Source organism: Arvicanthis niloticus, chromosome 23 (genome assembly GCF_011762505.2).
Source record: "Arvicanthis niloticus isolate mArvNil1 chromosome 23, mArvNil1.pat.X, whole genome shotgun sequence".
Classification (NCBI taxonomy): domain Eukaryota; kingdom Metazoa; phylum Chordata; class Mammalia; order Rodentia; family Muridae; genus Arvicanthis; species Arvicanthis niloticus.
Genome location: NC_133430.1, coordinates 44,543,118 through 44,615,206, shown reverse-complemented (window position 1 = coordinate 44,615,206; position 72,089 = coordinate 44,543,118). Strand labels below are relative to the sequence as shown.

The following is a 72,089-nucleotide window of genomic DNA, read 5'->3' as shown; positions in this document are numbered from 1 at the left end:
GACAGTTTTCAGGACTTGGTTATTTCCTTCTACCACATGTGCTTCATATACTGAATTCAGAGGTCATTGGGCTTGGCAATGAATTTCTTTATTTTCTAAGACATTTTTGTGACCTAGTTATTATATTTTAAAAGGATTTTGAAGGAAAAAAAAACAGCTAAAGAAAGTAATATAAGACAGACTGTGGTCCACTGTGGTGGTTTGAATAAAAATGGTCCCCATGGGCTCATTCATATAAGTATTCATATACTTGATCCCCAGTTGGTTGAACTGTTTGGGAAGGATTAAGACGTATATCTTTGTTGGAGCAAGTATGTCACCGGGGTTGAACTTTGGGGTTTCGAAAGCCCATGCCATCCCAGCTAGCTCCTTTTGCCTCATGCTTGTGGGTCAGTCCAGATATAAGCTCTCAGCTCCAGCTCCAGTGCCTGCCTGCCTGCCTGCCTGCCTCTTTGCTCTTGGTATAGACTCTTGGAAACTGTTAGCTCTAAATAAATGCTTTATAAGTACCTTGGTCATGGTGTATTATCACGGCATTAGAAAAGCCAGCCACAAAACCTAAAATATTTACTCTCTTGCTCTTTATTGGGAAAGGTTACCGATCCCCATTCAAGAAGTAAGCAAGAAGTTCTTGCCACCGACTCCCACTCCTGTGCTGTCATCAAACCGCCATTTAACAACTTTGAAAGTCCTAGGTCATCTCCTGACCTCCACTGCCCTTCGTGTTGTTTCCCTTTGCAAACTTTAAATACCATACATAGGAAATATTGCTTATTTTACTTTCTCTTGCTCTTCATAAATGGAGTGACACTCTGGTTTTGCTGTCGTATACATTATTATCTCAGGATTATGTGGTTTTCATCTACCACATTTTCCCTGCAGTTAGACATGGCAGTGGGGAGTGGAGGGTGGAGGGTGGAGGGTGGATTTCTTTTGTTACATGTGTTTGTTAACACTTCTTATTTTCAAATTCAAGTTTTTGCTAATCTGGTGATGATGGAAAAACTAAAAAAAAAAAAACCCCACCATACTTTAAAATACCGCTTATTATATATTTCTCTGTGACGGTTACCGGATTCAATTAATTTAACTTCTCCCATCATTTAAATTTTAATCACAAAGCTGATAGGAGGATGTTATAACTCTCACAGAGGTTAATTAACACACCAAAGGTCATAAAGCTAATAAATGGCAGAATATAGATTTGAACCAAGATTTAACTCTTAGCGCATGTGATTAATTCTTCCTGTTCATCCAAAGATGTTTTGAGGAAGATAATTTGAGGCAGGGGTTGAACTATGAAGAAAATGTGAAACTGTTAAGATGTGCTGATTAACTGAAATATAAACAAGAAGAAAGACAATATGATTTAAAGTATGATCTAATGTAGGGAATCTCTTCTTTGTCTCTCTTTCTCTTGACTAAGCAATAAAAAAAAATTTTAATTCCAGAAGTTAAAAACCTAAACAAGCAGCTTGAGGTGACCTCACAGAGCACAGAAGCTGAGGATTTGTCCCTTTTGTGTGAATCAGAGCCACATTACAGCTTTTGTGGTTTGAGTACCTCATGAGGCAGGCATGACATTATTCTTGCCAGGGGAGATTTTAGACCATGTTTCCCACAGACCAGAATTCAGGGCCTCATTGGTTACTGTTCTGCTCTCTGCTATCTTTCTTCCTTGGTGAAAATTGACACAGTTGCATGGATCAGCCTGTAACACACACACACACACACACACACACACGCACGCACGCACACACACACACACACACACACGCAAACTGTACATGCATATACCACAAATACTATACACACAGACCATACATATTACCTACACACTCCACACACATGAACACATTCATACAATTCATATACATGACATATATCCATATACATTACAAATACTATACACACAGTACATGTTCACTGTGCACACATGAACATATACACGCTATTCATACACATAAACACACACCAAGTTTTGACTTAACATAGTAATTATATATACTCTTTAAGCTGAACAATCTCATGCAGAATGTTATTTAGGACCTATTAATATATGTGTGGCACAAAACATGACAGATCTAAAAAGGAGAAAGCATGGTCTTAAGGCTGAGTTACGATCTTGGTTGTGGGGCCTGCTGCTCAGGTGGTGTGTTGGACCTGACTGTTCTCTTCTGCTTGGTTGTAGTCTGCTTACTTCCTGCAAATGAATTTTTAGTCGGGGTGACCTTTGATGGTGACCATATGACAGGGAGTCAAGGAGGAGAGTACAGACATCTCTGGGAGAGGTGGTAATGCCAGCGAAGTATGAACACATGTCTACTTTAAATCTGAGCCAGCAGTCACCCCAAATGATGCACCCCAAATGATATTAACATTGTTAGCATTACCTTGATTGGAACATCAACAGGGTAAGGACCATAGGTTTTACTCAGCCTGAGAAAAATGTCTGCCAAGCTTTTCTGAGATCTTAAAGGAAAGTCCTCTTATTGGGAATGCCGATACAAATGGGTAAAGGGACACTGTCATGCTCGTCACTGAATGAGAAGTACAGCCCGCGTGGCCTGCCCCCACTTCGTTTCATTATTGTAAGGTTTGGGGTAGAAACAGAGTCTTTGCAAAGGGATATAGAGTCAAAATCCTCAATACTAACTTTAAACTTCTTTTGACTCCTCCAGTCTGTGATGGCTCCTAGCGCCAGCTTTCTCTTCATGCTTCCAGAGACGCTGGGAACAAAACACTACGTTCTCTTTAGGCCTCACTGCCTGGAGTCTGGAGGACATGGGATTTGATTCAGAGCCAGGCACCTTCAAGAACAGCCTGAGAAAAGCCTTCTGGATAATGTGTCCCAAGGGGATGTGGAGGGGACAGGACTGGGGGTGGTGGGGGTCAGATTCCAAATGCAGCTGACAGTGAGGTTTCTAAAGCTGGATCTTGATTTTAAAACTCCCTCTTTTGATTTCCTCTGCCTCTGTCCTCTCTCCTCCCTTAAAAAGCTCCCAGTGAGTCATCGTCTTTGCTCTTCCGTGAAGCCCCGTTATGCTCACCTAGCACACAGCAGCGACTTAAAGACATGGCAGCTAAGGCCAAGAAAAGCATTTGGCCAGTTTGAATTTCTTTTAAGTGTATGTTTAGACACATGGATGGAATAGTTAAATGTCAGCTAACATCTAATTTATTAACAGAGGTGCACAACCTACCTTAAATAATATATTAATGTAGAAATATTACTGTTTCCAATCTTCAGCTTCCTGAAAAGATGTTATCTAATTCTTTTGTGTGTGTTTCTTCCCTAACTTCTGTTTGATTCGTGTCACACAGATCTGTAGGCTCACCATTCCCACTTTTCTGGGCTCTTGGAGAAACAGTCGTTTTCATGTTTAATATGACCACTAAAACTGCTGTGTCAGGCTACATGCCCTTTACAGATTTGCTTTTTTGGTTAGTTCTTTTACATAGTTAGTACAATGTGTTTTGATCATATTTATGGCTTCCTCCAACTCCTTCCAGAACCCACCTCCCTTTCCCCTGCCCACAGAACGCTGTGTTCTTTCTCTCTTTTTATACTCTCATCAAGTCCGATTTGTGCTGCCAATGAATAATGCCTGGCACCCACTGAGTGTGATCAGCTCAGTAGGGGCCACACTCTTCTTAAAGAAAACTGAGTTTCCCTTTTCAATCAGCTATCAAATGCTAAGAGCTTCTTGGCTAGGGTTGGGACTTCTGCCCACCTCCCTTCTCCTCGCTGCAGTTTGGTTTGGCTTGAGCTTGCACAGGCCCTGTGCCTGCCGTTATACCTGGTGTGAGCTCATATGCGCAACTGCCCAGCACTGAGTACAGTGTTCTCTTGTATTCATCCACCAACTCTGGATCTTATATTCTTTCTGCCCGTCTCTTGCAATGGGAGGAGGGGTGTAATACATATGTTCCACTTTGGACTGAGAAATTCTGGAATCTTTTATTCTGTACACCTTAACCAACTGTGAGTCTCTGTGATCATCATTGTCTTCTGAAAATGGAAGCTTCTCTGATGAGGGTCGAGAGATGTATCAGGAGTCACTCTAATGCACAAGTCATTAGGGGTCAGTTTAATACTATCTCCATTTAGCAGATAGTATTATTAGTAGAGTCTCCCCTAGGGCCTCTGACTTATCTAGCCACACATTCATGGCTGGAAAATGGGGCCAGGTATGGGTTTCATCGCCACATGTTTTGCCACTATTGTATTAGTGAACGTATCTTGCTAGACCAGTCATTATTATATATCACAGCATTCACAGATGTGTAAAATGGAGGTGTTCATCACATCTTCAAGTACTAGGAAAGCTATCCAGTAGGGATGAGGCTTCCAGGTCAGTACTAGCTTGATATCTCCAGGTTCCATGACTCAGGCATGTGGTGTCTTCAGCAATAGGGTCTTTACCTAGGGTCTTGAGGGTAACCCATGGCATTAGCAATATCCTGTAATGTTTGGTTATCTATGGCACCTCATTGGAAATTAGTGTGGAAGTTCCTCAGATAACTAGCAATAGAAGTTACACATGATCTAGCTGTATCACAGCTGAGTATTTGCCCGGAGGACTCTATGTCCTATATAAAGATATATATCACCAATATCTGTTGTTCTCTATGCAGAGTAGCTAGGGAGTAGGAATAACCTTGTATCATCAGTTGATGAGGAGATAATGGAAATGTGGTATATTTATGCAGTGGAATATTATTTGCCTGTTAAAAACTGAATTATGAAATTTCAAGATAAACATATGGAATTGGAAACAGTCATTCTGAGTGTGGTAAGCAGATCCCACAACACAAACATCTGCCCTAGGAAGACAAACATCTGCCCCAGGAAGACAAACATCTGCCCCAGGAAGACAAACATCTGACTCAGGAAGACATCTTTTTCTTTCTTTCTTTCTTTACATTGGGAATGTTCGCTTTGACTCTTTAGATATGTGCTTTATTTGGAATATCCATAGAGCTCAGGGGCTGTGTGTGTGTGTGTGTGTGTGTGTGTGTGTGTGCGCGCACGCGCGAGCATGCATGTGTGTGTGTGCGTGTGCGTGTCTTTAAGAGACAGGAGATAGAATGTAGTGAAATAAAAGGGGAAAGGTGAATAATGGGCCAGGAAGGGGTTGGGATGGGAGACAAGGTAGAGGAGGCTATCCAGGACGGACAGATTCCACTGAAGGCCTTGAACAGTGTCATGAGGAAAACTGCAGGAGCTTCCAAATGCATATACGCACATACATAAAAAGGTAAACCAGAGTTCTGTGACAATGCCCTACTGTATAGCATTCTTTAGCTCGCCTCTCTAATTTTTTTTTGTCACTCAAGTATATATTTCTAACTGGAAATTGTAGTCATTTGCATTTAAAAGTGATTTTAAAAAAGATTGCTGGTTTATTTATTTATTTTTTTTAGAATTATTTATTTTTATGTATATGAGTACATTGTAGTTGTCTTCAGACACACCAGAAGAGGGCATCAGATCCCATCACAGATGGTTGTGAGCCACCATGTGGTTGCTGGGAATTGAACTCAGGACCTCTAGAAGAGCAGTCAGTGCTCTTAACCCCTGAGCCATCTCTCCAGCCCTGCTGGTTTATTTTTAATTGTACTCTATAGCTGTAAATATAAACCTTAACTTTGGGAAGAAACTGAACTATATCAGGTTCTTTTAAGCTTCTATTTTATGCTGTATGTATGTATGTATGTATGTATGTATGTATGTGTGCATTATTTATTTTCTTGTGTATTGTGTGCATATGTGTAAGTCCAGGGGTGTGGGAGCCGTGGCTTGCGTGTGATAGCTAGAGGACAACTCTCTGGAGTTGGTTGGTTCTCTCCTTCCACAGTGGGCTCCAGGAATTGAACTCAGGTCTTCAGGCTTGCAGGATGAGCACTTTCCTCAGCCCAACCACCATACTGGTCCCAGGGTAAACTTCTTTTGCTATCTTTTTACTGACAATATTTCAAAGGATGGATTGGGGTCAGGGTTATTGAATGTGTAAAATAACTGAGAGATATTATATGTTGATATCTGTAAGAGTTTTATAAGGAATCGAATACAATTCCACTCCTTTTATAAGGGACAACCCTGGGCAAGAAAACACATGCTTTATATTAGGGCATTTGAAGTCGTCCTTTAAAACGGTGTAAAGGGCTGCAGGAGTCCTGTTTCTATTTTAAGTGTTTGTGTTATGTGCATCACATGTGGCCATCTCCTTGGTCCACTCTTTTTCCTAACTTTCTACAGGTTAGTGAGGTTGGTAAACTGTGGGGTGGTGCTTGGAGACAGCCTCTGCTTAGAGGCTGCTGTTGTTTTTAGGGATACAGCCAGAAACTTTGGAGAGGGACAGGGATGATTGCATTTGCACCAACTCCTTTTGAATAAAACAAATGCTTTGATCAGAGGAAAGACAGATGTGATCATGTTGAAATGACTTTAATCAGTGAAAAGTTCAGGAATAATGGCAGCGCAGTGAGGTGTCTGTCAGGTTGTATGAGTGGACTCTGGAAGATGCTTCAGAGTGTCCTTCAGCATTGAGTAGTCACCACCATCATCATGATAGTTTCCATCAAAACCACCACCATCATCATCATGATTGTCATCATCACCACCATCATCACCACCACCATCATCACCACCACCATCATCATGATTGTCGTTGTCATCATCATCATCATCACCACCACCACCACCATCATCACCACCACCACCATCATCACCACCACCATCATCATGATTGTCGTTGTCATCATCACCACCATCATCACCACCACCATCTTTGTCTCTATTCTCATTCACAGTCTACACATAGTGCCAAGGATGCTAAGTGTTGATTGACACAATCATTTCTTGCATAATTAATGTGCCCGGTCTTGTGGTAGGAAGATCTAGAGAGGAAATATGTATGTAGTAACTGTCGTGCAAACATTGATAGCTTATTTTCAGCCTGCTCCAGTCTTTATTTTGAAATTCACAAAATTTTGAAAGGAAGAATCCTTATGCAGCCTGACAGAGAGAAGAGTTTTCAGCCTTGTGCATTCTTTTCCTGCTCCCTGTGGGAACAGTCTGGAGGTTAACTCTTTCCTTCCCTTGCAGTTTGCTCTCAGACATTTGCTTTCTTGGGATTCTGTCCCATGAGTGCTTTGGAGGCAATTGTGTCACTGAAAAAAATCCAAGCTTGAAAATTTGAAGACAGCCTTGGAGTCTGGGTTTCCCGTAGAGAGCTGTGTCATTTTGAGCAGACTGAGTAAGTTCTTTAGGACTCAGTATTTATCTGGGTTAAAAGTGGCCCCGTGAATTAGAAGACTGCAGGTCAGGTATGCAGTAGAACCGAAGGTGGGGTTACCCTCTAGATACAGTTTACATTTTAATGAGGTGTTTAGTCTTCGAGTGTATCCGTGGTGGTTTGAGCGCTCTCTGAGAGGCACAAGACGTGCACATTTGGGGTCTGGGACAGAAACCTGCATCTCTGTATTACAGTTGGTGGATGACATATGTTGCCTGTCTGTATCTGGTCCCCGTCTTCCATTCTCAGATTAGAATCAGTTCAGACTCAGACTTTAGATATCATTTAGGCCCAGATAAGTTCACTGAGACCTGGAGGGGTGAATGGCTTTATCCCAAATTATGTAGTTCACAAATTTTACTGGGGAGAGAACCACTTACCATTTGGAGTTGGCAGTTAAAGACCAGGCTTGCAAGTATCTATGTTTAGTCTGAGGGAGGCTTGTTAAATTCCATTACCTCCCCTGAGTTCCTAACAGAAGCTTTTAGATACCCATCGTGGGCTATTTCTACACAAGCCTGCTGGGTGGAGTGAGCTCACAAAAGTCTTAACAGGGGGAGTTTAGTGGCCTTAAACTTTTTGCTAAAGGGTGTTAGGACAGGATGGAACTGGGGTGAAGATAGTATCTCTTAGGGCCCCAAAGCTTCACCTAAGTCCTTCCAAGAACTCCTGGCTGCTTTACCTGAAAACTTTTGTCCAAGAAGACTCTTAACATTTTTGATGAAATGTTTCAAGCATGCCCCGAAACATTAAACAAAAGATGGTGCTACTCGTGGTAACTTCTTGAATTGTTTTTGCCAATCCTAACTCACATTACTTTTAAGAAGAAATGGAGCAGTTTTTAAAAAATCCATGTGTCCCGAGCACACCCTATCCCACACTCTTTTCTTGAGGAAAACACAACTGTGAACCCTGCATTTATAGTTTTTGTATATTTATACTTTGCATACATGTACGTAAGCATTCATACTTACCATAACTAGTCAGGGTTTGCGTGTTTGGAAGCTTTGACAAATTGCATTAGGTTATGTGGGTTTTGTACCGTGTTTATTTTATCCAACAGTATGCTTTGAAGATTTGTCCAGGTAGTCCATAATCTTTCAACTGTCATCGTACACTCCAAAGGAATAGAACAACACTCACGGTCCTGTCTTGAGAACTTTGTGTTATTAGCCTCAAATCAGGCATTGACCTCCTCTCGACTGCTTCAGTCTTTGACCTTTTTCTTTCCTCTCCTTCCTCCTCCTCCCCCTCTCCCCCTCCTCCTGCTTCAAGACAGGATTTCACTATGGACCCCAGCTGCCTGGAACTTACCATGTAGGCCAGACTGGTCTTGAACTCCCAGAGACCCACAGCTTGCTATATTATACGAAGAAAATGCAGGTTAGGCCACAGAACTTAGAGGTGGGCACGCCGTGTTCTCATGGAGAACAGTGTGAAGCTGTGTTGTGGATGTGCGGATTGTCGACGTGCGGAGGGTGACTCTCAAGCTTTGTATAAAATTTGAGAAAAAGGAAAGAAGAGAAAGATTTGTTTGTGCAGCGCTCTCATTTTTCTGTAACGCTAACTTAACGCTGACCTCCGAGTGACTCTAGGGCCGTAGTTTTGAAGATCTTCCGTTTAAGCTCCGCCCCCCTCCCGCCCCCCCCCCCTCGGTTGTGCATCTGTGCATGTTTACGTTTGTGGTGAGGTTCAGTTAGACCTGAGTTGCTGCCCAGGAACTTTGGGCTGAGCATCTGCCTATCACTGCGGGGAGGCCAAAAGACAAGGCTGTGGGAAGGTTTTGTTTGAGGGAGGAATGCCAGGAAAGGATCTCCTTCCTGCCTTCCTCAAAGTCTGTGAAGTTCATCTTACCCCCGGCTCTGAGCACTTTATCTCCATGATGTCCCCCTCTTGCTTTCTGTTCCAGGTCCCAAAAAACTCCACTTAGTTGATCTGGTTATGGGACACCATAATTTTCATCAGCTGTATTTCTCCAGGTTGGGATCCAGTGTCCCAACACTCAATAGGGGAGATCTCTCTCCCTCTGTCTCTCTCTGTCTCTCTCTTCCTCCCTCTCTCTGTCTCTGTCTGTCTTCTGTCTCTCTCTCTCTCTCCTTCCCTTCCTCCCTCTCTCCAAGCAGCCAGAGGGCCCCAGTGGGAGCTGGGCAGGCAGCACAGCTGCAGGAGAAGGTTGTAAAAAAGATTAGGCCCTCCCCGCAGCTGAGTGTATTTTACCAATGTAAATGTTGATCTCCTCGTTCTAAACCCTCAAGGGACCCAAGGAGAGGCTGCGTCTCTGGAAACTTAACTAGGCAAAAATTGGTACTGTGGCTGGGAATGCAGCTGACCCAAGGTGAGAAGCCTCTAGAGCTGGGAGAAGGTCATCAAAAGGTCAAGGGGAAGAAAGGTGGGGGGCTGAGGGGCTCAGACAGAATATTCCAAGGACTGTAAGCTTTTAAATAAATATTCCCACCCCTGCCCTGGCTTATCAAGTCCTCAAAAGCTTTTGAAGTCTACTAATCTTGCCCTCAAACTCCTGTTGTAGTCTAGGCTGGATCTAGTCTGAACTGTCACATTGTCCCAGAAACAAGGTGAATGCTGGGCGGCTTCTTATCAGGAGGTCCCTATCAGTGAGGCTCCGAGGCCTGCAGAGATGTCAAAGTAAAGGTGCATGCCCTGCTGACCTCTTTGCAGGGCCCTTCTCCCTGCCCCAGGAAGCCCCGATAGCCCTGCCTGCAGTTTTTCCGGCCTCCTTTTCTTGCAGGCATTCTTCTTCTTCTTCTTCTTCTTCTTCTTCTTCTTCTTCTTCTTCTTCTTCTTCTTCTTCTTCTTCTTCTTCTTCTTCTTCCTCTTCCTCTTCCTCTTCCTCTTCCTCTTCCTCTTCCTCTTCCTCTTCCTCTTCTTCTTCTTCTTCTTTCTTCTTCTTCTTTTTCTTCTTCTTCTGCCCTGCAGGATGAGCAGGCTGAGGTGCTGAAGGGATCACAGGACTGAAAATGTTTTAGAGCTGCTATTGTCACATGTTTTCACGTGACTGCCATAGTCAGTGCTGGGACACGAGGAGTTCTATGCAGAAACATCAGCTCCGTCAGAACCCGCTACGGACACTATCCGTTCTCATTTCATCTGTCCGACAACTCACATCTAACTCGTGTGCTGTCTTATTTCATCCCCCTATCTTCCTTCACAGAGGCGAAGGTGGAGACTAGGGGAGACGAATTTTTGCACAGCTGGGATAAGGAAAAACCAGTATTTAAACCCAGGCTGGAAATAACTTGGGCACATGGTTTTTACTGCTACCCTACCTTGGGGTGGGCCATGAATGTGTTTGTGTGGCACACAGCATAAGGGTATTTTAGTTTGGTAATGTGAACACATCAATGAATTTAGAAATTGCTTTTCATTTATGGGTGTTCTATACAAAGTCCACGAAATCAGACCCTTTGATATTCCAGCAATTTCTCACTTTCCCCCCAGTCAGTCTGACCACTTAAATAATTTGTCTCCTGACAATGTAGTAGTATGTGTTTAGCACGTGCTACATTCAGCACTGAATGCTGGAGAGACCTAAAGGCTAATGCATTAAAACAAGTTTTAAAATGTCTACTTTTTCTTACGAAAAAGCTCTATGGGGAAAAGATTTAAGGCAGTGGTTTTCAACCTTCCCAATACTTTGACCCTTTAATGGTTCCCTATGTTGTGGTGACCCGCAGCCATCAAATGCTTTCAGCGCCACTTCATAACTAATTTTTCTAGTGTTGTGAATTGTAATGTAAATACCTCTGTTTTCTGTGGCCTTAGGTGAGCCTTGGGAAAGGGCCATCTGACCTCCAGAGAGGTCACCACCTACAGGCTGAGAACCACTGTAAGCTGTGGCAGTTATGATGGGACTGAGGCTGGTTGGTTAGAGGATGGGGCTGTGACTGGGAGCATCCTGAGATGTGATACAGGAGCAGTGTGCACGGGAGAGATGCTATAACTCCTCAAGGTGGACCGAACCTTGTGGGGCTCTTTGGCTGCTCAGCAAAAACATCTTATTTTCTCTTTGGGGAAGGTCTTGGATTTGGCCTTCAGTGAGGACCAACATTTTGCCCCAAGAAAAGGGTACACCGGGTTCTAAGAAGTTCTCAGAGAGTCAGTGAGCGTTTTACCCATTTGTGTACCACTTAGTGTAAAATGCCCAGGAAACAGAAGGCTCTGCTTGTCTAGCCTAAAAATAGACCTAAGTAACTCCTGTTGGAAGGCAGTTGTAATAAGGATTAGTATCTCCAATATCTCCTGCATGATGCATATGAGGTCAATTTCTACAAGGACCCAAGATTTGTTTACACTAGATAAGGATATCCAGTGACATTTCTGTTACACAGGACAGTACCCACAAACTCCTGAATGCTGGTGGAAGGATCACACTGAATGAATGAATAGGAAAGGACCATGTTCAGTTCTGGTCCCCTATTTAGACAAAGAGAGTTATAAGTCCAGTGGTCAAATTTACATTGTAGGGATATTCATTCATCCACTGCCCTGAGGGCTGTAGCTACTGAGGCCATGAAATTAGATAAAATTCCTGTCTTCATTGAGATACATTCTAGGGATTACAGTTTTTCAGTTCTATCCCAATGTGTGTGTGTGTGTGTGTGTGTGTGTGTGTGTGATATTGCACACGCCCATTAGAGGCCAGAGGAGAATGTAGGGTGTCTTCTTCTATCTCTGTCGAGTTTAATTGATAAGATAGGTCTCTCAGTGAACAAGAAGATTGTCACCAGGCTCAGCGAGCTCCTTGGGTCTGTGGGTCTCCGTCTCCCTATGCTGGCCATGGACAGCCAGGATAGTTCTTTTAAAATGCCATATTCACATGCTCTGCCTCATTTGTCACTGGAAATGAGTTTTCCTTGAGGCAAGCGGGAAATGTTTTTGTCAAAAAGTCGTCTGAGATTTGGATCCCACATTATTATTGTAACGGCCAGGCAACTGCCTGTGAGAGACAAATGATGCCAATGCCTTCCGTAACTATCACAAGGAACTGACAAACTCCCACCCCCCTGCACCGTCGCATTCCTCATAGACCTTTAGCTGGGGAGTTATTTAGAAAACATTAACTTTAAATTACATTTCTGAAATACTAATACTACAAAAATGTTAATCTTTTAAGAGAATGCTGGTTTGAATATCCAATTAGTGACTGGGCCGAAAAAATCATATATTTCTTTTTATAAATGTAGACTTAATATTTTCTCTTCAGATGAGTTTCTTCTTTTTCTAATTTATTATTTCCGTTGAGTGTGAAATTAGATAAGTGTTTCCTCCTGCTTCTGAAAGGACCATGTACCAGCAGGGTGATTGTCAGCCGTTTTACGCTGATGGACATTTTTCCGTGGCTGACTCTCATGGTGATGCCAGGCATATTTTAATGTTGATGTTCTTGACCTGGGATGTTTGAAATCAATGTAATATGTGCCTACATAATAGTAGCCTAGCCAGTGCATCTGCGGGGCTTGCTGTCAGAATCTTTTTCAATTACCATAGTATAATAAAATCCCCTTAATAGAATTTCTTTAATTCTCACACTCATCCTTGGAAGGATGTGTTGTTATTTTTTTTTTTTCCAATCACACAGATGGGGAGCCTCTGCCAGAAGGTTAAGTACCAGCGCTTTTAAAAACACCCACAGCACCTCTGCAGTAACACTGTAATTCTCCCGTTCAATCTCAGATTTTCTCTGAACGTTGAACCCATCTCCAGGCCGGCCTTTTGTTGTACAAACGTGCATTGATTTTTTTCAGTCTCTGGAAGAAAGAGCTGATAATGACTCTGGCCACCAACTGGTTCCATGGCCCTCTCTCTGTCACTCTTTCCCAACTTTGCTGGGGAATCAAGCTTCAGGTAAAGGCCCTGGCATGTCTTTCACCCTGTTTTGGTCGCCTTTTATTGAAATCTCTCTAAAGATGGGCTCCTAATGAGCAATTAAAATCTTGCTTTTGCTTTGCTCCCAGGGCCAATTCATTTAACACACGAAAATATAGCCCTTACCCCCTTCGGGGCCACAGACAGTGGCCCATTTCATCTAGTCAGGCTTTTGGCAATGAGTGATCGATGTGTGGGAGGGACTCAAAGGTCAAAAGTTCTACTTCCTTCTGCTTAAAGTGAGTCCACAAACCAGGGCTGGAGTCAGGGACCATGTGAGACACACAGATGACCCAGCCCCTCCTGGGATCCTACTTAACTAGAATCTGCATTTCATTAAATCCCAGAGACTAGAATTTGTTTGTTTGGATTCAGGACCTTCCTCTGCACTGCTGTTTTACAATTGTGTCTCCACTCATGTGTCCAGAACGACTCTTGGCTTTGGACGGTTCATTCATTAATATGCATATTTCTGTAAGTCTTATTAATGAGAACGGATGTTCCTGTTTTGGTTTTACACCTGTTCTTCTGTCTAGAAGCATAACATCTCTTGGCAGCTTACATTTAAAAGGTAATTCTGAGCTGCCATGTGTGTTTCCCAGTGTGACACTATTTATTTATCTGAGGCCTTCAAGAAATATTATCCTTGTTTTCCCATGCTTCATATTGGCTAGGAAGATTTGTTTTCCTTTCATAAGCAGACTACGACACAGCTGCTTTTGATGTGAGATTAAAACCAGTGTTGCTGAGCCAAATTATTTTACTTTGAAGTTCCGTAATTGCAGTTGATTTTGACTGGATGTAGTTCTTATCCAAACAGAGCAACAGTTAATACTTCACCCGGCTCACTCTGCTGTTGTGATGTGTTTGGAGCAGCACTTCACTTATCAAACCTGGTGCTCGGTTCCCAGATGGGAGGAGGTACATTTTATCTTTCCCTGCATTTTAAAGTTCCCAGGCTCTAAAGGGGAATCCGTTTAAGTTTTGCTTTTATATGTAATTTTTATTTATTTATCTTTGGGGATTCTTTTTTGTTTACTTCTGAGGTTGTAATTGAATTACAACATTTCTTCTTTCTCTCTCCTCCAATTTAATTTTAATTTTACAAAAAGAAAACAGTGATGCTTCAGTGGGGATGTCACAGGGGATTGGCCCAGGGTGAGACCTGAAAGACTTTCAGATGTTTGAAACAAAGCTAAACAATGAACAATGCAGCTAGCTGTAGATGACATTTGTGAAGGACATCCAAGGTGTCTTCTGGAAGACTGCTGTGGTTTTTGTTGTTGCTTTTGTTTTTCAATGCAGGCAATAACTAAGCACCTACTGTATTCACAGTCCTGAGTTCTCCTGTCTCTAGAGAACATGTGCCCTAGATCTTCTGGAACAGCCTTAATTTTTTTTTTTCCAGGGCTAAACTGTGTGTCTCAATGTTTGGTCCAACGCATATGTTCACAACAGGGAAGCAAAGCGAACAGAAGGTAAAGCTTGATTCGCAGTAGGAAGTCAGGACGCTGTGTTTCCTTGTCCAGAGCATCCCATGTTGTACCTGGTAAGTGTGGAGAATGGTTCAGGAAGCATGCCAAGCCCAGGAAAGGTTATGCACAGGAAGGCACTTTAGGCATCCTGCCCCTCTGCAGAAGAGTTGAGCTTAGTGATAAGCCCAATGGAACCGTCATTGACATTTGAACTTTGGAAATTTTTGCAAACAGATTATGCAGCCAGTGAATCTGGCACAAGGCATAAATTGCACACAATAAATACTTGCATGGATTTCTGCCCAAGTCTAGCAGTTCAAATGTGTCCGATTTATAGCCAATTTAGATTAGCAAGGACAGGGAACTTAAGGATGATGCAGTTAATAAAAAAGAAATTTGCAAACACCTTTCTAAACAATCATACCTTCAACTTTCCCCTCACTAGGGCCCTTCCAACGCTCCTCAGTTTTTGAAAAAGCACCTCACCTTCCATAATGGTTGCAAACAAAAGGTAACGTCCATCTTGAGGTTTTCATTTAGTGTTGTCTCTGGCGCACGTGCTTAACCGGTTAATTCTCACGTAGAGGCTACAATCTGAGGATGAGGCCCACAGACCCGTGGGTTCTGCTTCCCCTGTGTTATGGGCTTAAACTTGAGGTTCTCAACCTGGATGGGGTGGCAGTCAGATGACCTTCATCTAAGCGTCACCTAAGACCATTGGAAAACAGATATTTACATCATAATTTATAACAGTAGCAAAATTACAGTTATGAAGTAGAGTCGAAAATAATTTTATAGTTGGGGGTCATACCAAGAGGAACCATATCAAAGGGTCACAGCATTAGAAAGGCTGAGAACCACTGATTTGAAGGGAGGGATACGTGCCTGGTCTCTGTCCTTCTCTCTGGTAGCATGAATATTTAGACAATGGTCTCCCTTTCATTTTTGGAAGGTTACAGTTCAGTTTCCTTGGTGAGACTTACCATCAATCTTTCTGTGATGGACCCAGAGTGTGAGGTGAACCATAGCATGCAGGAAGCACAGACTCTTTTAATCACTGTGGGAGAAAGGTAGGCACAAAGGAGCCAGCTGTCTGCCCTCAAGTTCTTTTTTGCTCCAGGATTTTGCATCAATCAGTTCAATTCTCTGAGCCCCACATTCCTCATCTGTGAAATGGGTCCAACAATACAGGTGTCACAAGCTTACTGTGCTAAATGAAAAAGCACTTACCAGTATGGGTGGGAAGTGACAAAGTGTTCCCCAGTGTCTAGTCTCTTTACGAACGCCCTGATGATTTTGATGTGCAAGTCAAGGGAACAGTTTTCTGCTTCTGGATTTTCTGTGTGGGGGTCTGACTTTGGTACACTGGGAGATGCTTCCAATTTTAAAAGCTGGCAAAGCACCTAACTAGCCATTTGCTCTTGGTTAGGCATTTATGGTGTCTTGGGCATTCGGATTAGGACTGGAAACAAATAAGCTAGCCTACTCCAAGGGACCCTTCACGAGCCCCTCTCGATAATTCTTTAAATTATCCTCTATATGGTCTTTTATAATCTCCTATTTTTGTTCACCATCTGGAACTAGCTGCTGGCCTTCATTCTGTGTCCATTGGCAAACTACATTGACCAGAATACCATTGAACCACTGCTGCTGCCTCTGCTGCCGCCACCGCTACCACCATCACCACCTCCACCACCACTACCACTGCCACCACTACCACTGCCACCACTGTCACCACCACCTACATCCACACAACCCCTCTTGGTTACTTTTCATTTAAATGGATTTAAGTTATTCTAGACAACTATTACTTAGCATCTTCTTAGAGATGTGTGCATTTTAGGTGATGCTGCAAACATATTCCCATCTTGGAAATTTGCATAGGCTTTACATGGGGTCTGCTCTTACCAGGGCCACTTATGGGAATAGACCCATAAGCAAGTCACCTACCTGCCCTTCTTTCCTCATCTGGAGAATGAGCGAGTGTGACATCACAGGCAATGCCTGTCTAGCTCCTGTGCTGGATGTGGGTGACAGAGTCTGGCATGGGAGAGTCAGTCAAGGTTGGCTGTTCTTAAGGCAGGTATGGGGACCCAGGAGACTGGAATTTTAGGTGAAGGGCTTCACTTTTAGAGATTAACATTCCCATTATTATCACGTAAATCAAATGGACAGCCTTTGAGGGTTTATGGCCCTCCATCTTCCTAGGGAGCACTGCCTCCTCCCACAGTAGATCTTAACCCAGAGGCCACCTGGAGGGGTTCTCAAGGAGTGTTTTAATAACCGGCTCTGGGGTAGAGCCAGAGGGAGGAGGCAGCCTTTCCCTGGGGAGGAGGCATCAAATCTGGGGCCTCTGCCGGGGCCCCATGCCCCACCCCCACACTCTCAGGCTCACAGATGGGAGCTGTTTCATCTTGGCTGGGTCAGAGGTTAATGGAGATAAGTAGTGTCTTCCTACCAGGAGGCCTCAGGAAAGCCCAGTGTGCTGTTTGAGTTGAATCAGGATCTTAGAGATGCAACACGCTGATATTCTTCTACCTTTTGCAGAGAGAGTGAGGCCCTGGGAGAGAAAGCTGCAGCCAGCCAGGCTGGGGTGAGAGGGCAGAAAGAGGAGCCTGTCAGTCACTGAGTGAAGGGGCTCAGGGTGAGACAGGGTAATTGCCTACTGGGTAGATCGAAGTCTGTGTGCTTTGCTGTAGTAAGCTGAGGTCTGTGCACAGCGCCGGCTCACTTTGCTAAGTGTGTCCCTGGAGTGGGCTTACGTGCACTAACTAGGTTGTTTGACTGCCCACCCTTGCTACCCATGGCTCCTTTCCCTCAAACCAAATCATGTGGCCAGGGCACTAACTCTGAACTATCTCTGGCCAGGGTCTGCTGTGCAGGCAGCTGGTCAGTTCTGACAAAGTCACATGTATCTGCAAAGCATGGTTATTTAGACTATTATTATTATAGACTACTGATTATTTTAAAGTTATGTGGCCTTTGGGCTTCTCTTTTGTATTAAAGCAGTCTCAACAGGTCAAACTGGATAGCTAAAGAGGAACAAGAATGTTTCGAAATGCTCATAAACCTCTCCTTCTTGGGAATTCCTTTGTCACACCACATAAAAGTACATTTTCTGGGCCTGCCAGATGGCTCAGCAGATAAAAATGCTGGCTGTCAACCTTGGGGACCTGAGTTCAATCCATGGGATCTGTATAGTGGAAGAACAGAACCAGGTCCTGCAAGTTGTTCTCTGACCTCCGCTGCATGTGTACACACAATAAATATGATACAATTGTGTGTGTGTGTGTGTGTGTGTGTGTGTGTGTGTGTATTTTTTCCTTCTGTGTTTCTAGGACAAAAAGCTATATTGGTTGCCTTTCTTGTTGCTGTGACAGAGTGCCTGACAAGAGCAGTTTAAGAAAGCAAGGGCTTATTTTGACAGATCAGGGGTGGGAGAAGACATAATCACAGGAAAGTGAGGCCATCTTGCGTCCACAGTGAGAAAGCTGTCAAATGAGCGTGGGTGCTCAGCTTGCTTTCTCCAAGCCAGAACCCCAGCCCGCAGAACTGTGCCACCCACCCACAGCCTGGCTCTTCATCAGAAATGAGATCCTTTTGGAAAACTGTCCTCGAAGACATACTAGAGGTATGCTTCCTCGGTGACCCTGAAATTTAGCCAGGTAACAATGAGGATGAACCGTCACCGTGAGGTTTTGACCCTGGAGCAGTGTTGGGTGTGCCTATTGTCCCAAATTCCCCTCTTATTGTCATTATTATTTTAACCTACTATCCTAAAAGGAACAGAAACAGCATCCCTTCATCCTCTCATTCTATGCTATGCCGGACAGGCTCAGTTCCACCCCTGTGTGTATGTGTGTAATGGGTAAGTCTCACCAGACCTCTGGGAAGTAGACACCCACCTTCGTATAGTCCTCATTTCCCTTGCAGGAGTTGTGCATCTTGCTGGCAGATGATAATTTACTCTTCCATTAGTGAAATGAGCCAATTCAAGTCAGATTAGATTGCATTAAATGCAGATTTATTGGGAAGACTCTCTTGGGCTGTCGAGTTCACTAGCCACAAGGAAGGAGGTGAGGGAAGTCACCAAAGGAATGGAGAAAGAGAAGAGAGAAAAGAAAGAGAAAGATAAAAATCATGCACACAGAGTGGGAGGAATGAGAGAGAGAGGGAGGGAGGGAAAGAGAGAGGGAGAGAGAGAGAGAGAGAGAGAGAGAGAGAGAGAGAGAGAGAACAAAATGTCTGTATTATAGAGAAGAGCCTCTAGGGGAAGGGCTGGGGTTTGGGGGCAGGATATGCCAGGTAGGGAGTGAGGGATGCTGGGAGAATTTGGAAGCCAGGTCTGCTTTGGTATATAAAATATGCACCTCAGCCACTTGTTCCAGGGTCTGAACCCAAACAGCAGAAGGAGCAAAATGCTGAGTGAATCAATGTCTGTCTCCGTCTCTGTCTATCTTCCTCTCTGTGTCTTGATGTGTGTATATCTGAATGTGGGTATGTCTGTATGTCTGTATTTACCTACATACCTTATCAAGTTATATGTTGCTGGGACCAGTAGAAGAGTGGAACTTGATTATCTGGGACATGCTGGTGGAATGGTAGAAGCTCTGGCAGACTAGATGGAGAACAGGGACATTAGCTTAGACCGTGACTGTCACAGCAGTTTAGATTGTGAGTCCTGTCTTTCCAAATCTTATTTTTCAAGAGAATCTAAAAATGGCGATTTTTAATATGAAATCTTATTTTTATAGGCTGGAATTTAGGTCAGTTAAAAGACCCACAAAGCTGCATCTGTGGGGCAGATGAGTACTCCTGAGCTTGGTTGGGACTTACTGCTTTGTATTTGTTGAAGAGATGGAATGTCATTTCCCAGGCTATCTCACAAGAAAGGTGCAGGCTGACAGACTCCTCTGTGTGCTGTCCTATAGTGCCATGCAGCCTCCTCCTGTCTCCTGTAGGCTGTGATGTCAGTCTTATCACCCACCTGCCCCAGGTCCCCATGTCCTAGAGGGAAAGGGCTTCTCTAGAAAGTGTCAGGGCTGGGGCAAGTCCCAGTGTAGCAGCCAACTATGCAGTGTGGTCCCTGCAACCGCTCAGGGAAGACAGACCTGAGGTTGAGTCTCCACATCACCAGCTACTGGATATATTACTTTACTTCTCGGGCCTCAGTTTCTTTATCTGTCAAGTGATCAAAATATTTGCCTTGCAGGATTGGGAAAGGAATTAAATTTTATATTAAGGTTATAAATTATATAGAAAAGGATTAAAGACTAAGATGCCTGTGGTCTTTTTATAATGGTATTCAGAGAAGCCAAGAAAGTTACTCAGCCCCTGAGGATCATGACCCAGACAGGGCTGGTTTTGGATTTGTCGTCGTGCAAGGTGGGGCTGTGGGGATTAAAGAGGAATTGGGGTGTGTGTGTATCTGTGTATGTGTGTGTGTATGTGTGTGTGTGTATGTGTGTGTGTCTGTGTATGTGTGTGTGTCTGTGTATGTGTGTGTGTCTGTGTATGTGTGTGTGTCTGTGTATGTGTGTGTGTCTGTGTATGTGTGTGTGTCTGTGTGTGTGTATGGGGGGGGGCAGGGATCAACTTGGAATGTTTACTGTGACTCATTGGCAATTAGGACAAGCTTTGTGTTTAGTGATGGCCTTGCATATTACCAGAATTTTTACTTTTCATCCATGATAGGAACTCCTTCTGAAGCCATGAAAGTCAAAGTGGCCCCTTTCTCATTTTTCTTATGAGTTGCAGTGGTTACACTTTATATCCCAGACAAGCTGCATAGGTCATGTGGAAGGACAAACGGGTATTGTTGGGTTTGCAATACTGTGCAGTGAGGAGCTGGGGTAGGCTGGCTGGTGTGTATTAAGAAGTAGGAAGACTGTTAAGTGTGTATAAACTGTGGAGTAAAGGATCTATATTGGAGAGACACAGCAGAAGGCCTGCTTCATCTGTTATTCAATTTTGAGTTATCCTGGCGTGCATGCACATGTGTGTGTGAGTGTGTGTATGTGTCTATGTATGTGTGTGTGTGCACATGCTTGCCTACACACATTCTGATTTTCTGAGATGCTAATGACTCAGGATAATTCTGAGAAAATACTTAACACACACAGACCAGGGAATAGGCTCTGGTTTCATAAGCCTTGCCTTAAGCTTGCCACATCCTTACTATTGGGTTTTTGGCTGTCTGATGGAAGCCTTACTAAGTTTGTGAAATGAAGTTTTTACTCTGCTTGTCTCTAACACAGATGCAGAATAGCTAGCCAGGTAAGAAGTGGTAATTGCTCAGACTGATTGGTGTGGAATCACTGCAGACAGTCAGAGGCAAGAGCTCTATGAAGCCACCGAACTCCCTTGACCAGGCTGCTCTCAATTTTCTATTGGCAGCCTGCAGATGCTGCTTCCATCTTTACACTCTTCTGGGCCAGGAGTGTGTGAAGTAGCTATTGGGGAGGGACTGTGGGGACACTATTCCTGAACAATTCAGGTAGTACTACATTTAGGTATGTGTTCAAAGCCAGCACTGAGCCCACCAAGGTGTGGTAGTGTTGAAGAATGTTACTCTAACACATCAAAGAAATATCTTCCAGTTTTTGTCCCAAGTTTCATCCTACATCCTCCTTTGAGAAAGGCTAGAAACAACATCTTCCAAGCTGGGGACTATAAAGGATGGGACATGTGTGTGGTGCGTGGGATCTAAATCTCTCCAGGGGCCTCATTGAGGGTCATCTCCCCAGGATGATGGAGTAGCACACACTGCCTGGTTTACTGCTCCCCAAACCCGGAGTTCCCATGCCTGTCATTCTGGGCTGAGAGAGCCTTCTGGGTCTCCTGGGTGGTGGCTTCCTTCTATAAATCAACTACAGACAGCTGTAGCCACTTGCATCCTGGGATAGAAAAATAGACCCTGTTGCTAGACATCAACCAAGGCTCCACAAACATGGCGGGATCAGAGGGCAGGGGCACCTAGCCCAGGCAGGCACTAGGCAAGCAGGTCCAACAGCCGGGCAGCTCCATTTGTTTATTTTCTCAGTGTTATTGCTGTCTCTACCACAAGAAGGTGGGGGGGGGGGCACCCTCTGCCCCCTGCTGGGCTGCTGTGGAGGCCACTTACTCTTTACCACCGGAAAGGCCTGCCGACTGCTGGCTGATTTATTTATTTTAGTTACACATAGACTGTCTGCTAGGTCTAAGTTTGGAAGCCGACAGGAAGTCATCCAATCTAACACCAAGTGTTCAATGCTTGTGTTCTGTTTGGGCAAACACACGTTAGACTGAGCAAAAAAAGGGAAGTCTTCTGTTGGTGTATTCTCAACTCCTTCTCCCCACCCCATCCCTCGCTTCCCCCCTCCCCAACCTCTCCAAAATCCCTCCTGCACCATCATCTAGTTCACGCCAGCTGGGAGGTTGACTTCTACCTTTGACTTCAACAGCTCTCTTCAAAAATAAGTTTTTCAACATTTTCCCAGTGAAAATGTAACAGCAGTGCTGGGGGTGGGGGTGGGGAATCCCCTACCTAGATTCTACTACCAACAGGCTTCTATAATTGGTTTATGATGTATCTACTCGTCTTATTTTTGACACACTGCAGAGTCAGTCTCTGGTGGCTGAGTGCATTCTCTCAGTCCTGAACCCAGGCTGCCAGTCACTTGGCTTCAGTATTTGCAAGTCCTTTGTGTGAGGGCAGACACTCAGGCTTCCCAGTGGATGCTGGCAGTGTATCTGGGAAGGATGTCTCCCACAGAAACCTTGGCGAGCTGCACCTGACTGGGTGTAGAGCCTATCTGCTCTACACATTTCCCATCATTCTTAGTCCCTAGCTTGGGCTTTCCCAAAGGTAAGATCTCTGGATAAAAATGGAAACTATTTTGTCCATATATGACAAATATGAACTTTGCTGTAGTTCAAACCCTGTGAAGATATAATAAAGTTTCTTAAGGTCCCCATTTGGTCAATATTCTTCTCTAATCAGTTACAAGCAACTACTGTTCCAAATATTTCCGTTACAGATGACATTTTCCTGCTCCATTAGATGCATTTAACCACATTTCATCGCCTCTTTGGGTAGGGCCTGCTTCAGTCAGCAGAATATGTATTTGTTGTTGTTGGGTTTTCAATGTTTTGAAATCAAAACACAGTTACATTATCATCTGCCTTCCCCTCCTACCTCCAACCCTTCCCATGTAACCACAGCCTAGCTCTCAAACTCATTATCTCTGTTTCTGAAATTGCTGTTCTTATATATGTATAAATATATTTCTAAATATATAAATGTAATTTGATCACTCTGTAGGATGTTACTTGTGTGTATATGATTTTACGAGTGACCACAGGGCATTTGATAACCGATTTGGAGGGTGCTCTTCCCTGGGGAAGACTATTTCTCCTCATGTCAGCATTTCTTAGTTGCCTGTGGTCCTTGTCTAGGATTGGGGCCCCGACCTTCCCCCTCCTATGCTGGTGTGTCTATTGGTGTCATCCTTGTTCAGATCTTCTGTAGGCAGCCATGTTAAGGAGACTTCATAGCTGTAACTTCCCTGGAATTTCTAGGAGATGCAATCTCCCAACAGATTTTATGGTCCCCTGGCTCTTAAAATCTGTCTGCTTCCTCTTTCAAGATGTACTCTGAGGCTTAGGTACAGAGAATGTGTTGTGTGTGGGGGTACCCACAGGCGCTGGGCACCACATGATCACCTGCTTTCTGCCCCTTGATCTGTTGTGGTTTTCTGTAATGGTCTTCGTCCTTTGCAGAGACATTTCTTTGTAGAAGGGTGACAGCTATACTTACCTGTGGTAGAAGGATAATGTTTAGATTGTGGGCTTTCTTTCTTTCTTTCTTTCTTTCTTTCTTTCTTTCTTTCTCTTTCTTTCTTTCTTTCTTTCTTTCTTTCTTCTTTTAAATGAAGTTTCATTCTATAGTCCTTGCTGGCCTAGAACTCTATATAAACTAAGCTGACCGTGAACTTACAGAACTCATGTCTACCAACGTCTACCTTCAGGGTGTTGACAAATATTTTTGTTCAAGTCATGATATATAATATGTCATAATATATATACGTATATATATACATGTATATATATTACACACACACACACACACACACACACACATATACTTTCACTAGAATTGGGCTCACTGCCAGATGGCCTCTGTCATGGACAAGAGTTGCATACAGACCATTAAGCTGGCCAGAATTACCAAAGTAACTGGACATGAGTGTGTGTGTGTTATGAATTTGTGAATAACACCAGTGGCTCCAACATCCAAGTGTGAAAGGTTCATGGGCGATAGTGATGTGCTTACCCCATTGGAACTAGAAGGAGAGGCTTGGAGGATGTGCTGACCTTGCTGCTGGGTCCTGGATATCCACTACTTGGCCTGTGGGACAACCTGGAACTGCTAAAGCCTCTCCTTAATGTTCCTAATGACCATGCCTTTAGCACTGGGTAAACCTCAGATCCAAGTTATGGTGGTTGTGACTAGTAATCTCTGTCACCTAGAATGAATGGCCCATATTGGTAAACATTGTGTGTGTGTGTGTGGAAGGGTGTGTGTGTGTGTGTGTGTGTGTGTGTGCAGATTTATATGCCTGTGCATGCATGTGTATGAAGGCTAGAGGAAGATGCTAGGTGTCCTACTCTGTCACTCGTCCACCCTTGAGACAGGGTTTCTCACTGAACTGGAGCTAAGCTGGCATGGAGCAAGCTCTAGTGTCCTGTCTCTGCCACTCACAGTGATAGGGTATCAGGCACATGTGGCCAAGAATAGCTTTTGAATTCAGGTTAGTGTGCTTATACAACAAGCATCCTTACCTACTGAGTCATCTCACCAACCACATACATTTAAAAAAAAAAATGTTTGCTAAGAGTCTAATTCTGTGTTAAACACATTATAACTTCATTCACTTTCCATGCCTGTATCTAGGAAGTAAGCTATTCTTAGAAGTATGCTTGTTTTTAAATGAGGAAAGGAGGTTTAGAGAGGCTGGGCAAACATATAGTCATTTAGCTGATAAGCTGTTAGAATTGTATAATCACAGAATTGAGACCCGGGCAGTGCGATTAGAATGGAAGACTTTTCTGTATCATCCCCATTCCCATGTACATGGATGCCACCCTGTTTCCTGGCTTCAGCTGTGCCTCTTATCTCTTCCTTACCCCATGCTTCATCCACCCTGACAGGTTTACTGTAAGTAGACACAAGCCAGACTCTCAGAGTTTCTCCACTTGTCAACGGTTGTTGCATCTGCCTGGTGTAGAGTGTTTGATCCACTTCCCACCTTTTCCATCAGTTGGGAGTGTTCTTCCAGAACGAGGCCAAGCATTGGTGCTCCCACGAAAGCCTTTAATTCAAGAGCTGTCCCTTGCCACTCCCCATGTTTCTCTGTATCATTTCTGTGTGGATATTGCTTTGGTGTTTCAGTCTATGGGTTATCTGAGGCTCAGCCTCCTCTGTATTCTAGACATTAGCTGGTTAGGCTCTGTGGGAAACAGACAGAGAGGCTCAGAACTAGGCAGAGGGGAAGTGACCAGAACAGTTATGTCAGGGGTCTCTATGGAGGTGAAACTGTCCTGTGGTGCCCTCCTCACCCAAGTAAGGGGCTAGCCTCTAGGTTCTAAGGACAACCAGTCGGTAGATGTGCACTGTTCCTGGGAGAGGACATAACCATAGGGGTCATAAGAACACTTTGGAAGAACTAAGCTTTGAACTTGTGGTACCTAAAGCCCTTTAGACATCTCAGCTCTGAATGATATACTATAGCATGAGATATACATGAATAAATGCATAAAGGAGTCTGTCTTCCAAAATCTCATATGTGAAGCATGTAGCCCATGCTGCACACAGATATTTAAAATTGGAAAAAATTTAGACAGTGTAGACATGGATTAGTACATTAATTTTATTTGTGTTAGAAATAGCTATTTGTTTGGTTTTGTCGAGATAGAAAATTTCTGTGTTCAACTTTGCCCTTCAATACAATTGACATCCCTGAAGGAGGGAAGTATGTGTCTAAACTAAAAGAAGCTTTTAATTTGTTTTGTAATCATCAACACAGCACGTGATCATGAGCACAAAGTAAGCATGTTTATTGATCAATATCAGAGCCTAGGGCCATGCGTATGACTTTGGTGCACCCACTTATTTTTTGATATTACACACAATGGAATTAGACGGGTCTTTTCCAGCTTTAAGCAGTGATTCCAGATGCCAGTGTGTTGAATGTTAGGTTCAGCTTTAGTCTATAGAATCTATAAGCTAGACGTTCCCTTCCTCCCCATTCCTGTATATTGCTGAACTGGTCCTGGGGTACTGCCTGATTGGTTTACAGCTCCCTGCAGATATAATGACTTTTTATCCTGGTTCCTCTCACCCAGATGCAGAAGTCACCTATTGGAAGAAAACTCTGGTCTTTGACCACATAACCTTTGACTCCAACTACCTGGAGGAATCTAAGCTACCAATGGAGAGACTAGGAAGAAAGAGCCTGTTAGTAGGGTTATTCCCTTTGCGAATTACATCAAACTGTGGTCAGTTAGAATGATTGTGGAATTGTTGACTGATCTGTAGTAATACATGTATCATGTGTCATTTTGAATATGACAGATATACTTCCTGGTTGCAAGCCAGAGGTACCTTGGTATCTCTAACATGATAAATGAACAAGGGTTTTAGGGTCATCTTTCTTTACAAAGATTCAGATACCCTAACCATTTTAAGTTTTCCTCTTCTGGGTTCAAGACCAAAAGAGTTAGGAAGAAGACTCTATAGCATCTTACAAACTTCACATTTTACACAGTGGTTCAACTTTCCATTAAAAGTGCTACTTGTAGAGGATCCACCCATGATGGATAACTACACTCTTATATGTCTTTCACTGTGATGGGCAAGAATCTTTAATATTTTATGAGTAGCTACGTGCATTCATTTAATGGACACAGGAATGTCTCTTGTGTATTAAATATTGCTGTAGGTGCTAGAAACCTAGCTATAAACAAAACAGATCAAATATCTGCTTACATGTGCTAATAATCCAGTGAAGGAAAACCATCTGTAATGGTGGGGAAGCAGGCAAAGCTCAGAACAGTGGAGGTGTGCAGCTGGGACTCTTCACATCTTGGTAGACCAGGAAGCAGAGTGTTTGGGCTGGAAGAAGAGCTATCTGGAAACTTCTCAAGCCCCACACTTACAGACATACCTTTTGCCAGATATGATCCTCATCCAAAAGACTCTCTCATCTTCCCAAACAGCACAACTACCTGGGAACCAGATGTACAAACACACGAGCCTGTGGCTGGTGGCGTTGGCATTTCACATTCAAACCATAACAACTATCATATATGCTACCAGGAAGAGTAAGCCAAATAAAGGGATATAGGATAGTGGCGATTGAAGACTGTTTATTACAGGTAAGATAACTTTAAGCAGAGGCTGGAAAGAGGTGCGACAGTGAACCACACAGATACTGAAGAGGAAGCATTTTGGATTAAGTGACACAAGCTGGTCTAGAGTCACTATTAGTAATTATCAGTCTGTGTCTTAGTTAGGGCTTCTATTGCTGCAATGAAACACCATGACCAAAAAGCGAGTTGGGGAGGAAAGGGTTTACAATGGTCAGAGGAAGTCAGAGGAATTCAAAGGAAGTTAGCTTTCAGGAACCCAAGCTAAGGAGGTAGGAGCTGGGTCGCTCCATGGCTTACTCAGATATAGTGAGTTTGCTCAGCCTGCTTTCCAGGCTGCTGCTTACTGGCTTACTACAGGGCTTACTCAGCCTGCCTTCCTATAGAACCCAGGATGACCAGCCCAGGATGGCACCACCCACAATAAGCTGGGCCCACACACACTGAAAACTAATTAAGAAAATGTCTTATAGCTGGATCTTATGGAAATATTTTCTCAATTGAGTGTCTTTCCTCTCTGATGACTCTAGCTTGTGTCAAGTAGACATAAAACCAGCCAGTACCGTCTGTAAGAATGGACTGCAGGGGACACATACAAGAGCAGAGGGGCATCAGCTAAGAGGCAGCTGCAGAGGTAGGGTTTAAGGGTGGGGCCTGAGGTTACTGGCTGGCTCTGTTTCCAATCCAGATGCTCTGCTTGTTAAGTACAGGGATGCTGTTGGTAATGGCGGATGTGCCGTGAAGTTGTCAAATTTTGAATCTGTCTGGACAGAAGGGTTTATGGAACTTGGTGATAGATTGATATGAAAGATTACTTAAAGGCTTTTGGCTCTGACAGTTGGGTAAAATGGAAAAGCTATTTGCTGCTAAGCAGACAACTGAACAAGGATTGGCTCTATGTAGAAAAACGGAGGTTCAATTTGATGGTAACTGGAGCTGGACATTAAGGGAAGACATTGGAGTTACAGAAATAAACCTTTGAGTCATCAGCATATGGATACTATTTTAAGCCGGGGTAATAAATGAAATTACCTAGAGAATGGATGTGAAGTCTGAGGCTTCTCATATTCAAGGGTCAGGGGAGATTGAGAAAGAGTGGCCTCTAAGATCTTCCTGGAAAACAGAATCAAGACAGTTTCAAGGAAAAAAAAGGATGAATTTACTTCTAATGAGTTTGGTCTGATAAAGACTTAGAAATGAGCACTGGGTTTGGTTAATAGCATAATTGGAATCCTTTTCATACCCAGTGTTGGAGGGTTGGACTAGAGATTAAGTGGACTCTTCTCCTATCTACATTCTGGGGTGATTTCATTTATTACCCTGGCTTAAGATGGTATTTATATGCCGATGACTGACAATTTTATTTCTTCAACCCTAACGTCTTACCTTTATGTCCAGGTTGTATTCCTAAACCATTCACTCAGCACCCTATGTATCACAATGGAACCTTTGTGCAGTAAGTGTAGCAAGTGTTTGTGGAAGTTTCCCTGCAATAAAGGGACAGACTGATGATGTTACTGGGGGACTTGGGATCATGAGACACTTTTTTTTCCCCTGAAAGATACAGAGATTAAAAAAAAATGTACAACCGTGGAAATGATCTAGAGGCATAGGGGGAAATTAATGAAGTCAGAGGAAGACAATATAGCCACAGAAGGTGTGTCTTTATGTAACTGAGAAGAAATCTGAAAGCCTAGTCCTCTGCCAGGACATGGGTGATTGACTGGAGGTCAGTCAAAGGAGAGGCAGCAATGGGCACAGGTGCAGGTGAGAGGCAGCAATGGGCACAGGTGCAGGTGAGAGGCAGCAGTGGGCACAGGTGCAGGTGAGAGGCAGCAATGGGCCCAGGTGCAGGTGAGAGGCAGCAATGGGCACAGGTGTGTTGAGAGGCAGCAATGGGCACAGGTGCAGGTGAGAGGCAGCAATGGGCACAGGTGCAGGTGAGAGGCAGCAATGGGCACAGGTGTGGTGAGAGGCAGCAATGGGCACAGGTGCAGGTGAGAGGCAGCAATGGGCACAGGTGCAGGTGAGAGGCAGCAATGGGCACAGGTGCAGGTGAGAGGCAGCAATGGGCACAGGTGCAGGTGAGAGGCAGCAATGGGCACAGGTGCAGGTGAGAGGCAGCAGTGGGCACAGGTGCAGGTGAGAGGCAGCAGTGGGCACAGGTGCAGGTGAGAGGCAGCAGTGGGCACAGGTGCAGGTGAGAGGCAGCAGTGGGCGCAGGTGCAGGTGAGAGGCAGCAGTGGGCACAGGTGCAGGTGAGAGGCAGCAATGGGCACAGGTGCAGGTGAGAGGCAGCAGTGGGCACAGGTGCAGGTGAGAGGCAGCAATGGGCACAGGTGCAGGTGAGAGGCAGCAATGGGCACAGGTGCAGGTGAGAGGCAGCAATGGGCCCAGGTGCAGGTGAGAGGCAGCAATGGGCACAGGTGCAGGTGAGAGGCAGCAATGGGCACAGGTGTGGTGAGAGGCAGCAATGGGCACAGGTGCAACGGGAAGGTTGACCAACATGTAGGAGTATGTGCAAGACTTCTTTTGTTGGCTTTTGTTTTGATTATCAGCTGAGAAATGAGGTCAAGAGCTGAGAATGAAGACGAGGGGGATCACAGCCTTGAACAGAGCCGAGCAGGAGTGAGATGATTGTTTAGAAGAGTGGTAGAAATGTTGGAAAAGTGTGACAATTTTGGCATTTTTGGTTTCTTAAAAATACAAATACAGAAATATTATAAGAATATGTTTTTGTTTTAAACCCCGGTGTGGGATATCGAGCTGCTTCAGGTTGTCCACAGCAGCTGACTATGATTTGCCCTGTGCTTTAGCAGGGGCATGCTTTTGCCAGCTGCAGATAGTTTCTGTGATTGTGTGATCTTGGGAATTCTGGGGCACCTTCAGAGAGTATATAAATGTTAGGGCACTGGGAGGCAGGGTAAGTTATTTGTTGGTTACTGTTGGTTGCAGTTTATTAAGTAGTCATGCACAAAGAATGAACAAGAAGAAATTAGATATCCTGATTGTGAAGATCAAACTTGCCCCAAGGAACCTGACATCTCTGATCAGCAGGATGTAGTCCACCCTTTTCACCCTCATCCTTTTCTCTCTCCTACCTAGTGTTAGGGGGTTGAAAAAGAGAAAAAAGGGTGAAGAAAGGTGGAAGAAAGAAGAACCTACAAGGTAGCCAAAGGCTGGCTACAGAAAAGGAGTTATATTAAACTTGCTACAGAGAATTTGATAAGAGACCTGCCTATGTTATGGACTGTCCCAGGGATGTCCCTACCAAGGTAGACTACAGAGTGGGTGATGGCAGAGAGGGGAAGCAACCAGACATCCATGAGTTCTAAATGGAAGATGACCAGGAAGATATAGGTAACTATTAGAGGGGTGCTGTTTACCCAAAGCCATAAAACAGATTCTCTAGGGGTTTCTGAAATTTGTCTAGATTGAACGAGACATTGATAGCAGTATCATTTTATTCAAAGACTTTCCCCACACCACTAAATAGACTCCTGGCTGGATCATGTTCCCCATCCTTCGCCCTCATCTGTACTCAAGGCAGAGTGAACTCAAAGAGAACAGAGTGTGATTACAGAGAGTTGTCTGTGCTTGGAGCCGAGCAAGCAGCCTACTCCTACCTCACCCTTCCCTTCGCCTCCACTTGAATTCCTTTCTTTAGGGCAGCTGAGATGCTGGCTCCCTTGGTGGTACCTAGAGTTTCCTCAACACCGTGTGCACATGAGTCTCCGTGCTGGGTCCTCCCTCTGCACTCACCAAATGGTCTCATTAATTTCTTTTTCAAGCATGTGCGCATCATTCGGTTCCCAGGAAACCCGAAGATAAATAAAGTGGGTATTTATTTATATGGTTGCAACAGCGATCCTTTTTGGACATATTTAAGTGATAGAATTCGGAATGACAAGAAAGCCTTTTGAAAATATTTGTCCCCAGTATAACTTTATATTCAAAGCAGCAATGATGACCCTGTCGCAAGACTCAGGAATTCATTACTGAAAAACGACCCTTCTGTCATTTGGAGTTTAAGACACATTTTTCCCCACATCGACTGGAATTTCCCATGAAGCACTGATGATCTAGTAAAGTTTCTACACAGCATCCGACAGCATTGCTGTAAGTCCAGACTCACAGAACAAGCCTCTGTTACCACCCTGGGATTAAAAATCCCAAATCATAAAACTTGTTGATTTTTCCAAATTTCCTAAAGATTTCTCCTACTATATACCAAAGGCAGCTAAATCTTTGTCTCTCTCTTGTCTCTCTCTGTCTCTCTGTCTCTCTCTCCCTTTCTGTGTGTGTTGGCTTGGCCTTTAACCATATCAGACATGTCTTGTGTTTGTGCTATACAAGTTTTCTCTTCAGAAACTCAGCCCTCTTCCAAGAGCTGGAAATGGGGCCAAGCTGACTGCAGGGCAAAGGCGGGCTCGCACTACCAATCACCGCAGCTTGGCTCACTTAAGCCCACCCAGATCTTCAGTCTCTCACCGCTGATCTTCCTCAGTTCTCAGAACCACCATGAAATTCAGTGACTTGAGTTTGCTTCCTGAGCAGACACAGCAGGAACAGCAAAGGGAGGAGAGTGAACGATGAGGGATCTTTCAGAGGTTACGACCCGGGAAGCAACGAGAAAGCAGACTCTACGCATGCATGCTCGATGACACTAGCTGCAGGAGCTGGGGTCTCTGCTTCTGCTCAAACTTGAGGAATAGCAAGGGAATGTTTCCAGAGCCAGAGGAGCTCGGAGGGCTCTCTGAAGCTAGGGTCCTCTTGAACTGCTCCTGCACTCACTGCTTTGGTCAAGGTTGAGAAATAATGAAGAAACAATGGCCCATTAACCAAAGCAGGCGTTTCTAGGTCCCGTGTCCATCTTCATTTCCAGTCATCATCCTGAAAGTGCGATTTTCACAGATTGGGACAGAATTATCTGGAAGCCAAGATTACGGTTACATATGTTGGGCATGTGGGTGTGCGTGTGCGTGTGCTTGTTTGTGTGTTGTGGCATAGCAGGTAAGTACAGACAGAGAGGAGAGGCAAGCACAGGAACATGTACTGAGACCATCTCAGGTCTCACACAGATCTCCCCAGCAGACCTCTCTTGCACTTCATGCGTGACTTCACCTTTCTGCTACAGTGTCTGTGCCCCTGCCCAGCTGCTCCTGCCTTGGAATGATGTAATTATCTGGAAGAGTGACAGGGCAACATGGCAAAGGAACTGTATCAGAACTTGTTACTTCTGTCTGTCAACAGACTCTCCCCTGATTTCCATCATGCCCATGACCCCAGCACCTATAAAATACTTACACCAGAGACTATTCCACATACTGTTTCCAGTTGTTTCCTCACATTTTGCATCTGTGAAATAAAAAGAATCACAGTCCACTTACAGAGGAAGACACAGAAACACAGACAAGCTAAGAGACCTGTTCACATTTCACTGCTCAAGAGCAGCGGATTCAGGACTCTAGGCCATGACTGCAGATACTATGCTATTTCAACGTTTAGAGAATCGTTACTGTTTTATTTCGTTGATCTGGGCTCTATGAGGTCAGGGGCTATGTCCCTTATGCAATGCTTTATATACTGTTGGCAATGAGAATAATACAACCCATATAGTAAGTATTTACTAAAATGAAAAAGGAAATTGAGCATACTTTCAGACTCCAGACACTTCACTGGCTATGCTGCCTTTTGTTAGGACTCTATATTCAGAGAGCATGGTCCTCAGGCCTGGGTGCCCCCTGTACCCACTCCCTACTACCACCATCTAGTTTGAACATTAATTTGGAAGATGAATTTGGAGAAAGATCCACGCTTATGTATTTAGCAATGTGCCATCACTTGGATACCTGTTAGGTTTCTCAAACTTAATGCATCATGACTGATTTGTCACTCTTCATCACTCCACAGTTGCACTAACATGCCTGCCTCACTTGCCAAACTGCAGACCACAGGATGCATCTTCAATGCCGTCCTTCACTTGGTTCAATCTAACTGCAAGACCTGGTGATGTTCATCTTGTTTAAATGTGTGTATCTCTACTGCTATCTTAGCCTAAGATGACCTCAGTTTTTATCTGAGTCATTGCCATGGCCTTCTTACCTAAGGGCTCCACATTGTTGCACATAGCTTAGGGATCTCTGTGTGCTGTCACCAATACATGAATTCTTATGGAAGGTAAAGGTTATCTTGTCCAGAAAACATCACTGCCTGTTAGGGTACACACAACCCTGGGGCCTGGGCTAATTACACTTGAGCTGGTTCTTATTGGTCAGTGTACCTAGGAGGCGAGAGAGCATCCTCTACAAAGGGAGGTCACAGTGCAGTCCCAGGCCCTGAGTTGGCCATGGCGCACGCTCTCTCTCCCTCCCTCCCTCCCTGCCCCCCCCGTGTGTGTGTGTGTGTGTGTGTGTGTGTGTGTGTGTGTGTGTGTGTGTGCTGTCTCTCCTTTCCAAAGGTTTGTGGAGATTTGGAGGATCCTAATGCCGGCGGTACCTTTCTGTTGTCTTCCTCCCTTCTTTCTTCCTACCCTCATCTCAGCCCACTTGCATCCTTTCAAAGGCTCATGGGTAGCTAAGCCAGGACTGCTAGTCTCATGATGAGCTCTTAATGAGTTGAGGGGGCACCTGGGAGTATCCTCTTCAGCTCCGTTCATATGCTAAGATAATGTGAAGCCAAACTGATAGCTCAGATGTCTCTCAGAGGCACTGGGTAGATGTGCAGGTTAGGTAAGGAACTTTGAATTAACCTGTCTTATTTGATGGCATGCCAAAGCTAAGATGCAGAACTTTCTGGCAATGACATAACCTTGCCATATACAAAGTGTCCATCCCAATGTACAAACATTTCCTTTCTACACACTCATTACATTCAGTCCCTCTGGAACGCTGGTGAACAGCCTGAACAAAGGAATGCGGAGCAGTGTTTTGGTGCAAGACAGAGTACAGCAACTGAAAAGCAACAGACCGTTGCCAAAGGAAGGAGAGCCCATCGGCAGGGAGGAGAAGTTGCTGAGAGGAGTCTGCTCTGGGAGAGCAAGCAAAAACAAATCTTACACATTTTGCTCATTTAAAATTATGTAAGAAGAGACTTTGGTTGTTTCTCTACACCAAGTTCAGATTTCCTTAGCACAGGAGCCATGTTTTGATCACTGTGTGTCCTCCTCAGGACTCCAATGTCTTGTTATCAAATTGTTGTTGCATCTATAATAAGTCTTCAAATAATTGACAGACTCCATGTCAAAGATCCCAGGCACATCTCCACACTAGCCCGCCATCTGCACTCCGTGGGAGGATGGAGAAATATTTTCTGTGTCAGGCTGTCTCCAAGATTATTCAAAACTGGCATTGAGAGGATTATCAGAGGGAATAATTTTCCAGGCCATCTCTAGGGGCTTCTGCGAAGAGGGTGTTTATAACACATTTTGTTGACTGCTTCTGTAAATCCCCTGAGCACTGATGGGTTTTAATCCAAAAATAAGAAGTGAAAATGAATCAGTCTGGCTGCGAGGACATCTTGCATTTCTACTGGTTGTCTCTAATTGTAATTTAGCTATGAATGAGAAAAAAAATGTCTTAATCATTTGCACTGGAGTTTGCAGAAAACCACACCTCGATGCTTTGGAACAGAGCAACGGCTAAAACACCCCAGAGTTCAGAGGGCAAGGAGAATTCTCAGAAACAAGCCCGGCCAAGGCTTGAGAACACAAGGAGGAAACTTTTTATTCCAAAAGAACACTGCCCTTCGCCCTCTTTTGCAACACCATTGACAAGGTCATTCATTAGAAAGGAGTGCTCACTGTGGGCAGGGAACCAATAAGAGCAAGAAGCTAAAATATTAGTAGCTAACCTTTATTATTTATTTATTAAGTGCTTACTGAGTACCAGTAGCTAGCGTATGTGCATTAAGTTATTTAAGCCCAGCAAGGACAAGAGCTTAGAGCTAGGAGGTCTAGAAACCAACCAACCAACCAACCAACCAACCAGAGACGAGCTACCAAAAGCCACATGGCCAGCCTTGTCCATCTGATGTCAGAGCACAACCTCCCGCTCAAGCCACACCACCTAACAATTAGTGCCAGATAGAAAGGTGGGGAAAGCTGGAACCACAGGCTTTGTATTTTTCTGCTGAGCAGAGGATAGCCCATCTAGAAAGGTAAAAGTGGACCAAAGGGCAAGGGTCCACCCTGGGTCTTTGGCTAGGTCAAGGCTAGGCTGATGAAGCCAGTTCAGATCCCATCTTCCAGCTGCTCTTGGTTAGTGGACTAGCACTCAGCTTTCCAAACAAGCCATGAGCTGCCATCTTAGAATTCCATTCCGGCGAATGCTGGTTTGCTCAGGCCACAGTTCCCATGGCTGGGGTATAGATTTCCCCCTTCTTCTTCTGTTTGCTTTTTTCCTTTAAAAGTGGAGCATGGAAATTCATTCTTATTGTTGCATGCTGTAATATTTTCATATGCAATTTTCTCCTTGAGTTCATTGCTCCTTACAAGAGGCCAGGGGTATGATTGCTGTGTTATGTAGATAATTGAAAACAGCTGTTTTATTTTTTAAATTTTTTTACTGGATTTTTCCAGCTTGGTCTGTTTTCGGCTTATCATGAGAAGCAGAGGGGGCTTCTAGAAGGGAGTGGGTACAAGTCATTTGTGGCCACTATGAGAGTAAATAGTCCAGAGAGGAGTGGACAGGAGTCCACCAGCAATACTGTCTGAGCTGAAAGAGCGTTTTTGCAGAGCAATTTAGAAGCATAAGTGTCAGGGGCAGGAAAAGGTGCAAGTGGGTATATGAGTCATGCCAAGGGCACTTAAAATACATTTTAAAAATTAAGATGTAATTGTATCACTTCCTTACTCCCTTTCCTACCTCTAAGCCACTCCAATATTCCTCCACTCCTTTCAAACTGATGGGATATTTTTATTTAATTATGATTACATGTGAGTGTGCACAGACACACACAGACACACACAGACACACACAGACACACACAGACACAGACACACACACACACACACACACACACACCTTGTTTTGCTTTTGTACGTGTGTATGACTTCAGGGCCAGTCACTTTGTATTGGAGGAATCAAATAGGCTCATCGCTGGGAGATGTTAACTTTCCCTTTCTTTGGGGGTGGGGTCCTGTGAGATTTCTCCCCCCTTCTGAGTTAGTATATCTATTAATATTGTTGCTATTCTAGGTAGCCTAGAAGCTACAACATCACAACAAACTCTCTGGCCCTCTGGCTCTTACAATCTTTCCACCTCCTCTTCTGCAGTGCCCCCTGAGTCTTGGGAGTTGTGTTGGAGATGGGGCTAGGCTCCCCATGATCTGTTGGTCCCTGTGGTTTTCTGTAATTATCTCCATTGGCTGTAAAGAGAAGATTTATATGAAAAGCTTTTGATGAGAGGCAAGAGCTACAATTTCTGTGGATGTAAGGATGAATTTTAGAATGTAGTTAGGAATTAGGTTGGTCTGGCAAAGTGGTGGGAGGAGCTTCTCTTCTAAGTCCCATGACTTTTCTAGCCTGGGGTTGTTGGCTAGGTTTCTACTACCAGGGATGATTTCCCTTGTGTTGAATGTCCAATTAGACAGTTGTTGGTTACTACCAGGATATGAATGCCACTATTGCACCTTTAGAAGATACCTTGCTATGCTGGTCATTGCTGTGGTCATAGGCATCACAGCTGGATAGCACTTTTGATTGCTTCTTTCTTTTGGCAGCATGCATAATATTCTATAGTCCTGCAGAAGCTATCTATGCTAGAGGAAGGAGGCTTACCGTTTAGATTCAGCTTGAATCTTCTGAGTCCTGTATCTGAACTGCATGGTATCTTCAGCGATAGACACTTACCTTAAACCTTTAAGATGCGACTGAAGGCGAGATCAATGGCCTACGTTGTCTCGGGAGTCCTGTGGACCACCCTAACAACAACTTAAACAGTAGTTTCTCACTCATGACATGAGCTTTTTGAGGTTTGATGGGAGCTCGGCCCAAGAGGCCTGACTTGCCATTAATTATGTTGATAATCTAACAAAGCACATTTCATGTGTTTCTATATTCTGCTTGCTTTTTCCAGTTTGGTCTGAATTTGGCTTATTCTGTGAGGCAGAGGGGAAGGTGGCTTCCTGAAGAAGTGGGTGGGTGATAGTAAATCATTGCCTGGGTAGCCAACATAATAGTAGATAGCTTCAGAGAGAGTGGACAGGCGTTTCCCAGGGCACTTCTCTTACAGTTGAAAGATAGCGACTAATAAATGTAAAAGGAAGGGGGTAGGAAAGGTGCAGAGGGATGTGTGGGTCATGCCAAAGCCATGTTTAAAAACTAATATATTTATTATAGAAAACACCAGGGTTCATTATGGTCTTTGAACACAGCTGTTGATGTACTTGAATCACTTTCCTTCTGCTAATCTCTCTTGTACGCAGTCCTCCGCCTCCTCTAGCCAAGTAGTTAATCTCTACTTTTATGTCTTAAAAATCTAGATTATGCTTATGAGATAAAGTATGCAATATTTGTCTTAAGTCTGTCTTATTTTGCTTCAGGTGGTATCTCCACTTTTATCTACATTCGTGCCAATTATGGGATTTCATTTTTCTTAATGGGTAAGCAATACTCTTCTGTGTGTGTGAACCGTATTTGCCCTATGCACTGGTCCACTGATGGGCACCTCAGCTGACCCCTCGGCTTGCCTGTTGTGAATAGTGCCCCAGTGAACACAGCACACAAGCATCTCTAGTGTATGCTGACACTGATCTCTGAGAATATATGTAAAGCCACTCTTTATTGAGAGCTAATTATTTGCCAGGAAGTATGCTAAGTCCTTTATATGTGCTATCTCATTGGATCCTCACACCATCTCATGTTTAACCTGAGATGACTCAATCTAGCAAGGATAAAGACAATTCTAAGTGAGGAAATTTCAAGCATGGAGCTTTCTGAAGCCAGAGACATGACCATTAACCACAATCAGAGAGCCCTTAAAGGCTTACTTAGATGGGTATCTCAATCCTGCCTCACTTCCGTGGTCCTCTGCAATTCCCAGTGGGTAGGTTAGCACCATCTGTGGTGTAGATCCCTCCTTAGCCTGATAACAGCTCTTATTATTAACCACATCCATCAATTTTAAGCTTCCCCTGTACTTCTCTCTAAAAGCTTTGGGGACCTGAAAGGGTTTTTGTAGGGTTGCCCTGCCTGAGACTCTCTGTATAAGTTGAAGATGTGGGGTGCAGGCAGCTGCACAGTACATTGTTCTGTCTGATAGAAATTCTTAGCCTGGTAAGTCTTGTGGGGGTGACCTTATGGCTCAGACACTGGATCAAAAGTGAACTCCCCATGAATTGTTAAGTATTACAGACATAAATGTCCCGTCATTGAAGAGACAAAATATGTCTTAGGATTTTATGTAGCTTTTTAGAAAAAAGGACAATTTTCAGTTTTATCCTTTCTTTCCCTCCTTTTGGAGACAAGGTTGTTCTTCTTTTCAGGCTGATTTTGAACTTCAGAGTGCCAGTGATCGTCCTAGCTCAGCCTCCCCCTTATAGCTGGAACTATGAACATATAACCTGGTTCCTGGTTAAAAGGAGGGTTTCCCATTATGGTCCCATGTGACTGGCTCCTGAGGTTGCTGGCTTACCAAGCTCCTCTGGCCTGCTGAACCTTCACTGTCTTGATTATGGAGTTTGCTCTGAGCAAGTAATGTCGGGCCATCTTTTTTGTGTTGGTGGTGGTGGGGGGAGGGACTTAAAGCTTGAGAAAAGTCTGTACAATTCTCTGTGTGGCTCTCTTTCCCTTTGTGCTCTGAGAGTGACATTGAAAATTGATGAGATTATTTTTGGCTGGAGTCTATCCTGCAATTTCATACAATTATTCCCGATTCTATGTAATAGAACTGAACTTTGGAGGTAAATGCATAGGACATAATGGCTTGTAGTCTGCACGTCGTAAAGAAAGTAACCGGACTGGACTTATTCCGATATTCTTTTTAGTTCTTTCATCATAGAGTTGGCTATGGACTTGCCGTATTTTTTTTTTCCCACGAGATGACGCGGGAAACGGGAGAGAGAACGCGTATTTTCTTGATTTGGCATGTTGTTTGCTGTCCTTTAAAAAATGTTTATGTCTGCTTCTTTGTTTCTCGAAAGGAAAAGAAAACATCTTGATTTTCCCTTAGTGTACAAACTATTCTGTAAAATAAATAAACATGGAGCCCGATGCCATTCACTGACGTGGGATCTGGTGTGACTTTTGCTCTGTCTTCAGATTGGGGTCTTCTCTCCGAGGGAGATGGCTCACTTCCTTCTGGGTACTATTTATGTTTTGCAATATGTTCCCTCAGAGTTGTTTAGACTTGGGGCTTGAGGTACAAAGGGTGAGGTTTTTTTTCTCCCCTCAGGCAAGGATACCTGAGAATAGAAAATGTTCTTTACCAAGGTGAAGAGAAAAAAATGTATTCATCAGAATTTTCCACGATGTTTATGTATGTAAAAAAGCCAGTCAAGTTCCTAGACAGTGTTTGCTTTATTCCCAGGGGATTGAGAAAGGACCGGGAGACATGGGGTTAACATGGAGTTTCTCTACAGAAATTCCTCTAGCCAGTGCCCATAGAGACGCTAAGTCTTGGTGGTCATATCTTCATGGGAATCTGGGGAAAGGGCTCACAGACAAACAGAAAAGGTCAGCAAAGAGCAGAAGTATGATGAGATAGCCCCGAAATGACAAAGCACACAGACAGGCAGACAGAGAGACAGAAAAACAGAGAGACAGAGAGCATTTTAGCAGTTATCCTAGGTATAGAATTTCAGAGACAAATAGTAATGCCTAAAGATAATGTTCAGACAAATTTCTGCTTGATACGTATATAAAACCCTTAGGTAATCCATCTGAAAACACACACGGATATTGCTGGTAGTGCCTGAAGTCTATGTAGTCAGATTTGGATTTCATGTGACTATAATTCATACCCGAGGCCGAGCCGCATTAACTTTGAGGATTATTTAGGTTAAATCACATGTGGACAAAATATAAACATTTTGGTCAAATGTGAGTACATTGTTATTAGCCATAGTGGCACCATTTAAAGATGGTTTTGATCAGGATTGAAAGAAACCATGTATAAGTAGGAAATTTTCTATCTGCTGTTAGCTATTACCAGATTATAGACACATGCAGTTGAGAGTTTGAAGACAGTTGAATACATGGCCAAATTACAAGAGCTGTGTGCTCTGTATCACAAGGGGTGCTTAAGAGGTTAAGCTGGCAGCACTGATTCTGGGGTGGAAGGAGGAGGTGAGAGCTGCACTGGAGCTCCTTAAGGGTTTTGGCTATGGATAAAGTGCTGTCTTGCAGAAGCTGGATGCTGGGATCATGTGTATGGATGAGATGCAAGATATCCTTGTCTGTCCTGCATCATTCACCTTACAGGGAAACAGAGATCACATGACTTACTTGACATTGTCTGTAAGCATCATTTTGATGGAGATTTCAGTGACTCCAGGAGGACAGAGAATAGTCATGGCATGGTGCAGAAGAGTCAGCGCCCTGCACCTCAGTGTACTGAATAATTATACGACCTATAACCCATTTGTCATGTACTTTCAGTCCATGTTAACTTCTTCTTCTCAAATACTCCAGAAAGCAGGTATAGTTGTGTCCAGTCTACAGTCAAGTTACCGAAGCTCAGAGACATTCACTGGCTTCTCTAAGATTGCCCAGAATGGGATTTCCACCCAAATTCCCAAGCACACTGCTGCATTTGACATCCTTTTTGAAAAATATGAGTATTCATAATGGAAATTGGGTTTGAATCCTTACCATAGTGTTTTGAAATTCCGAAGCTGATTTGAGTTAACAGAACACTCTTTAATTGCAGGCCCTTCTATTTCCCTTTGAGTTTCTCAGTCCAGCACATCATCTGGAAATGCTCTCCCTTCTACTTCAAAGCTTGAAATACTTCTGCTAATAAGTTAGCACGTATAATGCTAGTAATAAGCTAGAAATGCTAGTAATAAGGTCATGGGTGAGTCTACATTTCTAGTTTGCATTAATTCTGTCATTAATGATATTCACAAGTTTTTTGTGACTTATAGGTGTCTGATTATTACAGCAAACTTGGAAAAGTAAGAAACTGCATCTGTACTTAGACTAATTCTTCAAAAATGATAGCATTTGGAGAGTATTTTCACTTTATGGGTTTGCATTCTATTTTTTTCCTATCTTAGATCATGGGTATTTGATGTCATTTACACTGACAATTTTTTGGCTGAAAAAGAGTCCATCAAAAATAGATGTGCCTCAACACTAGACATTTAAGTGACTGGTTTCCACTGGATCTTAACAGGCATTAAATTGAATTGAGTAAGAACAAGAACAAGTGGGGGGTGGTTGGAGAGCAGGATTCAGAAGGGAGGAACCCATCCCATATTTCAACAGCTTCCTCATGTTTGACCTGGATCTCTTCCATGTCCCATCAAAATTCAACTAATTTATTTCACAGCAGCCCTGGAGACACTAGCAACGTGATAGACACATCCCTTTCCTCCTGGCCATACAGACCGAGCTGTAATACCACTGGCAGGGGCCAGCAAGCCAGAGGTCTGTGTCATGTTCAGAGCTTCTCTAGAGAAAACCTGAGCTCCAAAGTCTGCTTGTAACAATGGTTGCTGTCATAACCATCACATGCGTATGTGGATGCTAATCCTGGGTTGGGGCTGGCTTGTTTTCAGCATCCCAGGGTCTTTACTTTTCAGGATGTCTGATGTTCTTCTATAAATCCCGAGATTCATGAAAATTAAGAAGTTTAGAAAGTCTCTGTAAAAGACTTTAAAGCGGGATTTATTTTTAATTTACGCATTTGTGTCTGTCTATGTGAATGTATGCCATGTGTATGGGTGCCTGTAGAGGCCAGAAGAAGGTGTTGGAGTTAAAAGCTGTTGGGACATGAGGGTTGGGAAACAAACTCTAGTCCCCGGAAGAACAGCAAGTGCTTTCAATCGCATAGCTGCCTCTGCAGGAGCTGCATGGGATTTTCACTGGTGTCTGCCACGTCTCTTTTATCTCAAACACATGGCAGACATTATTAATCACTCACCTCTTCCTTGGACAGCTTCAGAGTCCTTTGAGAACAGCACCGCCTCAGTCATAAACTAGTTAGTCCTCAGAAATAGCTCAGGAGCGCAAGCCTGCTCATCACAAGGAGCTCGTGCACTCCCTTGTTTCACGGGTAAAGAAAGTGGAATGATTCAGATGCTGTGCAACAAAAACAGTGTCTTGAAGGAGTTTAAATGCTCACGTTTTATCAGGATTCTCCAGTTAATTTGAAAGCACACTTAAGCTTGAGAAACACTGGTCTAGAACAGTGTGTGGAAGATGACAGAAGATACCGTGTAGATGGAGGCCGCTGGACAGTCATGGCAGGATCCTCTGGGAGTCAGCACCCTGGAGAACTCATCCATCACTGGTGATAAGTGGGTCTTCAACTTCTCCCGCTCAAACACGTTGTTTTGTCAGTTGTGCAGTGATGACTAGCCCACTGGAGATTAGGGCTTACTAACGAAACTCAGAAGGCTCTGACAGTCCAAACAGAATTGCTGAGAACTATCTAATGGTCCCAGAGTTATAGAATATCCTTTACCTTTTTACATATTCTTAGGGGTTTTCTTTCTGTTAAGTTCCTCCAGGCAGGCACTAAGTTCACAGCCTAAAATATCTCTTGTTCAAGATAGACGCCAACAGCAAGTTGGGCTTTCTGAGAAATGGTTTCTTTGTATCGGGCAGAAGGTTTGATACATTACCTTTAAAAACTTCACTAAGCCATCTTTGCCTAATTCCAGCTACGCTTTAATGGGTTTTCTTTTCTCTCAATTGCATTTCAGTTGCTTTGCTCAGGGAGCTTGCTGCTTTCACTGGTTTCGGGGGTGGCCTCCCTGTAAGCGATTTCACAAGGCGGTCTGTGTCCATAGATGTCCAAACACAACTGCATATTCATTTTTATTGACTTTGTTCTCTAAGGACGCAGCTCTAAGCCTCTTTCTACGCTGCCTCCTAACAATGACTGCTTTAGTCCAACCTTGGCTCAGCAGCTGATACAGGGCAGGTTACTGAACTGTAAGCATTTAAACTACTTTCTGGAAAAGCAGCAGCGAGGAAGCTGGGGGATTTACACAAAGTCAATGACTGGATTGTAAATGTACTCACAGAGAACAGAGTCAAGATGGTCTTTAAATTGAAAGCATTGTACTCCCTGCCAGAAGGGAAAGGTACAGGAAGGGCTGTGTTGGGACTATATGGTGCTGTTAAGTCCACTTAAGGCCAGACCCCTTGGATTGCCAGGATTATCTACTTCAGACACAATGCTGAAGAGCACTTGGGGATATTATTATACATTTGCTCACCATGCAGCATTTCCAGACATTTCCTAGTCTTGGCAGACGCAGACACTGCTCTTCTGACACATTGTGGAGAAGGATATTTAACATGCGCCATCTATTTCCACAATCAGAAGACAGCCCTTGCTATTTTATATTATTGGCTAAAAAAAAAAAAAAAAACCCTTTAATGCTTTACAGTCCTTTCGCTCTGATGGCTTCTGGAGCCCAGTTCCAAACCCTACTGTTTATCACGGGAGGGAACGTCTGCTATAGGAACCTTGCTTTAGCTTCCAAATACTTTCAAATCAGATCCAGAATTTAGAAGAAAATGGTCAGTTCATTGGTGATTATGTAATATCAGTCAAAAATCTTTCCCGAATCAAGATAGGTTTTATGTCCCTTAGGGGGCCCATTCTATTAACTACACTATGTCCTCAGCAAGGTGGCTGTATGGACTGCCTCCTAAGTCTGTGTTTTAGAAACGGAAACAGTGAACTGCAGAAACTAGCCAGGGTCAGAGAGAAGCTGGTTTCAGACTCAGTCACTGGCTCACGAGGTCTCAAGGGTATCACAGGAGTGACAGGAGTCAATGACGTGAAGGAGTTTGCAGCTAAAGGAAATGGTTTTTATACCTTAATCCCTCTTTAATTTTTGTAACATTCAAACATATTTATTCATAAAAACCACAATGGGTTAAGGAACTGTGCTGTTCTGTGCTGAGGAGCATAGCAATAAAGGCAGCGGAAGGAAACAGAGTGACTGCACAGATACATTTACACAGATGAAGGCTTTGCAACTGCGCCACCCACATCACATGTGTGTGGCCATCTCTGTTCATGGTCCTTCATACGTACGGCTCTGGAAAGAGTTTATCAACCTAAGGAAGAGAATGCGTGTGCATATAATCATAGCTGCACACTGATCATATCATGTTGGAAGATGGCAGGCAACACACACTGCGTAGACATTAACATGCATGTCTCTAAATGCTGCATCTTAGATTTAGTTCACCAAGACCACATTTCAAAGAAGTTTGAGCTGAATCTTCCATGTAGAACCCAGGTATGTTAAACTGAAGAATACTGTCTCCCCAAGCAACTAAGAAGCCAGTTTCATATTGAGAGTAGCAGCTTAAGACTATAAAAATGCATTGATATTTGATAAGAGGATTAGCTATGCTAGACAGCTCTCCTTTCACAGCATCCCTTTTTACTGCATACGCAGCTTGTTGGTTATAGCCTAGGAGTTAACTGTTACAGCACCGAAAGGCAGCAAGGCGGGAAGAGGCAGAAAAAACAGAATGTTTGCAAAATGGTATTTTAGAAAGACAAGGTAAAAGTATGACTCAGTGATACCTAAGTTCTTACTGGATATAAAACAATGGGCAAAATACTAAGTCCCCTTATGGGACTCTAACAACTGAACCTTGGCTGCCATATTGGTAACCTCTGTGGTAATCATCTTGGTGCTTAACATGGTATTTATTGATCTGGGTATCCTTCCTGACATTTTCTAGCATTGACTTGGGGCCTCTTTCTTTCTTTGTTTAGCTTCTATTATGCTGACAGGTTTTGGGGCAGGGGGAAGGCACAGTATTTGGATCCATCTACTTACCCCTCAAGCCTGAAAATACCCTATTCCTTTCTAGGAAGTAACATTGTTGGTATCATCTGTAGAGAAATGATTCAGGTACCCACTGGCTGCCACGTTAGCTTCTGTTTGTAGATGTCTCCTCTGGAGCCTATGTTAACATCTCTGGCCTGCTGGTCCTTGTTGTCATTCATTTATAGACAAGTCATGTCTGGTCAGACGGTTTGTCAGTTTGCATCCGGAGACCATGAACATGCTTGCTAGTCTCATAGGCTGTTATGCCTGCTTGGCTAGCACATTTGTTGGTTCCCATCTGCAAACTAACGACACATTGGTCAGCCTTTAATTTTCCTCCATTTAAACATCTTATTTGCTTTTCCAAAGACTTAACTCCAGTGTCAGTGGTTGGAAGAAATCCTTTTAGCCAGACTGACTAGAGTCACCAGCATAGTCTGAACTAAATAAGATTGTTTGCTTCAAATGTGTAATGCGGCTCGATACTATAATCCGAGTAGCTTTGATAAAGTCACCGATGATCCGCTGAGGCCACATTAGGGAGGACTCGGTGACTTTACAGAGCCTGGCTGTAGCTTACGACTTCCCAGAGGATGCGAGGAAGCCATCCTCTAGACCAAGTTAGTTATGCCAGCATATGTGCCTGACTCCTTTAGGGCACGCGCCTAGATTAGTTTTTTTCTGGCTGGTGATCATACTTGGATACAATCTTGTTTTAGTCTCTGAAGAGAATTCACATAAAAGCTCTTGTTGAAGATGGTCAAGGAGGTCCTGGTGCCCCATTGGGGTGCAGAGATGCCTTGGAGACTTGTCTGACCATGCCTTGTCTGACCATGACTTGACTGACCATGTTGTATTGTCTGACCATGTCTTGTCTGACCATGTTGTATTGTCTGACCATGTCTTATCTGACCATGTCTTGTCTGACCATCTCTTGTCTGACCATGTTGTATTGTCTGACCATGTCTTGTCTGACCATGTTGCATTTTCTGACCATGACTTGTCTGACCATGTCTTGCAGCTATGTCTCTCATTCTGCATAGTGCTAGATGCCTTGCTAGGTATTGGCACCATGGCTTCAGACTTAACATTTTCAATCACTGGATCATAATGAGTGCTCTCAATAATGACAGCTTTTGATTATACTATCTGAATAGAAATCTGTTCCTAACTGTCTTATTACACCTGCCTTTTAAAGTTTGACAGAGCAATTTCAGAACCTGAGTTGGACGTGAAGCATTACTGTCCTCTCCACACATGATCATGCTCAGTCTCCTTGTTTTACTCATTTCTGTCCATGAAATTCAACTTAAGACCAAGCACAAGTGCTCCAGTTTCTACACAATGTCACACTGAATTCTCATGACCTTTCTTAGCACTGATTGTCTGGATGAGGCAGGTGGGCCTGCTTTTGTGGTGTTTCATCTTACTTGCTGATGGTTTCATGGTCATACAACTCAGTAACAAAACTACATAAGGCAAAGTTAAGCGTTTCTTGTTACCTCTTCAGTACTCTTTTGTTTTAGTCACATTATTATTAGAATTATAGAAATTATATTCAATGAATAAGATAATCAAATGTGCATTGGATTCTAAGTTTCTCAATAGGGCAGAAGAGTTGCAATCCGGAACACTGTATTAATCATGACTTTGTGACTTTATCATCTTTTGTCTGTTCTTTTGTTTTTGTAAATCTTAGTGAGTGAATTAATTCATGTGTTTGTATGTGTGTGTGTGTGTCTGGATGAATGTGCATGTATGTATGAATGTACGCATGTGTGTTTATGTGTGTGTGCTTCTGCCAGCATGTGTGCCACAGCCTATGTGTGGAGGTCAGAAGGCAAATCCAGTGTAAGACATTGCCTTCCACCTTGTTTGAGGCAGGATCTTTTGTTTGCATCTGCCCACCCAGGCTAGCTGGCTTGTGAACTTCTGAGCATCTTCCTGTTTCTGCTTCCCATCATGACATAACAGTGACAGGGTTATAGGCAGTCTACTGTGTTTGCCCTTTATTTGGGTTCTGGAGGTCTGACCTGTAGTAAGAACTCTGGAATTTTGGCATCTTAAAAAACCACAGAAACATTATAAGAATATGGTTTTGTCCTAATCCCAGGTGTGGGATAAGGGGCTGCTTCATATTGTTCACAGCAGCTGGCTAAGTTTTGTTTCATGCTCTAGTTGGGACATGACTTGCCAATGGCAGATAGTTTCTATGATTGTGTGATATTTGGAATTCTGGGGACTTTTCAAAGGTATATAAATACTAGGGCCTTGAGCGGAGGGGGTGGGATTTTGGTTGGTTGTTGGTACATTGTTGGTTGTTGTTGGTCCTGGTTTGTTGAGTAGTCATGCTCAAAGAAAACACAAGAAGGAGTTATATATCTTGAGGGTGAAGATCTAGCTTACCCCAAGGAACTCAACACCCCTAATCAGCAGGAAGTAGCCTGATGATAACATCACCCTTTTTCTTACCCCTGACTTTATTTGGGGATCTCTTTCCTTTCCTCTCTCTCCATTTTATCTCCTATTTAGTGTTAGGGGATTGAAAAAGGTAGCAGAAAATGGGTAGAGGAGCGTGGAAGAAATAACCCATGAAGTAGTCAAAGAATAGCAGTTCAGAACCCAAACTCTTACACTTAGGCAATAAATGCTTTACCTGCCTGACCACTTCCCTAGCTCTGTCTGTTTGCTTTGTGAGACAAGATCCAGCTCCATAACTCCTACTGGCCCTAAACTATATAATTTAGGCTGGCCTTGAACTCTTGTTCTTGCCTTAATGATTATTTAAAATTATTAATGATATGATACTTTAAAATTATTTAAAAGGTGTGAACCACAATGCTTGGCTTGAATTTTGTCTCAATAAGATTATAAAGTTTGCTTCTCTTTATTTTAGGAATGAGGTCTCACTGTTGCATAAACAGCAGGCACATCATAGTCTCGTATCCACCAGAGAAGACTACTTGGATACAGGTTTAAACCAATAAAAGGTCTTTATTTCCTGGCCGGTGAGTACACTGGGTGTTTTGTTCCCTAGTATAGCATGCAGCTTTTCTTAGGATGAGCGTTTAAAAACAAAAACTACATCCTGGGTTGACATACCTCAGTTAGCAAGAATAGTCAGCCAGAAGCTGAACTACAGCATCCAAAAAAACAAAGTCAGTACATTCAGGGACTTTCCTGGAACTATGGACTGTGATGGATTAGGTCTGTTCTCACTTGACAGGTGTTTCTGCCTACATGCTGGGTTCCAAGGCCTGAGTGGTACTTCCATTATGGCATCAGTTGTGCTAAGGTCTGGGGACCGGCTATAACATGAATAATTTTAGGATGATGATTGAATCAACACTGAAGTGGGATGTTACTGCAACCTCTAGAAAGATAGATTAGACTTAGGGCTCTCTGCACCTCTCTGTCTCTCTGTGTATCTCCCTCTGTCTCTCTCTGTCTCCCCTCTTCTTCCTTCAGCCTCCTTCTGCTCCCCTTTTAGATCGATTTGAGAATGTGAAGATGTGAACGTTCATTAAGATCTTTAAATCAATGTGCCATCAGAGCTACATTCCTCCCACTGGTCTGAGGTCAGATCTGTTTTCTTGCTGTTTCGGTGGCATCGTGCAGCCTTCATCTGCAGAGTGCGTCACTCCAGCCCCTGATATATGTCTTCTCTGACTCACTTGCTTCATCCTTAAAACCCCCTCCGATTATATTGAGCACAACTGGAAAATCTCCACAGCTCAAAATACTTAATCATGTTCACTCTGTAGGGAAGTATATGCCAGGTTATTAGGAAAATGCAAATTAAGTCTCAGTGAGATATTAATATTTACCTAAGAGAATGTCTACAATTAGGATCAGTGACATCTAATTCAAAGGCAGGCAACGATGTGGAGAAAGTGTGTTAATGGTGCCCTATTGGTGTTGAAACCTTCAGGAAGCAGGTTGAAGATTCTTTAGAAAACACACATGCAGGACCAGAAACTTGGTCTTGCAGGTGAAGGTGCTTGCTGCCAACCCTGTCGACCCACAAGATGAGAAGAAGACTGACTCCCAGGGGTTGCCTTCTGACCACCGCATGCCCGCCATGGCACATCTCATTCCAAGTATTTACTTGCTTTCTTTAGTGTTACTTTCTGTGTGGCTTTTTTTCTTTTGAAATAACCATTGTTTGTTTTTGTTTAGTCATGCCTCTGTGTTAGAAATAATCCGTGTTCCTGGATTAAATTCAGGGATTCTTGAAGGAATTGTTGGGGGCACAGAGGGAGGGAAGAAAGAACCAAGGCAAATCAAGTGGTTGTGGAAATATTTATGTCTTGTTCTATGTATTTAAACATACCTTTGACCACTGGGGCTCTGGATTCATTTAGTGAAATGTAAGTACCACGACTAAATGAAATTAAATCTTGGTACCGAAAATGGAAATTCCATATTTTTTTAAAAAAAAAAAAAAGAAAAAAAGTTTAGAAAATGAATATTTCATGTCATTTGTGAGTGAAAAAATTAGGCTTGATGAATATATCAGGGGAACAGGAGTTGCAAATAGTTTGTTTTTTATAGATATGATTGCCAACTGATAATTTATTTTGTTGGAAAGCAAAACTGACACATTTTAAAATTACAGTAGCCACAGGCAATACAATTCCTGTGAAATATTTTCTAAGATTACCAAGTAAGGGAAAAATTAGAACTTGAAGCGATATGTAAGTGTATTTCAATGCTCAGTGCTCTACATGAGTGAGCGCATGGTGTGACGTCACGACAGCCAATCACGGAATCTCTCTCACTGTGTATTACAAACTTGTGATACACAATTTATTATAACAAGTTCTCTGGACAAAAGAGCTAGCAAATTGGAAGATGATGCTCCCAGATCATTAGAATGAGACTGGTCCCCCACCACAGTTACTCTCCATTGGAGGTGCCCGCTACTCACCTCACTGTGGTATCTGTGAGAAGGACCCATGCTTTTTTTTTGTTTGTTTGTTTGTCCTACAGGGCTCACATCTCCTGCTTCTGTGTTTGGCTTCTTCTGAGCTTTCCTTTAGAGTTCTGGGAATCAGAGCTTTTGAAACCAAACTTTCATAAGCCTGTGATCAGGGATACAGTTGGTAACAAGAGGCTTTCTCCAAGTTTAGCTGGCACTGGACTGACTTTGGGCAGATGTGATTTCTGTAACTTCTGCTTGGTTGGCATTGCTGCTGCTGGCAGGCAGGCCACTGTGTTGAGCTGTGGAGAAGCAGTGAGAAAGGGGAGACTATGTTTTTTGGTACCGATAGACATGGAACGGATGCATGGGAAAGAAGGTGGAGGTGGCTGTGGGACGCGGCTGCTGAGAGAGTGCTGGAGGCTTCAAGGACTCAGGGTGACGGTGGTGCTCCCCTTAATTAGTTTTACTTTTTGTAATTTTAGTTTCTCATAGTCAACTGTACTCCTAGAAATATTAAAATGGAAAATTTCAGAAATGAAAAAATGCATAAAATTTAAATTATACTTCTGAGTAGTCTTTTGGAGTCTAAGGCTGCCTTACTCTGTCTTGTGCATGCTGGGAGTCTTCCATTCATCCAGTGTATCCACAGTGTATGCATTGCCTACCTTGTGGTTTCTTGGTTGCCATCCGGATTATTAACTGCTGAGAAACTGCAGTGCTTGTGTTTGCATAATCCTTCATTTCATTTCAAATTCCTTCCCTGGCTATGTAAGACCTGGCTCCTGCCTACGTCTCTGACCGTCTCCCATGTCGCTAGGCTCCAGGTGCACAAGCATGTTGAACTTGGTTATGTTTCAAAAGTTTCTTTATGAGACCCTTCACCTTTTTTCTGGTTCACACTCACCTCTCAAGTGTGAGTACTGCAGAGGGGCCATCCCAGACCACCCAACTCTGGGATGGTTCCCTCCTTCTTCTTACCACATATTTCTCTATAATTAATTCATAGGATGTATTCTAACTTAATTGGCCTTTTGTGATGGTTAGTATCTTAATAGGATTCAGGATCACCTAAAAGACAAGCCTTTGGACAGGCTCATAACAGTTCATTTGGGTTAGGTTGGCCTCTGTGCAGGCCTGTGAGGGACTGTCTACACTGTGTTCATTGAGGCCTATGCTGGTCTGTGAGGGATTGTCTACACTGTGTTAATTGAGGTCTATGCTGCTCTGTGAGGGATTGTCTACACTGTGTCAACTGAGATCTGAGTACTTTCACTGGATGAGGGTGGAGCCATTCCACAGGCTGGGGTCTAGGACGGAATGAGAGCGGAGTAAGGGAGCTGAGCATCAGTATTCATTCTGTCTGCATCCTGCTTGTGAGCATAGCATCCCCAGCTGCCTCGGGTACTGTCCCTAGGATTTTCCCATTCCATTGGACTCTCAAGCTATTTTAATCACAACACCAGGAAAAGTAGCTAGTATATCTTTTAAGTTTTCTTTTTTTCTAATGATGAGGGACTGAATCCAGGACTTTAGATGTGCTATAAAGTCAATAATCACCCAGTAAGCCACACCATTAACTAATTTTTAAAATTAAAATTTTTAAATTATTTTGGGCCTGGGGATGTAGCTCAGTTGGTAAAGTGCTTGCCTAGCATGCATGAAACTCTAACCCATAGAACTGAAGTCCCAGAATCCCAACACTTTGGAGCCCAAGGCAGGAGGATTACCATGAGTTTGAGGCCAATCTAGCTATAGAGCGAGAGCCTGTCTTGAGAGAGAGAGGTGGGAAGGACCAAGACCCTACTAAAGTACTGCTTTGATAACGACAATGCAACTTTTGTGTCTGACCAGAAACCTGTCTGTCTGTCTGTCTGTCTGTCTGTCTGTCTGTTGTTTAATTTAATTACAGCAACTTAATTACAGTCCTTTCCCCTTTCTCCCTCCAAACCCTTCCCTATATCCTGTCCACTCTTCTTCAGATTCATGGTCTTTTTTTCATCAATTGCTATTTCATAGCTATATGTATTTTACATACATAGCTGTTCCCAAATAGAACCTGTTGAGTCCTGATGTTACTCGTATGTGTGTTTTCAGGGCTGACCAATCAGTCCATACTCTTCCCTGGGGGAGGCCACCTCTTCCCCTCCCAGCTTCACTCAGTTGCCTGTGGTTCTCTGGGTAGGGCTGAGGCCACCTGGGACTTTCCCCATTCAGGTAGATGTGCTCGTTGGTGTCCTCCTTGTTCAGCTTGTGCTTGGGCAGCCATGTTCATGAGACTTTATTTGTGTGGCTTCTGCTGTTACTAGAGACACACCAAAGCTCTGATCCCCTGAAGGCACCTCCGTGTGTTGGGCTGCGTAAGCTCAGCCACCCACATTCCAGGAGGTGTTTCAGATTTGAGACAGTTGCTGCTTCTGCACTACTGAGAAAGCTGATCTCACCTTTGGCCATTTTTTTCACCATAGCCCAAGTGTCAGAGAGACTTTCGGGACTTTCTTTCATATTGCTTTTAATTATTTTTTGGGTCAAATTCTCAGTCTTTCAAGTTTTTCTTGGCTCCATTTTGCCCATGCTCCACACTCCTATTGGAGGCTTTGGAAAATTTCATGGGCCTTTTTTTTTTCCTTCCGGGCTATTAAATCAATTTGGAGAAGGTTTTGCTTTGCTTTAATTATATCCAAAGAATGGCTACACATGCTGGCCTGAAAGATTAATGGAAATCACAATAGACACTGTGGAAATGAGAACTAATCCAAAATAGCAGCCAGAAATAGTCCATGGTATTCAGCTAAGTGACAAGGAAAACTGGAAACAGATGTTTAGAAGGACAGAGGATCTGCTCGACAGTGGCCATTCCAAGCATTTTCAGTATTCCTCAGGGCTCCACAGTTTTGGGCCATTGCTTCTAAATACATGTTCTTAGTGGCACTGATCAAATGTCGTTAAAACCAGGATGGATCTGCCAAGGAAGACCAGGGCAGATTCTAGTTTGAAAGCTGGAGCAGAATACTGCTTACCTCTGTAGTTGTGGGAAGATCTCAAAGTTCCAGGAAGGCGGGCGGGCAATGGGGTGGGGGAATGAGAGTCAGGGTGAGGAGCTCATACAGTGGTATGAGTGCCATAGGAAGAGGTATACAAGCATTTCAGTAACTGAAAGCCAATAGGATTATACTGTTTTTTATTAGCTGCTTGTAGTTCCTGTCTTTCTCTGGCTGTAAAACTGCACCTATCATGTTGCCTATGACCACAGTTTGGTTCTAGTTGTCATTGAAGGTCACATCTCGTGTTTGTATCATCAGACACAAACTTGGGTACAGTGGAACTGAACAGAAAGAATCAGAAGGCTAAACTCTATAATGGACTTCTTTGTGCAGGGGATCTTCTTAAGAGACTTAGTGGCATTGTTCCACTTGATTAGTGTAAACTTCAAAACACCACATGTGGGCTGGGGATGTCGCTCAGTGGGTAGAACACTTGTCTAGCTTTTGAAAAGCTCTGGGTTCGATCCCAGCACAAACTGGGTGTGGTGGTGCATTCTGTAATCCTAGAACTCTTGAGTTGAAAATAAGTTGACTAGAACTTCAGAATCACCACAGGTTTGAGGCCAGCCTAGGCCATAGGAGATCTTGTGAAGGACCTCCTTAGACAAGATAAAACCAAAACCAAATAAATCCACTGGATGTTCCTGAACCTTTCTTGTCAAATGGATTTGAATCACGAAAGTATTTTATTTGTTTGATTTTTACATCCCAACCACAGTTTTTCCTCCCTCCTCTTCTCCTAGTACCCCCCTTCCCCATGCCCTGCTCCATCCACTCCTTCATCTTCTGTTTCTTCCGAAAAGGGCAGGCTTCCCCCTGGATACCAACCATTCATAGCATATCAAGTTGCAGTAAGGCTAGGCACCTCTTCTCCTTTTAAGACTAGATGAGGCAACCCAATAGGAGGAAAGGGTCCCAAAGCAGGGAACAGAGTCACAGACAGCTCCTGCTCCCACTGTTAGGAGTTCTACATGAAGACCAGGCTACACAACTGGACATATTATGGATGGACTGGGTCAGACCTATGCAGGCTCCCTGGTTGTTGGCTCGGTTTCTATGACGCCCTATGGGCCCAGGTTAGTTGACTCTAGGTTTTCTTGTAATGTCCTTGACTCTTCTGGCTCCTACAATCCCCAGCCCCTCCACCTCTTCTGCAGGACTCCCCAAGCTCTGCCTTCTGTTTGGCTATGGGTCTCTGCATCTGTTTGAAACATGAAAGTATTTTCCTAATTTAAAATCTCCAAGGTGGGGGACTGGAGAAATGGCTTAGTAGTTAAGAGAACTGGCTGAGCTTCCAGAGGATCTGAGTTGAGTTTCCAGCAACCAAGTTGGGCAGATCACAACTGTCTGCAACCCCAGCTCTAGGGGATCTGATTCCCTATTCTGATCCCCAAGGACACTTTCACATATAGGCCTCCCCAGAATACAAATAAATAAAAATATAAAATAAAACTCAAAGACTTTCAAAGGTTAATGATTGCTCAAAGGATTGCATTACAACAGTAGATCAATGGGAGTGGCAGGCAAATTCCACACCCTTGTTAGTCTCTGCCTCATCCCGAATGAATGGATGTGAGCTAGAAGATTCGATTGGGATTGATGGGTGCCAACACTGAACCTTTCATGCAAGTGGCCGATTACCAGGCTGACACGCAATAATGATTAGGTTAGACCAAAGCCTGGAAAAGTTTGGTCCATATAGTTTATGCTAGTTGAAAAGTGTATGCCTCTGGACATCTGTGAAGTCCCTAGTTCTTGGACATTTAGCTGTATTATAGAAGAGCAGAGGGAGAAGGTAATTGCAAAGTTGTGGTCATTCACTTGTTTTAAAAGCTAGGTCACACCAGCGCTTCTGTGGCTTAGCTCATCTGTCGCGAGGCTAGAGCTGATTGAAATACTTAGTAACAGTCAGCCAGGAGACTGTGTGAAAGGCTGATGATGCCCAATCTTACCACAAGTTCCCCGATTAGATGTACAACCAGGAAGATAGATAAGGGCTTCTGAAAACAAACCAAGCTGAACAATTCACTGAAGTGTTTCTGTCTATACCCAGAAATAGCAATTTCTGTTCGGGAGACAGAAAAATAGTAGCCTGGACAGACGCCCAGAACTCTTCAAGATAATGTAAAAGGAGAATGTATGTCTTGGACCAGAGCCATTCCCCCAGAAGACATAAAGCAAGGCAGGGTCTTGGGAGAATATTTCTGTATTGAATGGAATCTCACTGGCCTTAGAAACGTCTGGTCTTCAGGGAGAGAGTGGTTTCTAAGCACTCACTCGGCTCTTGATGAGTTTGCAGGAACCGAGTTGGGTAACACACCTCACGTGGGTTTTGGATCACTGTGCTTGCTGCTTTCTTTCTTGGTTGGTGCCCAACATTCATAAGATTTCCCATTTCTGTTTTGATTTAAATGAAACAGAACTGTTTTTGGTGAGAGACATGGAGGTTGAGGGACATCTGCAAATCTTGATCATGTAATAAGGAATTGAGTGGGTGTTTGTACCTCCTTGGAGTGGTCCTTGACTAACAGGAGGTCAAATTCCACTTTGTACCCCTTCTTGTAAAGTTCCTGTGTCACAAGAACATGCCTGTTGAGTGATGTGTTGGATCTCTTCCAGGGCCTCGAGTGTTTGGAGCACATGGGTGCTGTAACAGAGTCATCAGTGCCCTGTTACTTGATTCATTTCTCCTTTCTCTCACTGCTCCATAGGGTTTACAACTCTCCAATCCAAAGTCAGACCCCCAAATTCTTCTTTAACTCCCAAGATTACCTAATAGAACACTTATAGTTACCATGTAGCATTAACCTTCCTAAGTCACACTGTTGTGGTTTGAGAGCTCCATCCAAAATTAGGGTTGAAATTTATTTTAGTGTTTCTATTGTTGTGATAAAGACTATGACTGTCTTAGGGTTTCCATCACTGTGAAGAGAAACCATGACCAACTCTTATAAGGACAACATTTAATTGGAGCTGGCTTACTGGTTCAGAAGTTCAGTCCATTATCAGCATAGTGGGAAGCATGGCATGGCACAGGAGGAGCAGCGAGTTCTGTATCTAGATCTGAAGGCAAACAGAAGACTGACTTTCAGGCAGCTAGGACAAGGGTCATAAAGCCCATGCCCACAGTGACACACTTCTTTCAACAAGGCCACACCTCCTAATAGTGCCACTCCTTGGGCCAAGCATATTCAAACCACCACAGTGACCAAAGCAACCTGGGGAGAAAATAGTTTATCTGCCTTACACTTCCATATTGTAGTCCATCACTGAAGGAAGTCAGGACAGGAATTCAAACAGGGCAGGAACTGGAGGCAGGAGCTGATGCAGAGTCCATGGAGGGGTGCTGCTTACTGGCTTGATCCTCATGGCTTGCTCAGCCTGCTTTCTTATAAAGGATCACCAGCCCAGGAGCAGCACCATCCAGAACAGGCTTGGCCCTCCCCATTAATCACGAATTAAGAAAATGCCCTACAAGCTTTCCCACAGATCCATTTTATGGAGACATTTTCTTGAAAGTTCCCTCCTCTCAGATGACTCCAACTTGTGTCAAATTAACATAAAACTAGCCTACACAAAATTGCCATTGAGATATTAAGAGGAGGGATCATTAAGGGGCAATTAAGTTATAAGGACAGAGCCCTTATGACCGACCCTATTGATGTCCTTAGTGTGGAGATGGGTTAGTAATCTCAAGTGAACTTGTAAAGTCAGCTTCCCCTTGTTCTCCTGCACACATGAATTTTACATTTCCTTAATATTGTATTGTAGTGAGCTGGCCCTCACCATATATAACCTCTTGATCTTTGACTTCCCAGCTTCCAGAATCATGAGCCAAGTAAGCTTCGATTGTATATAATTTACCAAGCCTGAGCTATTGTGTTACAGTAACCGAGAATAAAGTAAAACTATAATATAAGCCCTTTTCATATTTAAATTTATATGACTACAGAATCTGCCTTTCTTAACCAGAGTGCTAGGGAATGAAGTCCTGAAACCTCAAGGTACTGATTTTACATATTATATTTATTTCTTTGCATCTAGTCTGTGAGAGAATTAAGAAAGGTGATTATTAAAATCATTTGTATCAATTTGTCCTGATCATGAAGGGTTAGTTTAGAGATTTTTTTTCTTGGATTTTTCTTTTCTTTTTTTAATTTATTTTTTTATTGGCTATTTTATTTACATTTCAGATGCCATTGCCTTTCCCCATTTCCCCTCCCTAGAAAGCCCCTATCCCATGCCCTCTTCTCCCTTTTGCTTCTATACAATTTTTTTTAGTGTTAATCAAAGGCTTTATAAGTTTGGTAATGCTCGATCAGGAGTGTAACCCAATACCCGACCTAGATATATCAACTATCTTTGACTGGTGGAGACACGAAAACATCTGCCTCCATGTTCCTCCCCACTCTCTTATCACCTAGCTCCACCTCTCCTCCTCTTCCTCTCCTTACTCCTCCTCTTCCTCTCTATACTCCTCCCACCTTGGCTCCTTCTACATATCACCCTTCCTGTTAAAATAAAACTTTTCTCTCAAAATACAGAGCATAACTATACCAATTTATGTCAGTAAGGTACAAGATAGACCTAATACCCAGTCCATCATTTTGTTGCCTAACCAGAACCTATGTCATCTCTCCTAACTAAAACACTTAGTTCTGAACCTGGCTTTTTTCCCCCTTGGCTTTAGAATGAATGTCAGCTGAAAACCATGCTCTCAAATCTTTTCTCTCAAAGTAAATAGCCAGGATTGGCTATGAGACTATAAGTTTTCAACCCTGTTAGAAATCCAGAATGACTGAGTTAACTGAAATTATGGGACGCACAAAGCATAGCTTCTAAAACTTAGCCAATTTATAGAGACCACTGAACACCTAGACAGTCCCTATACTACAAAACGTTGGAACATCCGATCTTCAGCCTTCTGGCCCAGGATCATCTGACAGACCTAGTGATGCAGAATTATTAAGGGCTGATTACTTTGTTTTGGCAGATATAATCAGTCGACTGTTCTGCAAGTGTGTCCTTTTCTGGACAGTAATTTGTCTGTAGATGGAAAGAGGCAATTCTTGCCTAGTGGCTGTCTCACCACAACTGGAGTAACTCCAAAGATGCTCAATTTCTTCTTAGAATCCAAGGCAGGAAGCTGTAGGGAGCAGATAGGTCTCTAATCAAAATGAACATTAATACAGAAATGTTTGTAATGTCAATTCTGTGGACTTCTGATGTTTTGAAAACCAACTATCCATGTAAGGCAATCTGGACTATTGTCTGTTAACTCCTCTCAGCTATTTCTAAATAAAATATTAAAAACACCCTAACAATAAACTCAGAGCCATGAATTTGCTATAGGCCCTTAACTCACAAGCTAACCATCTCAAATCAGTTTAAAAAGTTAAAGAAGGACTTGATCTAAGCCTTGTATTCCTAAATGTGTTATACAGGCACAATGCCTATGAGAGTAGCAATATTCATCTCACTTTTATATCAATAAGAAGCTTGTACCAATGAAAACCTTAAATTTGAAATCAAAGTAAATTTTGTACCATTTAAGAAATTATAACTCCATCTTAATAACAATTATACATATTTTTGCAAATAGGTTATGGCTATGCAATAAATCCTAGCTAATCCTCCCAGTTCCAACAAAACCACTACTTTTCCCTAGAAAGACAGCCCAATATTAACCACTTCAGTCCCCAAGCCCAGGGAATAGGGGCGCTGACTCTTCATTAACTTCTTCAAACTGATTACTATGGGTGTTGAGATATTAGAAGGGGGTTGGGGGAGAGTAAATTGATAAGCCTCTGATGCTGTGTCTTCACTGCATCCAGCTGGAATTCCAGGACATCAGAGGTTCAAGCAGGTCTGCTCAGCTTACTGGATGAGTAGATACACCAAGGCTGTGTATTCTGCAATATACAATTCTCAAAACAAATTTTAGTATCAAGATAATTGTTTGTTTGAATTCTGGAATCTAGTCTTCTGGCAGCCTGCCTCTGTCATGTCTAACCCATATAATTCTGGGAGTTTCTATGAGGGTGTGCTCCCACCATCTCCCCATTTCTGACTTCCATGTGCTCACATTCCCCAACACTGGGGAATCCAAACTTTCAGGTACCAAGACCCTCCACTTCCATTGATGCCTAACCCCTTACCCCATCCCCCCTCCTCCAATTACTGTGAGGGTGGGCTCCCACCATCCTCCCCTTCCTGCCTCCCTGCTCTTGAAATTCCCCAACACTAGGGAATCCAACTTTCAGGTACCAAGGTTGTCCACTTCCACTGATGCCTGGCAAGGCCACCCTCAACTACCTATACAGGTGGAGCCATGAGTCCCTCCCTTTATGTTCTTGGGCTGGAGATTTTAGAATGGCTACTCCAGCTTGTTTCTTAGGGCCATTTGCTTGAAAAATTGTTTTCCAGCCTTTTACTCTAAGGTAGAGTCTGTCATTGTCACTAAGGTGGGTTTCCTGTATGCAGCAAAATGCTGGGTCCTGTTTATGTATCCAGTCCATTAGCCTATGTCTTTTAATTGGGGAACTGAGTCCATTGATGTTAAGAGATATTAAGGAACAGTGATTGTTGCTTCCTGTTATTTTTGTTATTAAAGGTGAAATTATCTTTGTGTGGCTATCTTCTTTTGGATTTGTTGGAAGAGGATTACTTTCTTGCTCTTTCTAGGGTATAATTTTCCTCCTTGTATTGGAGCTTTTCTACTATTATCCTTTATAATGCTGGCTTTGTGGAAAGATATTGTGTAAATTTGGTTTTGTGGTGGGATATCTTGGTTTCTCCATCTATGGTAATTGAGAGTTTTTCTGGGTACAGTAGCCTGGGCTGGCATTTGTGATCTCTTAGGGTCTGTATGACATCTGTCCAGCATCTTCTAGCTTTTATAATATCTGGTGAGAAGTCTGGTGTAATTCTGATAGGTCTGCCTTTATATGTTACTTGGCCTTTTTCCCTTATTGCATTTAATATTCTTTTTTTGTTTTGTGCACTTGGTGTTTTGATTATTATGTGATGGGAGGTATTTCTTTTCTGGTCTAGTCTATTTGGCATTTTATAGGCTTCTTGTACATTTATGGGCATCTCGTTCTTTAGGTTAGGGAAGTTTTCTTCTATAATTTTGTTGAAGATATTTACTGGCCCTTTAAGTTGGGAATCTTCACTCTCATCTATACCTATTATCCTTAGGTTTGGCCTTTTCATTGTGTCCTGGATTTCCTGGATATTTTGAGTTAAGAACTTTTTGCATTTTGCGTTTTCTTTGACAGTTGTGTTAATATTTTCTATGGTATCTTCTGCACCTGAGATTCTCTCTTCTATCTCTTGTATTCTGTTGGTGATGCTTGCGTCTATGACTCCTGATTTCTTTCCTAGGTTTTCTATCTCCAGGGTAGTCTCCTGTTGTGATTTCTTTATTGTTTTTACTTCCATTTTTATGTCCTGGATGGTTTTGTTCAATTCTTTCAATTCCTGTTTGGTTGTGTTCTCTTGTAATTCTTTAAGGGATTTTTGTGTTTCCTCTTTAAGGGCTTCTACCTGTTTACCTTTGTTCTCCTCAAATACTTTGAGAGTGTTATTTATGTCCTTCTTAAAGTCCTCTAACATCATCATTAGAAGTGATTTCTAAATCTGAATCTTGCTTTCCTAGTAATATGAAGAATTCAGGACTTTCTTGTGTGGGAGAACTAGGTTCTAATGATGCCAAGTACCCTGGGTTGCTGATGCTTATTTTCTTGCGCTTGCCTTTTGCCATCTGGATCTCCTTAGTGCTACCTGCCCTGTCTCTGACTGGAGCCTGTCTTTCCTATTATCTTGGTTGTATCAGAACTGTGTGGGGTGGGTGTTACTACTGGGGTAAGAGCTGGGGCCCAAAATCTGCTCAGTACTCAGGTGTAGACAGGAAAGGACCAGTGCTCCTGGCCAGGAGTGACTTCCTGGGTCCTAGTGGATCCCAGTTACTCCCTGTTTGGGGCGGGCATTGCTGTCTGCTTACCTAAGATACTGTCTGGGTTAGAGCTCCTGGGAGGCCTGCTTCCTCTGGGTTCTATGAGATTGGGGGCAGAGCTGCCACCCAGGATCTGCTCAGTGCTCGGGTCCAAACCAGAAGGTCTTGGATTTTTCTTATTTCCCCTTGTTTTAAGTGTAGTCCCTATTTGATGTAGGTAAAAAAGGAGATGAATTCCATGATTCTTATTTACCGAGTCAGTATCTGAATTCCTATTGGAAGCCTCTGGGAATAATAAGGACTGGCCTTGCTATTCTTCTCCAAGAGCCTCCACGGTCTGGTGGAACTAAAGCAGACAGCATCTCTCTGGGTCTAGTGTGACTGCAGTGTGCACTGACTGACAGGAGAGGTGTGGAGCTGGAGGGATGATAATGTTTGTTTCAAGCTGTATACCTGCCTCTCTTCTCTGCCTTACAAAGTTTATGCACACATTGTGTCCTAGAGAACATTACAAAAAAAAAACAAAAACAAACAAACAAAAAAAATGATTTCTAAGAAGACCATGGTGGTGGCCAGAGCAGAGGCTCAGTGTTAGAGAGCTCTTTCTGCTATACCAAAGATGTGAATTTGGTTCCCAGCACCTACATTTGACAGCTCATTACCTTCTGTAGCTCCAGATCCACGGGAGCCTGTGCCCACTTCATGGGCAACTGCACACATGTAAACAAGCCCATATGCGATGGAATTAGCTTTCTATCTTTCTATACTTCCTTCCTTCTCTACCCTCTTCCTTTCTCTCTTTCCCTTTTTAAATATTTTCAAAAAATAATTTAATGTTAATGGTCACATTGTCTAATCAAAATACAGACAACAAGATTGGCTTAAAAATTTAAAAACAAACATTCTTTTGTTATGTCCATGAAGAAAAAACTCACTATAACCTGAATGGAGCCTGTGGTGGTTTGTTAGGTACAGCCCCCATAGACTCCTGTGTGTGAACACTTGTGTAGCCTTGACTAGCCCAGAACTCACTGTGAAGTCCTAGACTTCTGTGTTATAGTTGTATCTATGATAAAATGTCCTTCCTTCCTTTCTTTTGTTCCTTCTTCCTTCCTTCCTTCCTTCCTTCCTTCCTTCCTTCCTTCCTTCCTTCCTTCTTTCTTTCCTTCTGCCCTACTTTCCTTTTTCTGAGGCATGGTCTCACTTTGTATTCCTGGCAGAGATGGGAGTCCTATGAAAACCAGACTGAGCCTCACAGTGATTTGCTAGCCTCTGCCTCCTGAGTGATAGGATTAAAGGTGTGTGTGTGTGTGTGTGTGTGTGTGTGTGTGTGTCTTTAATAAAATTTTGATGAAAGTCGATAGTTTAACTTTGGATTTTCAAAAATAAATAATATGAAAGCTTAATTCTTGATTATATCAAACAATAAAAGGAATTGAAATTTGCTTATAATTTCTAGTCTTGACTGGCTACAGGAGGTGGCTTCTTCAGGTTCCATGTGCCCACTGCTATAAATCTCAGCTAAGCTCACCCCCATTGATTCCTGGGAGCCTTTTCTATCTCAGGTCTCTGGCACCTCCTCAAGATGCCTCTCACTTCCCCCCCTCCCAGATGCAGATTTCTATTCATTCTCCAGGCCCTCTGGCTTTCTCGCCTGTCCCTTCCAACACCTAATACTGAAAACCTATTCCCCTCCTCCCCCTCCTCCCCCCAGTTCTCTCCTTCCATCTGCCTCCTATGACTATTTTATTTCCCCTTCTAAGTGAGATTCAAGCATCCTCGCTTGCGCCTTCCTTCTTGTTTAGCTTCTTTGTGTCTGTGGAGTGTAGCATGGTACCTGTATTTTATGGCTAATATCCACTTATAAGTGAGTATATAGCATGCATGTCCTTTTGGGTCTGGGTTATCTCACTCAGAATGATATTCTCACATTCCATCCATTTGCTTGAAAAATTCATGATGTCTTTGTTTTTAATGGCTGAGTAGTATTCCATAGTGAGTAATAAAGAAAATGTACCACATTTTTTTTTATCCATTCTTCAGTTGAGGGACATCTAGGTTATTTACAGTTTCTGGCTGGGAGTGATAGGGACACCAACCCACCCACAAAACTTTGGACCCTGTCTACAAGAAATGCAGGGATGGGAGATGGAGGAGAGACTGAGGGAATGGCCAACCAATAACCAGTCCAACTTGAGGACTGTACTGGCTGGTTTTGTGTGTCAACTTGACACAAGCTGGAGTTATCACAGAGAAAGGAGACTCTCTTAGGAAATGCCTCCTTGAGATCCAGTTGTAAGGCATTTTCTCAATTAGTGATCAAGGATGGGAGGTTCCCATCGTGGGTGGTGCCATCCCTGGGCTGGTAGTCTTGGGTTCTATAAGAAAACAAGCTGAGCAAGGCAGGGGAAGCAAGCCAGTAAGTAACATCCCTCCATGGCCTCTGCATCAGCTGCCGTTTCCTGACCTGCTTGAGTTTAGTCCTGACTACCTTTGGTGATGAACAGCAATGTGGAAGTGTAAGCTGAATAAACCCTTTCCTCCTCAACTTGCTTCTTAGTTATGATGTTTGTGCAGGAGTAAAAACCCTGACTAAGACAAGGACCCATCCCATGAGCAAGCACCAATCTCTGACACTGTTAATGCTACTTTGTCATGTTTGCAGACAAGAGTCTACATAACTGTCCTCTGAGAGGCCCCACCCAGTATCGGACTGAAACAAATGCAGAGAAACACAGACAAACATTAGATGGAGCTCAGGGATTCTTATGGAAGAGTTTCAGAAAGAATTGAGGGCCCTGAAAGGGAACTCCCATAGGAAGACCACCAGAATCCATTAACCTCTGGACCCTTGGGGCTCTCAGAGTCTGAAACACCAACCAAAGAGCATATACAGGCTGGACCTAGGCCTCCCTGCTCATATGTAGCAGATGTGCAGCTCAGTCTTCATGTGAGTCCTCTAACAGCTGGAGCTGGGGCTATCCTTAATGCTGTTGCCTGTCTGTGGAATACGTCCCTCCTAACTAGGCTGCCTGGTCTAGCCTGTGAGAGAGGATGTGCCTAGCCCTGCAGAGACTTGATGTGCCAGGGTGAGGGGATACCCAAGGGGGCCTCCACCCTCTCAGAGGAGAAGGGGATGGAGGATGGGGGAGGGACTATCTAAGGGGTTACTAAGGGGAGTTAGCAATCAGAATGTAAAGTGAATAAAAAAAAATTCTACTTTTTTAGCCCACAACTAGGTCACTAATCACTGTTGTCACACGTTCTTTTTTATTTACACTGCTCATTATAAAAAATAGACTGTTTAATTTAAGTTTAATATATTAATTTCCATACACCTATAACAAGCAATGCATGAGACCGTGAGCATCTGCCTTTGAAACAATCCTGACTGTACCTTTCATAAATGATGGTAGATCAGCAATTTGGTGTCAAAATCTAAAGGGTATTTGTTGTTTGTATTTTTTTGTTAAAGAAGCAGGTTTTCAAAAGTTTTGCTAAAAAAAAAAAAATGCTAAGCAAGAGGTCATTAAAACTGTCCTCACAAAAGGAGGTCCAGAGACAGGCCCAAATTGGAATCCAGCTCAAGGGGAGGCCCCAAGGCCTGATACCATTACTGAGGCTATGGAGTTCTCACAAAAAGGGGCCTATCATGACTGCCCTCCGAAAGACCCAACAAGCAGCTGAAAGAGTCAGATGCAGATATTTACACCCAACCAATGGACAGAAGCTGCTGACCCCTGTGATTGAGTTAGGGAAAAGCTGGAAGAAGCTGAGGAGTAGGGTGACCCTGTGGGAGGACTAGTAGTTTCAATTAACCTGCCCCCTACCCCGGGATCTCTCAAACACTGGACCACCAATCAGGCAGCATACACTAGCTGATATGAGCCCCCCACCCCGCCACACACACACACACACATATACAGCAGAGGACTGCTGGGTCTGGGTTCAGTCAGAGAAGATGCACCTAACCCTTAAGAGGCCCCAAGGAGTGGGAAGCTCTGGTGGGGTGGGGAGTTGAGGGGGTGGGGTGGGGTGGGGAGTTGAGGTGGGTGGGGACATCGTTGTAGAGGTGGGGTGGGTGGGAGGAGGCATGGGGTGTGGAACAGTCAGAAGGTCGACCCGAAGGGAGATAAAATCTGGATTGTAAAAAAAAGATTAAAAATTTAAAAAAAAAATTAACAAAAGAAAAAAACCTGTGAACATTCTAGTTGTAGGGTAGAGGTCTGTCATCGGAATTGGTAATTTTGTGAAATACTCCAATGTGTTTTAGATTATTTGAACATCTCTTAGCAGTATTTCTTGAGGAGAAGTGGTCTGGAGAAGGAGCCTGGCTGTGTTGATTTCCATGCCTCAGTGGGAGGATGGGGTTGGTTTCAGAAAATGTTCTCTTTAAGGGGGAACAAATTGACCTAATTGCTGGTGTGGAGGTTTTCAGAGTTTCGATATTTACCAACTGAAGATGTATTGTAAAAATAGCGAGGGTGAATGCCTTTACTTCAAACGATAAACGTATTTTAAAATTCAAAGAAAATAAGGTCAGAAACACATCTCATTCTTAGGTTTTAAAACGCAAACCTGCAGTTCTATCATGCCTCATTGAAAACCTGTCAGAAGCCCAAAAGCCCAATCCCTCCCCCCACCCACCCCCAAGGCTGAGATTAAATAGTAGCCACTGTAAGCCATCAGTCCTGATAGAATAGATTGCATCTCTAAGCCACCTATGGGACAGCTCTTTCCTTATTGTCGAGTGTGCCTGCTGTTCATCTGGACTTAGCTCAGGTCACCACTGGAAAGATCTTCATCCTGAGTCACCTCTTTATTAAACTCATAAACCTTCAACTAGTTCTTTTTCTCTTGAGTAAGTGCAGGAGAAGATCTGCTTTCATTTCTAGAAATGACTTCATGAGAAATTTGATCAGTAGAACATCATTACAGCGGTGTTCGCCACCCCGTGCTTGCCTTGTTCTGTGGTCTCAAAATCACCTTGAAGATTAAACTCCTGGAGAAAACTGTAAATCTCTCCTTACTCTATCAAGGTTTTCTTATTTGTCAGTCCTTCACTGAATTTCCGACTCAGCCTCTTTTGCTGATATGAATGCAGAAAGTGTATACAGATTGCTTGGTGTTTCTCTGTGCCAACTTTCCTCTCTAAAGTTCTATAAGAATCAACCAAGAAATGCTGTTCTATGGAGTTACCCGATAGAAGTCAGAGCTTTTCCCATGTAAGGCTCAAGCTAGTGTTCTGTGAACTCTGTGATCTGATCCTATAGCCAGCCTTGTCCCTGCATCAGTGAGGAGATGCTTAGGACTCCCTTGGTGGTGAGCCCGGGAGAGCTTGCCAGCAAAGTCAAGCAGACCTCCACAGAGACTGTGTAATCAAGGGTCAGCTGAGTAGGGGCTGGTCAGAAAAGGTGTCCTGTTGAAATCATGGGCAAAGGCTCAACATGATGTTCCTTTTGTTCTTACTCTCTGCTGTTGAGCTTTGGGGACCGAGGTGAGTTCAGTCTGCCTGTTGCCAAGTAAGCTCTCCTTTTGTTCACCTTAATGCTCCTTTGTTTGCTTCTACTTGAGACCATTAAGGAGCCATTCCTCATTTTAAATAAAACAAAACATAAAACCATGGTCCTGTTTAGATCTCTGAGTTGATTTCTTGAACACAGCTTATGTCCCTTGAGGGCACCTCTAGTCTCTCTGAGGTTGAAGACAAGTAGGCAAAATAAATATACAGAACTCAGCATGCAATCTTTTGTCTGCTCCTCCCCTTCGTCCCCCTTCTCCCTTTTCTCCCCCTTCTCCCCCTTTTCATTGTGGTTGTTGTTGTAGTCCTCCTCCTCCTCCTCCTCCTCCTCCTCCTCCTCCTCCTCCTCCCGCTCTTCCTCCTCCTCTGCTGCCTCCTCCTCCTCTGCCTCCTCCTCCTCTTCCTTCAGAGAAAGAGAGGCTTTTGCTGAGTAGCCTGTCTACCTGAAGTTCGCTATCTTTCTGCATCAGCCTCCCAAATACTGTAATTATAAGCGTGAGCCACTAGGCCTGGTAACACATTCAGCACGCAAAGTTTTGAGTGCAAAATACTGAATGCATGTCACTGTCTACCACTGCAAAGTTGAAAATTCTCAAATCCCACTGAGCCAGGGACAGTCGTGTCAGGAGTGTAGAAATCCTGCTGCCTCTCTGAACAGAGGCAGTCTGCTTTTTCCTTTCTTTTTCTGTGACTTTGTGGTTTAGAATGTATACAGTGAACAGCCGATCAAGCAGAGGAATGTCAGGATTCTGATGCAGGGAAACAGCAAATGCTTCCCCCACTTTGCACTCTGCTCTGTATTACTCAGTCAAGTGTTTCCCTCATGGTTCTTATCAAGGAGGAAAAGCCCCAAACAAGTGTTGTTAAGGGGTCGTATGTTTCTAAAGCTCATACTTTGACGGGTTGAAATATTATCTGTGTTCACAAGCTCTTTTTTCCTCAGTATTTCCACAGAAAAGCAATGTATTCATTTGGCTTAAGTGAAACTGCATCCAAAACAAAATGTCAGAGAATATTTTTAAAATAATTTGGCACTAGCATCCTTTGTGCATCATTAAAAGAAACAACATTAAAAGAGTACGCCAGAGCATGAGTGGAGAGATCCAGTTCGGCATGCTTTGATAAGAATAACTTGCATTCTTCAGGAGCCTAAACGCTTTGTTCACAAATAATCATGATAAAGGTATTTTAATGTTTAGTTCTCACCAGTGGGATTAATGTGACTTCTTAAAATCTTAATAGAACACTTGTGCTTATTTACACTGTATATTTGCTCAAACAACTTCTTTTGCCATAGATTTTGAACATATAAGCCTCAGCTCAATTCTACTCTAATTACTAAGAACGAAGAGGACCAGTTACTCAAAAGACCAAGCTTTTAAGGGTGGTGTATTTATTTTAACTCATCTATTTGCATCCCATGAACTATTGACTTGCATCAGGAGACTAGTGAATAAGTCTTTGAATGCTGGGAGAAGAATTTGACCAGCAGGATGTCTTCCAGTGTAAACAGCACGAGGGTCTGTTTGCTTTATGGTGGGGGTATCTCTTTTCTCAACAGACGCTGGAGGAGGAGAACAGAGAGGCTGAAGGACTCTTGTCCTGTGGTGTAAGCAGATAATGACACTTCAGCTGCGTCTCCACAAAGGCGGGAGGTAGGACTCAGTGATCTTGTCAGATACTTTCTATTTCTTAATATCTGTATCACTAGCTGACAGATGGATTGATCGCTGCCTGGAATCTTACTTCGGGAAAGCTGCCTCCTGCTAGCTAATCACCTTAGACTGTAATTGACAAGTAGGACACATTTCATTTCCCTAAATTTGGGATAAATACAGTCAAAGTTATCCAGCCTTTCAGTCTGCAGAACACATTGTTTCAATAAATATTTATTGAGCATTTATTGTGTGCCAGACAGTTTGCTGGGCACCAGGATTCAATGGGAAACAATAAAGATGCTAGTCTCTTCACTGACAGCCACAAGCTAGGACTCGGGGAAATGTGCTTTAAGCACAGGATTTTTCATGTTTATCAAGAGCTTTATGACTAAAATTCTGCTTTTGTTCTTCATCTTTACAGGTGAAATAAAAAGGACCGTGTTACTAGATTTATTTTAACTTACCCCCATTTCCATCCCAGTGCTAATGAACCCAGCGCTGCTTCGGCCGTCAGAAGTGTTCAGAGCAGCAGGCTATAGATGACTTTCCCTCCTTCCACCAAAAGGGTAGTCAACCCCTCCAGTCAGATATTTAGATCTACAATTCCTCTCCTTGGAAATAGGTCAGGGGACAAATATCTTTGGTTTATGAAGAACATGTGTCTAATAAACCAGCTTTTCAGCCAAGAATTTTGGACATTGCTGAGGTTGGTGAGAAAAATCTTTCTTGATTTTGTTCTCTTTCTCTTTGCCAGAGATATCAGGAGAGGATAGTTCCATCATCCTAAAGATGAACACACATGCACGCACACACATACACGGGCATGCACATGTGTGCACACACACACATACACACATACATACACACACGTGCATGCACACACACGCACTCATACAACACACACACATGGGATGGGTATTGGGTATTTATTGCTTATTGAGCTGGCCCTTGGCATCATGGATAGAGAGCCTCCTTCTAGGTTTGCTGTGATTCCTGGGGTACAGCATGTAGGTGACACACCTGCTAAGATATTGTAGCCACCACTTCCTGGGATGGTAGACCAGCTTGCAGCAGCCTTTTATAACCCCCATTTATCCTATTGTAGTGTGTGACTTTTCATGCCATGAATTTTTCATGTACCGTGATCACAACTGGGCTAGACTCTTAGGTGATGATGCCTCAGAGAAAGAGGCCTTGCAGTTAAAAGGCCTGTGTTGTGCCCTGCTCTTGTGAGATGAGCCAGCCTCTGTCATTCCCAGGGGCCATCAGGAATGGAGAGACTATGGAAGAGGGAACTGAAGTCTCTATGTTCTGTAATATAAAGTACTCTTACTATTGTGGGCAGAGGAAATCTTGCCAGATTGAAATCTGTTTGAAGAAAATATTTTTCTTTCTTAATGTAGATTTGGACCATCCTGCTTTTCAGAACTGTTTTTGTTCTTGGGATAAAGTATGTCTGTACCATGTGTGCCTGTCTTCTCAAGGTTAGTTAGAGGAAGAGCTGGGAGGGCATACTGTTGTCAGAGCCTACTGTGGGAGGTATACTTGAAATAGCAAAGCCTCGCCTGGACTACTGAGCAACACTACCCTGGACCGCTGAACCAAGGTGTTGCTGAAGGTTGTGGAAGACCACATTTTTTCCTGAAAGAGTTAAGTCCTAGAGGAATGGCAGTTCACTGTGGGGAAGGCTTTTCCCTCTGTCAGGATTTGAAAATGAAACATCTCCTAGGGGCTCATACTTTAAAGCTGGGTCCTCTCCTGCTGGTACTATTTTGGGACATCAGGAGGTGGTACCTAGCTGGGGGAGGTGAGTCACACTTTTAAGGGAGATTATGGTTCCCTGTCCCTTCTTGGCTGTCTGTCCACTATAAAGTGGACAGTCTCCCCGACCCTGCTCCCACTACCATGCTTGGCCAAGCACGAAGAACCAAGAGACTGTCACCTGACCCCTGTGAGACTGTAATTAGGCCTTCCACCTTTCAACTGTTCTCTCAGATACTTTGGTCATAGCTATACAAAAGTAGTTAATACCCTGTGTAAGGGGTATGAAAAGGATAGATTTGAAGGCAGGGAATCAAGACCTGGCACTGAGCTGTATCCTAAGGACCGTCCTTTAGAAGGGTTAGCCTGATAAGTTGTGGGAGCTACTTACCAGGCATGCTCTGTCTGCATTGCTCTTAGTTACATGTGGTGGCATCCTGGAGCTAGCTCCAAACCTTCAGCAAAGTCTGTTAAGGTCTGTTATATCCATGCCTTGCAATGCTGACCGAGGAACCGAGTGAGGAGGTATGAGAGCTCTGTTCCTATGGTCCTCTCTGCCACTTCTGCCTATCCATGGGGAAAACCATGCTTCCAACTACAGGGGTTGGAGGTGGGTCTCTGGGAACCACACTGGTGGAAAAATAGCTTGGTGAACAAGAGGATCAAGTAACAGGTGATCTAGAATATCAGGATATCAGGCAAAGTACTATAGGATGAAGTGGGGCAGGCAGCAGAGACTTACGGAAATCCTGTGTACCCAACCCCTTTCCACTCTGAAGGGCATCTGATGACTTTATGCCCCAAGGATGCCATGGCTTGAGAACAAATGAGTCAGGAGACTCGGTTCTCCTCAGTGAAGTTGTGAAATGATGCCGACTTTCATAATATACACATCCAATTTCCAGCCGATATGCTTACAGAAATGTTAGAGTAATGGTCAGTTTTATATGCCAGCTTGATTAGGCTGTACTATATACGTCATGGACCAAACAATAGTCTAGATTTTCCTGTGCTGCTATTTTTAGAAATGACTGATGCTTGCCATCAGTAGACTTTGGGTAAAGCAGATTATCTTCTACAACATGGGTGGGCTCATCCAATCAATGAAAGGCCTTAGAGCAAAGACTGAGGCTTCCTCTAAGAATGCCACACACAAGCCTGGCCTGAGCACCTCTTTTATCCCCCTAGCCTGTAGACTTCAATGTCAAGACCACACCATCGATCCTCACTGACTTCCTGGCCTCCCAGTTTGTTTTAGTGGTTTCTGACTTACTAGCCCTATAATTATATGAGCCAATTTCTCAAAATAAATATAACACACACACCCGTGTGTGTGTGTGTGTGTGTGTGTGTGTGTGTGTGTGTGTTTCTGTTTTTCTGATAAATCCTGACTAAGGCAGGCACTCTGAAAATGAATAACTGATTAGTGTGTTGTACTGGAAACAGTGTCCATCCTAACAGAGTCAGCATATATTATTGAAATTTACCCAGAATTCATAATCATACGCTGCTGAATCCTGTATCTGGCTAGGAAAACACCTTAGCCCAAAGCCACTTATTAGATGTTCTGAAAGTGCTGCCTACCTACCTTCATCTCCAGTCCTGTTTCACGGATCAGAACAGGGTGATGCTCAGCGCTTTATGTCATCTACATTGTCTTGGTGCCATCAGTAACGGCGCGTGGCTGTCTGTGGGAAGTAATGACACCCTCGCTCAGGGAAGCTCACGTGCTAATGGTGTGTGGCAGCTTTACAAACACTGTCTGTCTGAGTTAGATGGCCAGATTGTTCTGTGATTTGAAGATTCCTCAGTGACTGTCGGAGCCTTGGAGACGACGCTGTCCAGAAAGAATGTGTATGGCCACTATTGTGCCAATTTTATAATTCATCTTTTAATAGTCTGTAACTGAAGAGCCGAGTGGAACTCATCAAACCCTGCCTTGTTTCTCACTGGGGAGCTTTTCTCTGTTTGGTTTTTGAGCCAAAGCTGAACGCAGCTGTTGGAGCTGTCACCAGGATTCCTGTTCACCCAAATATTGATAATAATGACTCCTGCTTCACATGGAAGGCATTTATTTAAATATTTGTAATGGAAAGACTGTTATTATTGATATTAGAGCTTTGCAGTGAGAATGTAATAACGTGGACATGACATTCATAAACCGTGTTTGGAAGAGGCTGTAACCACCT

General features: G+C 43.3%; 1 long non-coding RNA gene across 2 annotated transcripts; it reads left to right on the top strand.

Moving 5' to 3' along the window:
- The first annotated feature begins 13,079 nt into the window (after positions 1-13,079).
- On the top strand, positions 13,080-69,044 carry LOC143436658 (uncharacterized). Of its 2 annotated transcripts, none has more exons than XR_013106528.1 (5): positions 13,080-13,163; positions 14,593-14,733; positions 47,935-48,046; positions 68,043-68,136; positions 68,561-69,044. It is a non-coding gene; the product is annotated as an uncharacterized LOC143436658 (long non-coding RNA). The 2 variants fall into 2 exon arrangements; XR_013106527.1 differs by lacking the exon at positions 13,080-13,163 and adding an exon at positions 13,472-13,658.
- The last annotated feature ends 3,045 nt before the right edge of the window (positions 69,045-72,089 follow it).